The sequence below is a fragment of the Condylostylus longicornis genome, unplaced genomic scaffold (genome assembly GCF_029603195.1).
Source record: "Condylostylus longicornis isolate FDR11 unplaced genomic scaffold, ASM2960319v2 ptg000045l, whole genome shotgun sequence".
NCBI classification, from domain to species: domain Eukaryota; kingdom Metazoa; phylum Arthropoda; class Insecta; order Diptera; family Dolichopodidae; genus Condylostylus; species Condylostylus longicornis.
In genome coordinates, this window is record NW_026578014.1 from 27,074 (window position 1) to 99,162 (window position 72,089).

The window sequence follows — 72,089 nt, forward strand, 5'->3', positions numbered from 1 at the left end:
ATCTGTACAAAATATTCTATACATATGTAAATGTACATTATTTGTATATAAGTATATACAATATATTAATATTTAATATTTTATTAATAAATAATATACTGCTGTCACTTTATATTCACTGGATATTATACAATATTTATATTTTATATATATAATAAGAAAATGTATAAGTGTTAACGTACAATAATAATATTATTATTAATATGTAGAATATACCCAAATCAGAATGTATACACAAAACACCTCTAAAATGTTAGCCTCAAAACATGATCTTGTATAAAATGTATATGTTGTTTGTCCTTGCATAAAAATATATTACAAAAAAATTCTGTACAAAAAATAAAAAATATAGGGACTATAAAAAGTAAAAGAAAGAAAGGAGAACAATTCTTTTTTTTCCTTTTGTACATAAATTTTGCCTTAAGGATTTATTCATTCCAATTTTATATAATATATTACATTACATAATAATATATTGTGTAAATATACATATATAACATAAATGGTAAAATATAAATATACTTGCTTGGATATAAAAATCAAAAACTTGAAATTCTTCTTCAAAAATCATATCACATAAATATTTATACATATATATGAATACGAATATATATATGTACATTTATATTGCTATTTAAGTTCATTTACTAATAATTTTAGCAAACTTGCCAACGCTGTACGATGTTTATATATATATAAAATTAAAAGATCCTTTAAGACATCGTTTTAATGTATATCCGTTGCTTCTTTCACCAAAAGGAAAGATATAGCTGAAAAAAATTTCATTGAAATGGAGGAGCAAACCAAACATTTTATAATACCAAAACTCGCAAAAAAAATACTTTTACTTTTGTAAATATTGAGGGTAGTCTAAAAATATGATATATAGGAGATTGGGTTGCACTATAATCATAAAGAATAATGAAAATATGAAGAGAAGAAACGACTGCTTCTTTCTTTCGCTTCTGGTTGTAAGGAAAACGAAAAGAAAATCAACGGAAATCGAAAAAAAATCTTTGTTTTTCTTTTTTTGACAGTCTTTTTTTTTTGCTTTCTTTTGTCAGCAGTAATGAAATTCGATTTTTTGAATGTTCAATTTTTTCTTCTCGGTTTTCCTTCGTTGTAATGGTATCGTTATTTAACTTTACAATTGTGCGAATAAATGTATACACATAATATTTGCGCCTTGTATAACTGTATGAATTTTAATATACATAAATAATTATGTTCGTCTCAAAAAATCTAAAGCTTTAGCTTCTTTTATTATTTAAAAATGTTAAGTGAATGTACTGTACATTATTATTACAAATTTTTTTTCTTCCTTCCTAGTGATGATTTTCAAAAAAAAAAAATATTCACCCTTTAGGCGCTAAATTTTTTTTTGTTTAAATGTTTAACACTGAAAATTCTTTTTTATAAATAAAATAGAAATTCTTTTAAAATAGATTGCCTCAAGTGAATATTTACTTGGGGAAAATTTTAAATCCATGTATATTTTCTCTTCTCTCTTATTGAATGATGTCTTCTAATATCAATTTATCTTCACTAGTTCTATTCAGTTTTTTTTTGTAAAAGAAGTGGTTTTTTTAAAATTTAGTTAAAAAAAAGACATATCGAAATTTCTAATTAAAATATTAAAATTTCATCAATTTGATAAATTATCGAAATAGCATTCTTCTTAATAGCATAAAGTTTACTGAAATATAAAAATTAATTAAAAATCATTTTATTTATAAATATGGATAAATTTATAAATGTTAATTGCAATATTGTCTGAATAATAATTTATTCACAAAATACATCAATACCATATATATATATATATATATATATATATGTATATGTGTACCTACCAATACTATACCAAATACCCTATCTTCTGGCAGAAATTATAAACGAAATAAAAAGAAATTATAGAATAAGCAAATAAAATCTATAAAATCTTCCCACATTTTTTTAATTCCTTGTAAAAAGAACGATTACATTGCTTAAATAAGGTTGTATTCATACATAATATAGTATAAATTATTCCTACAACAATTAAAAAAGCTTTCAACTAGAAATGTAATTATGTCTTATGGAAACTTCAAATTTATCTCAAATTTCCAATGTTATTTGCTTAATTCAACTTCTTAGAACGCAACTTTATTTCTGTAAAAATATTTTTCCTTTACATTTTTCCCTCAAAAAAAAACTTTCACATTCAATTTATCAGTAAAAATGTAAATAATAGTTACTTTCACTGTTAAATATGTTAAATGAATAAAATTAAATAAAATGATACACCTCTGTGTATTTAATAAAATCTCTGCCAATTATTAAAAGAAGCAGGAGCAACAAAAATTAAAAAAAAAGAATCAAATTCTAAAAACATCCCAAAGCACATTTCACAGGATATTAAAGAAATACAAAAGAGCAAAAAAATCGTTTACACGTACACATATTTTTTCTTAACTTTGCAATAATATAAAACATATACAAATGTATATATGTATTAACATATCCGTACATATTTTTATTTACATCAAATAAAGATGATTAAGAATGAAGGTAAAAAGGTAAATATTATAACGTATAAGTTTACCGTAATATTTTCGTTCTCTTTTCTTTTTTTTTATTTTTAGTTTTTATACATTTCATTTCAAATATGCTATATTCATACTTACGTATATCCTTATGCCGACAAAAAGAAAATATTATAATATAACATTATAACAATAGCAAATTTAATAAAGATTATCACATTAAATGGGATCGTTCTTATATAGGGTATAAGAACGATATATGCATAGTCCTAAGTATTGAGAAAACCTGTTCAAATATGTGCCAAATTAAATTTATTCACTTACATCCTTTTATGTATTACAATATTACATTATACCTAAATATATCATACAATACCACTAAAATCCTTACCGCAAATTATTTTGAAAAGAATATTCAAATAAAAAAATGTATTTATCAAAAGCAGAAAAGGTCCCAAAAATATTTCATTTTGTTTCTATATTCTCTGATTTGTTTAGGATTTTTAGGATTTGTTATTTATTTTCCATCAAACCTTGTAATAAAAATTCTCTTATAAGAAGAAAATGAATGATAAATGGCTATTATAACACTTCTTATAAATGCAATAGGATGGCTTACATGAATGACGATAGCGGTTTTATAAAAAAAAAAGATGACTATCTAAAAATTAAAGTTTACTAAAATGTAAAAATTGCATAATTATTCCTGTAAGTTACATAAAAAAGACAAATTATGAAAGCTACAGCTATAATTTTGGGATTTTAATAAAATTTCTCCGCAACATAATTCTTAAATATTCTAAAGGGCACAGATGTTACGGCATTTCTCCGATTCTTTAATTTAATAACTTAAATTTATTTTTGAATTTAAAATTTATATTTTTTTATTTTTTATTAAAGTCAAAATTTCTCATTGTTAAAATAACTACTAATATATTAAGAATATTCTTTCAAAAAATGTACAATTTATATAGATTTTTGTAAATTCGTCATCAATATATTTATTTCAATTGACAAAGTTTGAATTCTGTGAATATTAACCATGTTGTTTAATTTCTTTTCAATGGGTAAAAGTACATGGGTCTAATTAAAAAGTTGATTTTTTAAAGCTATTTACAAATATAACAAGGTCAGCATTGATTGTTTTTTTTTTATCAGAAAATGTCTTTTTCTACAATTCCTTACAGAGAACATTTTAGGAAACTATAAATTAGAAACTAGCTTAACAATATTCAATAAATTATTATCATAATCATTATTAATTTGCTCATATTAAGAAATTTTTATTTTAATCAAATTTTCATAAAAAAAAATTAAACCTTATCCCCAAAAAATGTTTCCCCAAATTCTATTTTTACGTCCCTTTTGATAATAATCTGCAAAGTAGATAAAATAATCGACCAAGTTTTATAATTCAATCCTTTTTCATTAAAATTAATTTCGATAATTTATTCTCATAAAAAAAAAATAAAAAAAATAAAACCTACTTTCTGAGAAAGCAGGTATTTTTCACTTTATACAAGTTTATCCATTTTCAAAAAAAAAAAAGCAAGTTAAAGTTGGATAAAAATAAAATCAAATCAAAAATTTTATCGTTAACTTTTTCTACCTTTTTTTTATTGAAAAAGATGATGTAAAAATACCTGTTTATGTGTACTAGAATTATACCTGTATTTGTATACATATATAATATTATTATATAAGTAAGAAAAAGATAACAGAAAAGAAGGTGAACACCAAGAGTTAATTAAGATTTTTATTGAGGCCAATTATAAGGGATGTTAACCAATTATATATTTACAAAATAAAGAAATTAAAAAATAAGAGTTATTTTTTCCTTTTAATTTAAGTAACCTACCCAAAATATCAAGAATTCCTATATTCATTCCTATATTCTGATATAGAATCTATTTAAAACTTTTCCCTATGGATAAGCAACATATTATATCTATATATTGTTTTAAGCGATATATAGTTAATATTTTGTTAAAATGCTATTATAATAGTTCAGACACAGCTCAAACAATTTGAAATGAAAGATATCTATTCTATATCTTATTATATTATTATCAGTAATACCTGACGCCATACAATGTTAAATTGTTTTTGTACATAAAAGTTTATAGACTGACTGATACTATCATTGATTGAAAATTTTATTGATTCTTTTATTCATTTTGGATTGAACACCTGCCAAAATTATATTGCGAAAATCATATACCTATATGTACCTGTTCTATATAATGATTACTATTTCTACTAGAAGAAATGTTTTATTGTGATTTCTACTACTACGAGTATTGGATTTTCCTCTCTATATACAGACAAACCGAAATCAAAATCTGTTCATGATGACGAAAAACATTGTTATACTTTAAAATACACACTATATACATACAAAGATATTTTATATTTTAGTGGAAATTTTAATAATATTTTTTTTAGCTATCGATTTAAATTAATCTTATTTTTACGTACAAATAATTAAATTCATTTTTTTTTTCTTTCTTTTAAGGATGATCATAAAGCATTTCGACGCCAATTGGAAGATAAACGTCCGGTTGTTGAAAGTAATTTACTTAGTGGTAGACAATATGTTGCAAGTGAACCACCGGTATCGGATACGAGTGACACTGAAGGTAAAATTTTTATTTCATATATATAAGGAAAATTATAATATTGAAATATTTTTTTTTTTTTCAAAAAAATTGTCTGTGATATGTGCGATAGTCTTATAGATGTTTGTGATAGTCTTATTAACATTTCTATTAGATTTATTTTGAATAAAATCTATATATTCTTTACGATTCTCGAAAGAAAGGCAATTCAAATAAAACATAGATACTGAAAATTATTCTTTAAATGCTTTTTCATAAGAGTAAAATTGTGCAACTATATTTTGTCCAAAATTAGCAAACCCTTAAAGTAATTTCATATAAAATAGTAAATTTGTTTTTATATGAAATAAACATTAATTTTTTTTAAACTAGAATTAAATTCAATTAAAATTGATGATAAAACATCAAATAAATAGGAAAGTTTTTAACATTAAACTACACAAATTTGTATTGTATTTTTTTTTTGTTTTCTGTTTTTGACTATTATAATTGTTATAAAAAATTTAATTAAACCATTAAATATTTGATTACCTGTAATTTATTTTCTTTTCGATAGCTACATGCATATATATTGCCATATAAATTGTTTTATATGGTTATTTGACCTATATCCCCTTAAAATGTTATTATTATAGTTTCTGATGGATTCCTTTAACATAAACTACAATTTATTTTATATTTGGTGTGATCTTATTTTAAGAGGAAGAAACTGATTACGAAAAATTCAATTCAATTATATTTTTTTTACATTAATTTGTAAATAATAAACACTTTTATATCTTTTATATAGCAATTGATTCAGAGTCCAGATATCCGTCGGCTGAAGAACAAAATCGTGAATTGACGAGAAGTATTCGACGTGAAGTAACAAAATTATCAGAACAATGGAATAATTTAATTGATAGATCTGATCATTGGAAACATCGATTGGATGAATATATGACGGTAAGTTGAATGACTGTGATTTTCGTTTCTTAAAACAAACAAGCATAGTTTTCTATTGAAATTTAACTAAATTTTAGCAAAATTAATTATTGCAATATAAACTTTAAGTTGTCCAAGTGAAAAATTGTGGAAATGGCTACGATGGCGCTAATTTTACTTGTATTGCATAACTTTTGTTTGATTAGTATATTTCTTTAAACAAAAACCAAAACCAACATATCTTGTAATATTAATATATACATACATTGCATTTTTCATTCATAATCTGTTTTAAAATTTCGTTTGTTTGATGTCATTGCAATTATTCAACATGTTTTAAATATATTTTAAATATATTAACTGATTTCTCATATACATTATAGATATAACCTAAAAGAAGAAAAAAAATTATTACCAAAAATATTACAATTAATTAATTGTTTTTAAGCACCTTTAATCATAAATATCCGACAATAAGCTGTAGCTTATCAGCTAAATCCAGTGAATAACTATTATATAAATATTCATAAAAACTTGTACATTTTAAAATTCAATAAATAAGAGCGTACATATTATAAATATTTCCATAATTTGTATGTAAACATACATATACATACATATATAAATACGGCATAAATGTTTCCAATTCTGCATTTTACTTTAAAATATAACATCATCCATATACATAGGCATTCATATAGTTTGGCAAGTTGTAAATAAATGCATGTATGTATGAATGCATATAACAATTAATGTTCATAATTGTGAAAATTACAGGAAAATTACTTAATTGTTTGTATATAAAATGATTTTATGATTAAAATAATTAAATTGCAAACAAAAATACATATATGGAAAAGGTTGATACAATCATAAAGTTTTCATACGTATATGGAAAGCATTATTTAATTATTTTGAAAAACAACATGCCGCTGTGCTTTAACATGGAAAATGAGATGGCTGTTGAAGGGCGATTTTCGTGTCTTACCTTTATCAGCTTCTTTTATATCAACAACTTACTTTTTGAGAATTAATTAATTTTTTTCTTGTTATTAAACTGACATTTACCCTACTGCTATAAATAAACGAAATAGCAATTTTATTACGCCATTCAGAAATTGTATAAAAAATATTTTCAAGCAGAGAAAATTTACCATAATTCTGTTACCCCCATGTTTATAAAAAACAAGTTAAAACCAAAAAACATAGCCATAATAAATAACTGGGTGATAAAGTAATTTCACCTTGTCTTTTCTTTTTTTTTTGTTTTATTGAAAATGTTAATCAAATTTAATTATAATTGATCTCATATCAATTATAAATATTTTTAAACATGTAAAATTAAACCACAATCAGTAAAAAATTTTGTTGCAATTTTATGGATATTGATTTGGTCGTGAAAAGGGGATGATATAAAATTTATCAGAAAAAAAAAGTATTTTTTTTTTTGTTAAATATACTTAATGCTCATTAATTAAATTATTTGAGAAAAAATTATTACCAATTCGAACATATGAGAACAATTTGTTAACTCATATATGTAGATATCAATAATTAATTTGAAAATTTCATCAATGAAAATTTATAGGAGATTTTTAAATATTTTTTTATATTATTAAATTTTTGTAAAATAGAGAAGGAATTTCAATATGAGCGTCTACTAAAACTGCTAAATCTAACAGTCTATGTGAGTAATTCTCCCAAATAATTTTAATTGTTTAACAAATCTTTTAGAAATCAGATTTCAGCTTATATAACAGTTATTATACCTTTTTTGAAAAATTTGTGTTGTGTTTAAATGTATTTTTTTTTAAATTTTTTGTAGAAATTTTCATAATTTCTTCTCATCTTTGAATCAAATTTCTATATTACACAATTGAAGTAAAATATGAGTTTTTATATTACTTAAGTTTGTTAAAGTAATTAAAATCAATTATTTATTGTCAATATGAAAAATTCGCATTTTAATATTTTGAATAATTTATCTTATTAATCAAGTCTAATTAAAATTATAATTTGTTTCTTGTTCGAAATAATACAAATATAACTAGCCTTATTAAAATGTAAATTTTGTTAGAAATTTGTTTTAGAAAATTTAATTTAATATTATTTAAATTAAGATGTTATACCTACATTGCAGAAAAAAAAAAATAAAAAAATTCAATAAGCAATATTATATATACTAAATATCTAAGTTTGTAGATGAGAATGTTTTATCACATATAAATAGATTACTTATTTTATTCAAAAAATTTTCCCGATATCAAAAATTTTATAACAAAATCACTATTGAATAAAATTCCTACTATTTATTTCAAATATTGGCCAAAATATCAAAATTGAAAATGATTTTTTCAATTATTTATTCAATAATAACTAATTTATATTGACGTGATTAAAAAATTTCTGTGAATTTTCTCAAATTGCTTCATTTAGCGATCAATTTATTTTATTCTGTTTATTGCGTAATGTAAAATAAATAAATGATTTATTGATTTCACGATTTCTTTTTTTATAACTATATAGAATTTCGGAAAAAAAAAAACACAAAAAAATTCTTTTGTTCTTTAATCTAAAAATCAAAAAATGTCCTTTTTTTTGTTTATTCTAAAAAATTATCATACATTTTTTAAAAATTATTTTCCAAAAAAAAAAATAATAATTTAATTTTCAATTGAAATTTAAATATAAAGAAATCGCTTTTATACAAAATGAAAAAAAAAACTGAAATGAATCGAACAAAAAATTTTTTTTTATTTTATTGTATTATGCTCATTTAATTTGGTATGAAATTTATTGGAATTTCTATCTATTATTGAAGGAAAAAGGAGGAATATCACAAAAAAAATTCAACATTGAAAAAAAAGGACACATTGAAAATCTAAAATTTAATTTAATATAGAGTAGAAAAAATAGGAATTTTGATTTAAAGAAAAATTCATTATTAAACGAGAATAAATGATAAAATATAATAATTCTGAAATTTCAGTAAAAAATTTTTATTATTAGTCTATTCCTATTTCCGAATTTTTATTCCAAACTAATATACGTAAATAAAATAAAATTTATAACATACAGAAATGATGTTACTCAATTGAATTATGAATAAATTATAATTGACGTGTGTCATCAAAATATAAATGACATCTAAATTTCATAAAAAAAAAAGATCTAATGACGTGAAGAAAATCCGATTACAACAAAGAAACTTATGGGTAAATTTACAGAAACTCAAAATTATGCTATTATCAAAATAACGATTATGTAAAAATTTGAGTACCTATTAGCTATTGCTCTAAAAAATTTAGGACTATGTAAAGAAACATAATACTTCTCTATGATAGACTGACATTTTAAATTCAAATATTTTTAACTTATTTAAAAAGTTTTATACACAGACCCCGATATAAAAACAGACGAACGAAATAGAACTGTTAAATAATTTCCTTTTTTTATTTTGCTTATTAATCTTTAAAATATAAAAATAAAAAATTACATATTAAATTCAAAAAATTAAAAAAAAATTCTTATTTGACTATAATATGTGTACTTTTATACTTAACTAAGTTATTGTCAATTCAATTTGCGATACGATTATTATCTTATATTTTTATCATCATCTATTTTCTAGAGGAAAATTCAAAATTTTTGATTTTCTTTTGGGTTTAAGATTGAAAATTTCAATAATTTTATCATAAAACATAAAAGAGGAGGACACGCAATGATGATGAAACATTCTTCCATTATACTCTCTCTTAATAATAGAGTCAATGTTGAGGGCTCTTATTTAAAACAGTTCTTTTTGTATATATACGTATTGCAATAAAGAAATTTCGTGGCTGTACAAAAATATAAAAAAGAAAAATGATAAAATGATTGGTAAGGAGAAGAAAAGAAAATTTTCTAGTAATTTCATTTAAACTACAGAAAATTTTCTCTTTTATTATATACGTATACCAGTATATATCGTTCAGTATACATTATCTAAAAGATATCTATATAGAATGAAAATTTTTCATTTTCATTTTATTTATTCCTTTTGTATTTAACTAATCGAGTATGCAAATTACAGAATGTTTATTCAAATTTTGTGGGTTTAAAAATATTTCGAATATAATATGCCAATGATGAAAATCTTATAGAAAAGGCAGAATTCTATAAAATATTCAAAAACTCTTCAATTTTGTTTATTAAATATATGTACTTACATACTAATAATATAATATTATGTAGTTATATAATATGTAATACATCTAACAATTTCTGATGTAAATTATATTAGATTGATGAGAAAATAATTCATAAAGAAAATTCTTAAGATGATAATAATATTTTCTCTCAATATTATTTTACATTTACATATAGTATGTATATATCTAAATGTATATATGACATTTTATAAATACATGCTAAAATGTAAAAATCTCTTTTGATATGAAATTATTAAAATTTTTGTAAAGTAGCATTTATTACATCGAAAATACATAAGCAACTTTATGTATATGTAAATATATGGAAAAATTTGTAAATTCTAAATTTTGTACAAGAAATTTTCTTTAATTGTTTATTGAATTGAATAAATCAATCACATATTAAGGTTTTATAATACCAATATATAGATTAATAAAATTTTGAAAATTTTAGAAAATTGCTGCAATTTTCCATCTCATTAGGTTTAATTAAATTAAATTAACACTCAAAATAATATTTTTCAGTTTACTTAGAAATGCACAGAAATCGAAATGTTATTTTACAAAATAATATGTGCATATTTAGAATAGAAAAATACACTATTTTCCAGAATGAATTTCAAAAATTCAGAATTCAATGAAATTATATTCTACAATACTAGTTATGTATGCAAGAGAGTTTAAAAGACACTGGAATTGAACAATCGAAAAAATACGTTACGTTTATTATTATAGAATGAACATAAAAATATTTGCATAATTATAGGCGAAAAGAAAATTTTATTAGTTTCATTAACGGCCGCAATTTTAAATGATATGCAATATCATAAATTATATTTCGTTCACATTATGTATTTGCAAATATCAACTAAAACATTTCAAGATATGATTTTTTAATCTGCAAATATTTTGAGCTGTAAGTAAATCCTATTAGTACATATCCTATTAGTACATATAACATTTTCATACATATCACGTAGGTATACATAATATTTATCTAACAAAATTAATCAATATCAGAATTTCCTAAGTCTGGAGTGGCTTATTGAGGATAATAGAATAATAGAAATTAAAAGGGAGCAATCAATTTAAAAATATTTAAAAAATTAGTTAATTATGTTACAATTTTCCCTATTACTAGATACAAACTAATATTAGTTTAGCAATAATAGTATTATAATATTAAAAATCCTTAATTTTTGAGATTATTTCAAATTAAATATTTTTTTATATATTAAAGAAATGTATATAAGTACTTATTTACAAATACATATGCATCTATTGTTTAAAATGAGGTTAAATTAATATTTTATAAACCAGTATACTAGTTAAAACTACCTTAATTAAGGATAAAAAAACTATAAAACAAAAAAAACGTAACTTTTGTACTGATTATTTTTTTTTATTTTCAACAGTTATAAAGGAATATAGAAAAAATTTTGAATTAAATTTTATAAAAACCTTTCATAAATCTTCTCTCTTATAAATCAATTTTTATATTTTGTCATTCATTTGAAATTAGTTTAATAGGTTAAATACACATTCAAATTCAATTTTTTATTTTTTTTTGAAATTCATATAAGGAAATTATATACCATCATCATCAACTCTTTAATACTTTAAATATGTATTATACAAGCATATTTGAAAAGTATGTAAGATGTGTATATTACAAATGTATATATGTACAAGGCATACAAAAATTATATATATACCTATATACATAAATTTTGTTTTTAAAGCTAGGACCTTGTTATCCGTACTCTTGAATTCAATCAACACTAATAATATTGAAATAAGACTTATTGTATTTTATAAATGTATATATATTGTATCATATGTACATACATATATGTATATGTATATGTATTTATTTGAATAATGCACACGAGTGAAGTTATATTGTGCTATTGAAAGATATTCAAGAAATTCGAATCGAATACAATGGAACTTTTACGAAAGTTAGTCATAGGCGTATTTTAATTGAATTGAATATTATTTTTATTTATTTATTTTATTTTTAATTAAAACTTTATAAATATAAACATGTATATTTGAATAAATGTTTTTGCAAATGAAAAATTATAACGACTCATTTTAGTTATTAATGAAAGGACTATAATTATTATACCATTTTCAGTGAAATTTATTAATTATACTTATATATTTTCTTCCACACTAATAAAACTATTTCACACATTCTACGTTTGCATTTTCAACTTTTGGTTTCATAGGATTTTTAACACGAATTTTAGGCTTACATTCTCTGTCTCAATTTTTTATTTATAGAATAAAATAAAAACTGAGTTAGCACACAATTACAATGTAACTTTTAAGTGCTACAAATATGTTTTCGCATTATGTATGTCTTATTTTCTGGAAAAGGTTAGTGGTTGCAATGTAACCATTTTCATTCTCGTTTCTTTCAAGTTTTTTTTTTTTAAATTTTTTTAAAGTGATTTGCATGTGATTCTAAAAACACATTGGAGCTTTTATATAAACAATTATTCTGATATTTTATATACCCTCATATTTCCATTTACTTAATGTATGAATGGATGCTTATATTTAATATTTCTTTGATGAGTTCTCACAGTTTTGATATACATATTTTCAAAAATAACTTTAAAAAATTTCTTTTCATTGAATTTAATATTCAAAGGTAAACAAAAAAAAACAACATAAATGCAAAGGTCTATTTAAATCTTTTGCATATTTGTATGGATTTTTATCTTGGATTAAGAGCGTTTGTCTCAAATATCTTGTACCTTCAATACTTTATTTTGAAAACAAAAACAAAAAGAAAAGATTTTTACACTTGAATTTAAAATACAAAAAAAAAATTGTTTCTTATAATGTCATTTATAATTTATTCAAATAGATTTTTTTTCAATGAAAATAATTTCCTTTAAGAGCTTTAAGGCTATTTTTTTAAATATATGTATGTATGTACGAGTATGTACTGACTTGTTTTATACTTATGTACATACATGCAAATATGCGTATATAAAAGAAAAAGATAATTTTATTTACGTCAGCAATTAGACCATGAACTAAAAAAAAAATTTTAAATGTTCATCTTAAAATATTAAGAATAATTCATTTACTATTTTCTTTAATAGAATTTGCTAAATTTATTTTAGACTACCTAGAAACAAGTTAGAGAAAGATTTTGAAAATAAATGATATCTAATAATATTATATAAATATGCTGTGTAAATAAAAAAATACGTATGAAAATTAATTTTCAAAATATTTCTACAAATTTGCTCAGGTAATGCTTGTCAGTACTCTTATCTATAGAAACAACACATTGTATTACAATTTATTTTAGTAAAAATTATTTATAGAATTTTAAATTTTCTTAATTGCAGTGTGAATTACAATTGAAATCCGCGTATTGGCATTTTAACATAATATGTTTTTATATATGAAAACTTTACTTTAACCCGCAATTTACTTATTTTTAACCAGTTTTACCACAAATTTTATAAACTTTTCAAAAAAAATTTTTCAAATAAACTTCTAATTTTAATTTGTATGAAAAATAAAAGAAAATTATTTTTTATGCATTGAATTTTTTTTACTATACAAACAATATAAAAGGTACTCTTTACAATGAGGGAAAAAAAAAAGTTTTTCAATTACGATATTTCTTTTCTTTTATATAGATGCTTTCAATATCCTTATATAAAAAAAATCCTAGGGCGCAAAAAAATAATTTTTTTTTGTGTTGGAAAATATTTGTTTTTTTTTCGTGTTATATTTTTTCGCGGCTATTTTTTCTTATTAAATATGTATAACGGTGAATTATAAGCCTACCTAATGGGAAAAGTTTTTCGTTGGTGTGTTACTTTTTTTCTCTAATTTTTCTCATTTTTCCTGTTATAATTTTGCAGCACTTATTTCTTAATACTTATATTGGTCAAGTTTTCTTTTCAACAGGATTGTTATAATAAAAATTTGAACTTTTTGTTTTTTTTTTACTTAGTAATAATGCTTTACAAAAATATTATAATTATTTCATTTTTAACAAAAATTATATTAAAAAAATCGTATACGTTCATACCATAGCTTGTACCAAATGATAATATTAATTTAAATTGATTATAACAATAAATATTGATTTGTTGTTAGAGTTAAATATTTCAAGCTTACATAAATTGAAAGCAAAATTCATCAATAATTGAAAAATTCTCGCGCTATTACGTATAGATCCTTTCGATTTATGTATGTTTTAATACTTATTTTTTATAATTTAAATAATTTTAATAATAAAGTAAAATGTTTAAAAAACCTGTTTTGCTCATAAACAATTCAATTTTTAATATTTTAAATATTTATTAAAAAAGTTTCATAATTTATAGTTTGTTTTTTTTTCCACAATATTATTTTCTTATACAAATCTTTTTAAAAAATCTCGAAATTCTAATTTAATCAAGGGAAAGTTTTGTTTTTTTTTTTTTCAATTAAATTAAACTTTTAAATAATCTTTTTATATTATTCAAAATTTTTAACATTTTCATCCATTAATTTTTTATTTTCTCTATTTTCCTCCCCAGTGACATTGGATTATTTTAATTTTGATATGGAGTTTAAAATTCCATTTTGGAAACTTTTCAATCTTAAGAAATTCTTTTATATTTTTGTCCTAAAATTCTTTTTTTTGTATTTTTACAAAAACGAAATATCCACAATAATAAAAATACCAAAACTTTTGTTTATAAAAAAAAAACCAAAAAAAAAAAAGAAATATTTTTGTCAACAACAAAATCAACAATTTTTTTTTCTATTTTCCTTCATAAATTATTTATTTTTAAAGGACAAAAAAAAAGTATCCTAGATTACCTTTTCAAAAGATAAGATCACATAAATCTGATGTGATTCAATATGTAAATAATTAAATATGTATAAAAAATAATGTAAGGATATGTTTAGATGAATTTCTTATACATGGAATAGGAAAATGGGAATTTGAAGTTTTTAACTTCTTATAAGAAAAACAGACCCTTTCTTTTGTTAAATAGAAGAATAGAAGAAATGAAAAACCTGAACTTTAAAAAATCAACTTATGTATTGAATAATGTTATTTAGACAAGCCTTAATCCTGTTTACAAAAAATAACTGTCTTAATTTTGTTTTTGTTTTTAAATAGCCTTACTCATACACCACACGGAACATAATGATCTAATAAATTTTTTTGTTGAAATTATTTTAAAATTTTTGTCTTTTAAAATGACTAGCTTATATTAAATTGCTGCAGCCACTCAAACAACTTTTTTTACATTACAACAATTACGAATTAAATTATCATTTTTTTTATCACAGTAACAGTTTAATAAACAATATTATTTCTTTTTGAAAATATTTTTATAATGGCAACCAAATTTCGTCCTTTTAGGGAATCATTAAAGTAAGCTATCCCAATGACAATTGAAGACACGAGTGGATGAAGGTGTCAACTACAGTTTTTGTAATTCTACAAATTTCGAGTAAATTAACCTCCTTTCAAAGCAAAATAATTCAAAAGTGTGACATAACACGTTTCTAAGTCAGAGATAAACATATAAAATTTCTATTTATGCAAGAAAAACCTATTTTTGTAAAATTTGTAGATGACACTTTCATTCACCCGTGTCTTCAATTTAGTTATATAAGTACCAATAGTATTCTTTCACCTTTATATAACAGATATTAAAAAAAATAATACCATTTTCGTTAAATTTGACATAGAATTAATTTCAATTAATTCTGAAACTGATCACTCGATAGATGACTTTCAAATATTTAGTAATAAACCTTTGATACTTAAATTTAATTTCTGAGTATATTAACAGATATGTAATCAATTGACCAAAAGATATAATTTGCATAAGCTATACAAAAAATTGTTGAACTCATAAATTTTATTTTTCTTAAAAAAACAAAAACAATTCATTCAACCAAAAAAAAAATCAAAAATTTTAAAATTTTTTTCATACTTCCTCTAATTTTATTTCATTATTTTAAATTTTATTCCATTTTCTTCCTATAATAAGAAAAATTTCTAAAAAGAATAAAAAAAAAACATTATTATTGGATGAAATTCATAAAATTTTTTTATGAATTTTCAAATTTTCATGAATTTATCTCGTAACAAGTTTACTACATTACAAAAATTAGAAAACAATAACATTTTCAGAAAACAAAAAAAAAAAAACAAGAACAAGTTTTACATCTATATCCTTTTTCCTTCGAAAAGAAACTTTAACATGCCCTAAAGGAGTAGAGTGTACAGACGAAAAAAATAAAAAATTTTTAAGGAAAAAACTTTCTAAAAAATATTCTTAAAAACAACTAAAATATTTTTTTACTAACTTAAAAATACAAAATAAAAAACAAAAAACTGAAATTCTTTTGCCAAAACTTTTTAGTTTTAAATTTATTTGACTGTAAACATTCGTTACTCGACCTCTTCCCTTTATTTTTCATTTGTTTTTGTTTTAACGTATAAAAACCCTAACAAACTTTCAACCCAAACTATTGTCATTTCTACTCTATATGTATATGTATGCAAATAGTTTACTATAGTATTAAAAAGGAAGAAAGGAAACTATAATTCTACTTTAAAACTATTAGCTGTCTAAAAAAACACAAGAAAGGAAAATAAATAAAGATTTTCAATATACATTTATATGTATACATATGCATATTATATAATACACGAATATAATAAAAGAAAAAAAAAACTAAACCACCAAAAACAGCCAACTCCAAGATAAACTTCTGATAAATACGTACGGATGGTTGGAAACAAAAAAAAATTTGTAACAAAAAAGTTGGCGCAAGAAAATAAAAAACAATCATTATGCAAAAAAAAATATTAGAAGTTAAAAAAGAAAAACAAAAATTTTTTATCAGGTGTATCAGTTAATAATCTTAATAATACAAAAGGTTGAAAATGGTAAAAAGAAAAAACTTTGAAATTTACTTTACAGATTATTTGACAATCTACACTTATAATATAAATTGTTCCCTCGCAATTTACGTTCGGCTGAAATTCAAGCACTAAATAAAGTTTATTTTACGAAATTAACTTTTGGCAAAACTTTGCATTCATATATTTTTTTAATTGAAGAAGTCTAGAGATTGAAATTGACGTTATACAAAACACCATTATTCGTTCAAAATATCGTTTACTTTACTAATTCAATAAAGTAATTTTTATGAGCACTTGAAGTTATTAAACTAATAGACTCTAGATATGATATAAATTCTATTATAAGAAGCTATAGCCTGTGTAGATTTAATGGAGCTTAATGTTGTATTAATATAGAAATGATTTTATAAATGAGTATATTGTAAAAGAGGATATTTTTTATTGCCTAGTAAAATTCAATTGCCATATTATGTATATTGTTACAAACAAATTTAATTTGAAATCTTAACTTCTAAAATGAACAATAAACACATATAAATATGTACATTGTTTTACAATCGCAAAACATGACAACGGAATTCGTTCATACACGAAAAATTTTAAATATGCAAAGTTTATTTTAGCAAATACCATTTTCACGTTTTTTTCTAAAAATAAATAGTGTCAGATTTCTAATTATTATTTGTAATACAAGTTTTATATCTAACGTACTTTCACATATAAAATATTTGCTGAGGCTTTATCAAACTTCTATAAAATTTACTCAATATTCAATTTTTCCTCATTATAATTGATTAGATATTAAATTTCTTTTAAATTAATTAGAATTATTATTTCTATGGATCTAATGAGCAGCTTCTGAAATTCTTTTATAGCAAAAATAAATTGAGATTATATTGCTAGGAGGCGTTACATGCACTGAAAATGTGTTCTAATTATACTAGTAAATTTATTGAGAAAACTTTCATATTGTTTGAAATTATATAAAAATTAGTTTTTCAAGTATTCGATTCTTACAAAAAATTAATCTACATTTTATTTATTTTACATTTTACTTAATTTTTTCTTCTTATTTGTTGTTAATATGTTTATTTGTAATTTTACTCACAAATAAAGATAATTCAAACAAGTAGACAAAAAGTGTTACAAAATTAAAAAAAAAAACTCGTTAGGAGTTAATAAAAAGTATGAGGAAGCTTAAACGAAAGATGATTTTAGAATTTCCTTTTAACGTTTTTTTATATAAGTACACCCTTCCTATCTTTGTAATGAAACTCTTTGAATCCACTCTATGAAAATGAGAATTCAACTTGAAGACTTAAATATAATTGGCAGTTTTTAAAATATGTAAATTAGAATTTCCAAATTCGTGTATTTTCAATATTAGATCATTGAATTTTGAATAATTCTTAAAAATTATTCAAAATTCCTAATTACGAATCCTAAATTAATTTAACGTAAAATTATAATGAATAAAGTGAAATACAATAAAAACTATTTGATGTTATGAACGAAAGGGAATTTAAAATGTGTTTTTTAGCCAACAAGGCAAAAACCAATAATTTAAGCTCTTGATTTTTGGACTAACGCAATCCTATTTTATTGATTGAATTGTATAGGAAATTAAAATATTTATCAAGATAAATCAAGAATAATTTCGACATTTCATATTAAAATTGTGCATTATAAACGTAAATTGAAAAAATAATGAATTTCAAATACAATTTGTACAAAATATAAAAATATTTTTAAATTTAACTAACATAAACAGAAAAAAAATACTAGATGAGGTCAGTACAATTTCGAGAACACTAGAATTCTTTTTTTCTCCTTTTAAATATTTTTTTTTCTTTGTATTTTGGTTAAATAGTTGAACTGTATATAAATTTATTTGGTACTTTGGTTTTAATTTTTTTTTCTTGTTACGTAACTCTGGTCCTTGTTTTCATAATAATGATTTTTTATTTTGTTTTGCTCTACTTTATATTTACATAATTCAACACAAACTGTCTACTGCCACAATATTTTATCAAAACATTGCAATATCTGCAATTTGAATGTGTAACTTTTATCGTTGTGGAGGTTTAATAATAACAAACAAAGTAACATTAGAAAACATGTAGAAATAAAAATAAGGATATAAAAAGAGAGAAAATTGTGAAGGAATTCTGTTTCTCCCATAAGAATGAAAATATTTTGGATTACTTTTGTATTTTGAAAATGTTAAAATTAAAGTTATTCGAGTATGTTACGATGAATTTGCCAAATCTGAAGTAATTGTTAGTGTTTAAAATTTTTTAAGAGCGATTTTAGAAATATGAATCATTTTTGTCAGTAAGACATATGCTTTATAAAATTTCTTAAAGTTTGTTAATATTCTTTACATCATGACTAAAACATCCTCTACGCGAGAGATTGCTTGACCAAATCTATAAAACGAAGTTATAATTTTTAAAATTTTTCTTGTTTTTCATATTTGGTCAATATTTGAAAACCATGTGCAGCTTTAAAACTCTTACGTTTACTTTTTTTCATTTCTTTAAAATTTTGTTTAAAACAATTGTGAAACAAAAACAGTAGTCAAAACAAATATCACATTTCATCTCATATATAAAAATGGTACTTTAACTTCTATGCTCAAACTGAGACATAATTTTTATTTATTGAGAATTGCTTCAATCTTTTCAGTTTTTTTTAGATATCTTGTTGTAACATCAAAATATAGTTTAATGCATTTTGTTGATGAAAAATTATACTAATGAGTACTCTTACTTACATAAAAAAATTTTTTTTTAATTCAAAAGTTAAAAAATAACTTTCGCTTAAATAAAATTGAAAAAAAAAGAAAATAAGAAATTTTATTTGACCAATGAAAAATTAAGTTTTTTGTTTCTTTTGTAAAGTTCTTTAAAATACATCTGTAGAAGGACATTTTTCGGGGTAATCTTTAGGAGGGAAATTACGTGTACAATATTCTGAAGCTCAACAATATTACAATATGAGATTTCACGTAAAATTTTTAGTTAAACTACATTGCCCAAATGAATTTAAAAACAAAAATTTCATTTTAAACTAATGTATACGTTACCTAATCAAATTCTTAGTTTTAAAATAAGACAAAAATCAGTTAATAACTTGTGTCTGTAATAATACGTTTTTCTGATTTGTGAACAATTTTGATTTCTGAATAAAATAATAAGGTTTTTGTTACCGAAAATAGTTAATGCAAATGCACATAATTCTACTTCATATTGACAATTAAATAATACTATATTAATTTACTAAATAAAATAATTTTTGTTTTTCTTTTCAGGTAAGTGATTTAAAATCAAACTAAAATTGGTAAGACTATTTTCATTACTGTAAAACTAATAATTATAAATCAATTTTATTAATAAAAATTATGTAAGTTTATATTATACCTTGAATTTCAAGCATTTGGAAAAAACAATAATTAAATATTTTAAAAATGAGTGTCAAACTCTTTGCAACCAATGTTTCTCAAGTACACATTAAGAAATTACTTTTAACTTTTTCCTGATACTTCTATATCTCATTTCATAATTTTATATCTCAAACCATGTTTGAAAAATACTTGTGTTGTGCGTGTTTTATAATTTCATCTATACTATAATGCAGTGTGATTCATACCTTCTAATTATATAATAATTTATAAATGTAATATGCGTTCACAATATTTGAATATTAGTTTTAGCTAAGTTTTAAGCTAAAAATTGCATATAACAATAATATCTATTATCATAGTCATTAATTCATACCACAACATATTACGTGGATGCAATGATCATTTTGCTAATTTTTTTCCAAATAAAAAAAAAACTCATGCAAAAGTAATAACTGTCGTTTTAACAACAAATTTTCAATTAATGGTCAATTTTTTTTTACTTAAGTAATTTAACATGAAAAAAAGTATAAAATAAAAACTTTAAATTATTACTATTAAAAACCCTTTGGGAGGTGATATTCGTTATCCTGATCAAGTAACAGTATTGCTGTAATCCAAAAATTTACAAATTTATTCATTTAAAAAGCAACTGAGATCAAGCTTCCTTGTAAGAAAACATAATTTTTCTACGATAAATTTCATTCTTTATATTTATTATATTTTTTTAGACACCCGCAAGCTAAAAAACGAATTATTAATTACTAAACAAGTTAAAAAAATTTTTTTTTATTAAAATGGAAAAATAAATATTAAAAATTCGTGATTATTTCAAATTATGTATTATATGCATACTCTTAAAAACTTGGTAGGGCGTATAGAAAATATAAATTTTTTCATATACATACATACATACATATGTTAATATTATTTTAAATTGCAATTTTTATCAAAATTGTAATAAAATAAATTAAGAGAAATATTTTATATCTGAAATGCAAAATACATAAGATTCATGCAAGTCAATGTTTTTTGCAATTTAAATTTTTTATAATTTACATTCAAAATATTTGGCAAAAATTTATGTTTTCGTTTGTAACACAAAAAATCTTAGAATAAACGTGTAAAAACTGGTGTCAAACCATTAAATAAACATTTAAATTTTTTTCTAACAATTAAGAATGTGTCTCATATTTATGAAATTTGTAATGTAAGTTTCTAAGCATATTGTTTTCAAAATTTATTCAGTAGAATAGGAGAAGCATATACCAATTATTAAATAATATTCCCAACTATTCAAATTTCAAAAGAAATAGTGAATTTTTAAAATTTTGTTTTTTAATAATTATTTTTTATCACAATATCTAGAAATTCGCTTTATTTTAGTCGAATTATTTCAAAAAGATCGGATAACAATTATTTTGCTATCACTGTCAATTATTATGAGTATTTTAATTGGAATAGATTCATTTTTTCTTTAAAAAACTTCATATTGCATAGTACATTAAAATTATGAAACGTGACTATTAATATTTAATATACATACATGCATCATAAGAGCTGCATCATATTATACAAGTCCTTTATTAACATATTTTTGATAACAAATATTATAATTTTAATAAAGCATACATTAAGGCGTAATTCATAAAAATAAAGTCTAAAATATTATTATGCAAAAATTATTTATAACGAAATTTCTATACTCACGTTATATATCTATATACTTAACTACATATATTTATATAAATGTATACACATAATTTATGAAATATTTCGTTCACAACAATGTTGCAATATGATGCGTAAAATATTTTAGATATGGTTTTTAAATTATTAAAGATTTTATGAGACATTATGTTCAAATAAATTATTAAGGATAATATTCTCGTATAATATGTACAAAACGATCATACGAGTATGTGTATATCTGTAGGTGTATGATTGTATTTCAAAACAGAAAAATACGTAGTATGTATAATATTTACAATTTTCAAAAATTGTGCATGATTTGTGTACAAATATAAATTTATAATACATACATAATATATAAATATATATAGATATGTAGTGTGTACATGAAGTGCAATATTTCATGAAGCTCTTTGAAAAGCAATTTTTTTTTTTTTGGAATTATTTTTAGTTGTTGTTTTTTTTTAAATACATGAATAATGCATTACTTTAAAATGGCACTCTAAAATGATTGCTTTAGGCAACAATATTATATTTCAGAAAATTAATAAAGCTACAACACTTATGATGATAGTACTATGCTATCATTTAGCTTCAATTTCGAATAAAAAATACAAACATATTATGTTGCGGCTCTTAGTTGAAATAATGATGACAGCAAACGATATTATAAAAATATATACTTATAAACATATATTATGTATATCTATCTTACACATATTTAGGAAAAAAATATATACTTACACATTATCTCTTACAGCATGTTTATTATTGCTAAAAGAAAGAAACTATTACGAAGGTGTACAAAAAAAATTGACAAAAATTTACTATCATGCCACCTTTAATTGCGAGAAAATTTATTTTTGTCATGCTATTGCAAACATGATGGTCATGTCGTCATGATTTCCTTTTCTTTATTCTCTTGATTCTTTTATGTTATTTAGTTTTTACTTTCCTTTTGAATTGAACTTCATATGTTATTGTTGATGATATAACCATGATGTTTTATGCATTATAATTCTCATTTTACATTGAAATTATCCCCGCGGCCTTAAAGTAGACAAAATTGAAATGAAAATATAGTATCCTAGGAAACTATTTATAAATGATATGGTATTAATTTTTTTGAGGCAACTTGAACTTGAAAATTCAACTTGAATTTAACGACAACTTGAAACTCAGTACACGTGAAATACACTACCCTTGCTAAATATTTTTGTTCTATATACTATTCAAAGTTTTCAAATTCCATAATGACGCAGTTTTATATAGAAGTCTAATACAATTAAAAGCCATCCAAATTAAATACACATTTCTGTTCTCTGACAAACTTTAAACAATATAAAAATTGTGTATCAGCTATTCTTAAATAAATAAAATTACAAAATTTTAAGATAGCTTTCAATTGTTTTGATTTTGTAAATTAAGACGTAATTTTGTAATTTAAGACATAAATTTAAGACATGATCAAGGCCCGTAATGATGTTAATTTTCCCAGAAAAAAATCTACAACCAAAATTTTAGCAAATAATCAAATGCAACATTAAAGAATGCACCCATATGAAATGAATGTTTGACAAAAAATTGTTGAAAAAGAAAAAAATACTAATGGCAAGGTTGCAAAAATTAAAAAATTATTGATCTGAAGTTGTGTTTTAAATTATTGAAATTTTTGAATAAAAGTCTTATAACCTTTCTTTTAAATTAAAGGATAATAAAACAATTAAAATTAATAAACAAAAAAATTACAGTCATTTAACAAAATTTACAGTGTCTTCACCGTCTTATAACTTTGTGTAATAGAAAAGAAAAAATTGCACTTTGTGTAATAGAAAAGTGAGTTTGTTTATATACAAAATGTAAAGAAAGTCTTTTCAAAATGAAAAAATTTTAAAAAATTTACTTTCAGTCTTTAATAAGTTGCATGGCATGCATTGATTTTGATTTTTTTTTGTAAATGTCAGTTTATTAATCCTTTATAGAACCTAATTGCGTTAAAATAATTTTCTAATGGAGAAACCACAAAAGAAAAGGGACAAAAACGAAGAAGTTCGACATATTACAATGTAAATAAAGTCTTTTCAAAATTAGTTTTTTTAATTTAATATTAGGAAAAAAAATAAAATGCAGCTACAATTGTTAAATTTAATACTTTACGTGATAGCCCGTAGATTTAGAACAGCCCAAAGTCATCGTTTCATAGAAGTAGTCAATTTTTCCATATCAATTTAATCCGAAATTTTGGACAATTCTTCTGTAATATGTTTTATACGGTCACTTTTGGATTTTAGTATACTTTTCGCCAAACTTTACTTCAAGTGGGCCCAAAAATTCTCAATTGGATTGAGGTCTGGACTTTAGGGGAGTGTTTCGATCACTTTTGGGCAGTCATGAAGCAAACAGCTTCTTACCAAATAAGATTTATACTGCAAGCGGTTATACCAATAGAATTTAAAATAACCAACAAGACCAAATTTTTCGACTTTGTTTACCAGGTTCGTTTTTAAAATGTCTAGATATTGTTGCTTATCTACATGACCATCTTTAAAAAACAAGTTTAACACCCCGCGACAACATATACAACTCCAAAACATTACAGATAATTTTCCAAATTTAATGATTGGTATAATATTTGTTTTGCCGAAACTTATAAGGATGAATCAGAACGTTATTGCAACTCTGTTATATTCTGTGATGAATTTAAAATTATGCTATATAACAAGCAAGGATCAACTAGTGTGAGGAAATCCGTTATAGGCTCCAAACAACAAAAATATTATACCAATCGTTAAATTTGGAAAATTATCTGTAATGTTTTGGAGTTGTATATGTTGTCGCGGGGTGTTAAACTTGTTTTTTAAAGATGGTCATGTAGATAAGCAACAATATCTAGACATTTTAAAAACGAACCTGGTAAACAAAGTCGAAAAATTTGGTCTTGTTGGTTATTTTAAATTCTATTGGTATAACCGCTTGCAGTATAAATCTTATTTGGTAAGAAGCTGTTTGCTTCATGACTGCCCAAAAGTGATCGAAACACTCCCCTAAAGTCCAGACCTCAATCCAATTGAGAATTTTTGGGCCCACTTGAAGTAAAGTTTGGCGAAAAGTATACTAAAATCCAAAAGTGACCGTATAAAACATATTACAGAAGAATTGTCCAAAATTTCGGATTAAATTGATATGGAAAAATTGACTACTTCTATGAAACGATGACTTTGGGCTGTTCTAAATCTACGGGCTATCACGTAAAGTATTAAATTTAACAATTGTAGCTGCATTTTATTTTTTTTCCTAATATTAAATTAAAAAAACTAATTTTGAAAAGACTTTATTTACATTGTAATATGTCGAACTTCTTCGTTTTTGTCCCTTTTCTTTTGTGGTTTCTCCATTAGAAAATTATTTTAACGCAATTAGGTTCTATAAAGGATTAATAAACTGACATTTACAAAAAAAAATCAAAATCAATGCATGCCATGCAACTTATTAAAGACTGAAAGTAAATTTTTTAAAATTTTTTCATTTTGAAAAGACTTTCTTTACATTTTGTACATACTCTAGTAAGTTTCATTCCATGTTGAATAAATTGAAATATAAAAAACGTCAACATTTTAGCACTAGCCTACTTCGTTACTATATATATAAAGAAACAAAAGAATGGTAGAAGTGCAGGCATGTATATGCAAAACAGAAGTATTTCAAAGGCTTTATCACTTGTATGTATGTATGCCTAAGTGCTTACATGCCTGTAAACAAACGTATCTAGACGTATTTATTATCTACGCTTCTAACATGAATCTGTGTATTTTACTTTACTTCAACTAAGAGATTTATTACTATTTTGGTACATTGATATATGTTTGCATGTATATGCAATATTTTGATATGAATGATAGCATTTTTGATCATGAACGAATAAATTTTTGCAAAAATAGATAAATTTTACATAAATTTCAGCAAATCTGATGTGGTCAGCACATAAAGATGTATTGTCTAGTTTAGCAATAACGTTGCAAAAGATTATAAATATGCCTTTTAAAGACTTCTTTAAAATTTAAAGGACACTAGTAAGCTTTTAGTTACCTAGAAAAATTTGAATTTGGCTTCAATTTCTTCATATGTGCCAAAATGTATATTTGGCCCGCAGAAAAGCTTCAGTTGCTGATATCTGATTTCTTCCTTAAATTATATGGTTTCTCGTATTGCGAACAAAACTTATATATAAAATTTCAGGTTAATCTGCAGAATATTTTCTTCAAAATGATCAAAAATGTAAATCCGGCCCGTTAAAAGGTCAGTTCCCGAGGCCTGAAATATCCCAAAAATTTATCAATTCGCGCCATAGCCAAAATAAACTCACCTATAATATTTCATCCAAATCGGTTCAACTGACATCTTGCAAAACGTAGTTTATTTATTCCTATCTTCTATGGAGAAGTGTGTTCAACCGAAAACTCGGTATGCCAAATTCGGTGTGTTCACATCATCTCCCTTACTGTATGCAATGTGGTAGGTAAAAATATGTATCTATATACACACAATTATATATAAATGTATGTACATATGTACAAGTCTCTTTTCAATCAAATATGGTATATTTCAACATTGACTTTTTTTATTTTATGATATTTTTTTGGTTTTTGTGTACGTATTGATTTGCAAATTCCAAAATAAAGTAATGATAGCAAATAAAAAACTTTTGATGCAAATAAACTAATACAAACAAACGCAATTTTATCTTACATATTGACATATACCTACACAGTGTTTTAAAACTAACAAACACATTAAAGAAAAAATGTAACCGATTCAAACCTTATTTTATAAAATAGCACATTTTTGTTTAACAATTAAAGCTTTATATTTACATATGTAATCGAACTTCGAATTGCTTAAAAACAAATTCGATTCGGCCAATAGTTACGGATAGATTTCCGGGTCCGAAAATTAAAAATTTATAGAATTTTGGGGTCAACTTAGGATGGGAAGAGGGTACAATTATTTCTAGTAAAATATAAAATTGACTTCTTCACACAGTTGAAGTCAAATTGACGAAATGGACAAACTGAGTAAAATTAATAGTTACATTTTTTCTAAAGTTTTTTAGAAATTTGCCAAAGACAATTTCAAAAATAGAAATAACAAATTTTCGATGTTCAATTGTTTTGTTGTTGCAATTTGTAATTTTATTACCAACTACATATTTTTTGTTTCGTTTTCTCATTTTGTTAATAATGGTAAACATTTTGTTTTCCAAAATTATTTTATTTGCTTCTTATATTGTTATTATATCCTCTGATTTTGCAAGTGTTTCATATTTTTAAGAGAGTTTTAAACTCCAAATATGAGATTCTCTTCACATAGAATGAAAATTTTGCTCAATAAAAAAATGGAATGAAGGAAAATTGTGTACGCACATACATACAAACATATCTTTAAATGGAACATTTGATTGAAAATTCATTTCTGTGTCGTTATTATTGTGATCTATTAAAACATTTTTTGATTTTTGGGCAATTCATGTCATAGTAAATACTTTATATTGAAGTTACGTTTTCATATTCATATTGTTTTCGGAATTCGCTTCGGTTTTTATGCGAATAAGATAAGAGAAAACTCAATTTGACAATTTAAAAAAAAAAAACTATTTTTTTTTTTAATTTTTGCGGAAAAAATGTAATATTTTGTAATTCTTGTGCAATTTAGTACGTACGAGCTCAAAATTTCGAACCACAGGAATAACATTAAGGGCTTTTATCGATCTTGTGTAATTTGTAATACTTTATTTTGAATTTTACAGTTTCCTATGAAAATTTTTGAAACATCCAATTCGACTACATCTCTATATCTTTTCGCATTGCTTTAAACCTAAAGATTGTCCTAAGTTATGATTATTAGTTTTTTTCTATGTTTCGGTTTATTGATTGAAATATGTTTATATATGTGTGTACCCTTGAATTAAGAGTTATATATTAGTTTATAAAATGTACATATATTTAACTTCGTCGAGTTTACATTATATTTTATAATCGGATCGCTAGTATAACATACATATATGTTCATATAATATGTTATAATAAAATAAAATCATAATTTATTTTTATTTAAATTTTTGCAACTTGTGATGTCATTTTATTTGAAAAAAAAATTTTTTTTTGTTGAGATTTAAATTATAAAAAAAAATTAGAGGGCGACTTTCACTAATTTATTTTATTGATTTTAAAATATTTTTGTTTCTATATTTTATTGAAAATTTTTTTTTGATTACAACATTGAGAAAGATTTATGCAATAGTATATGTTCATATAAGTGCACATATACATATATACATACATATACATAAATTTACCTATATGCACATACATACATATATGTACGTAATTTTATCCATTAATGATTTTTAAGCCAAATTTGGTGTGACTGAAAGTTTTTTTTTGTCTTAATTTTGTATACACAAGTTAGTCTTTTTATTTTTTTTTATAACAAAATGCAAACATTAAACCGAGTAGTGCTAAAAACTAAAATTTTAGCTAACATTATTAGTTCCAATATTTATTTTGCGGTGTTTGTTTTAAGAGCGATATTTTTAATAGATTACATAAAATATTATTTTTTATATTAAGCATTAAAACCTGAATAATATTAATTAAAAAATATTTTTAATTTTGAGAACTATTAAAATGAATAACAAAATTAAATAAGTTTTAACAAAATTTTAGTATACATATATTATATAAATTAATATCTAATTCAAATTAGAAATTCTAATTCATGTTTAGTAAAAAGTGTTAATATTTTATAGCATTATGAATGCCTAGTTATTAAACGAATGGAAATTATAACAACGTTAAATTTAAGTTCTAATAAATTTAATCAGATTGTTAAGAAAATCAAAAGCAGTTATATTATTAAGTATGTGAATTATTAATTACAAGTAAACTACAGACTTAATGTTAATTTCGAAAAACAACATTGAAATTAATATAATGTAAATTATGATTTTAAGTTTTATGAGAAAATTGTTTTACAAATTATAAATATAAATCAATTTTTTCACGAAAACACTTTTTAATTTCTCAGTAATTTCAAAGCAAATAAAATTCTGATTTCTTTATATTGTGCAGATTAGTAAATTATTTGATTTAATTAACTACAATTCAATGTTACACACATATTTCACGTATATGGTATAATACATACCACCTAAAATTAGAATGACCCCACTGTTTTCTTTTTCATGAGATTGAGTAATTTATTTTTATGAATTGCGTTCGCAACTATTCTATACCTTTAATGTTTTCTTAACTGGGAATAAAACACTGTCAAAAATATTAAATTGATTAAATCACATCTGTAAGAAACAGGTATCTGCCTGTAATGTATAATATGAAAGTACATAAACACTTGACGCAAGAAATTTAAAAATTAATTTCCTGAAATTGCATTTCAACAACTAAGAAAATTCCATTAGTGCAAAAGAGAATTTAACTTTTTAAGAAAAATTAATTTAAATATCGCACAATTTGTTTACAATCGAAAAAATTAAAATAATTACCTTTATTCTTGTTTGTTATCGATAAACACAACAAGGCATAATAATTATTAGGTATTTTAATCCGTGCCATGATTAAATAACAAAAAATTGTTTTCTATCTTTGTCTTGTACATTTCTTTTAATTCTAATTGTTCTTAATATTTATTATGTCTCTCCCGTTTTAACACATCTTAAAAGTTCTTTGACAACACAAAATGCACAAAATAACAGAAAAACAACATAGCTTTACAAACAACAGAATACTTTCACAGGTTCAATGACACTTTCATTTTGAGTTGGAGTTATTTCGTCATAAATGAAAGGTAAACTGTAAAAATGTAAAATATGCATGTTTGTGTTTGTAATCAACCTCCGCAATTTATTTCAAAGAAAAAAAGCAAAATATAAAATAAAATATCAATAAGATACGCATATCACAGTCTTTGGAAAATTTAAAATGATTGTTGATTTATTCTGTGCCCTTTATTTCTTTGTAAACAATTATTATTGATATTTGTATTGAATATGAATCGTTTTTGTAGAAGATTTCGATTTCAATTCGAATTGATTGAAAAAATTTCCACGTAAATAATTTCCAAAAGAAATGTTTTTAAATAACCTATTGCTCATTTATTCGATCCGAGATTTGGATTGATATTGCCGGTATGTAACATAAAATTTCTTTTATGAATAAATGAAAATAAAATTTCTGTAATTATTCGCTTCAAGAAATATGATTTTTAAATGCATGGAATTCTTTGAGCGAATATGTAGAACAATAATAATAATGATTTACACTATGTATGTATTACCATAAGGAAAAAGTATGTATATGTAGCTTTTTAATTGTTTTTCATTGCATATTAGTGGAGATGTGGATATCATAATAATCTCATGAGAATTTTTTCTAAAAATTATAAATTAAAAGTATAGTTAAATCACGCAACATTAATAATTCGCTCTATATCTAAATAGCAAATTTTCTAATTCATAAACTCATAAACTCATAAGGTTTACATTCAATTTTTAATTTAATTTTTTTTTTAAAGAAAACAAAATTTTTGATAGTGGATTCTATTTAATTAGATTTTTGAATTCACCAAAAATTTCACCAAAATTTTTTAGTATTTATTTGAATTAAATTAATTTGCTTCGATAAGCATATTCTCTATAAAAATGTAGCGAAACTAATTTTTTCCCTTTAAAAATATTGGCGACAGCTATATATGCAGTCATCTAATCGATTAAAATGCATTACATGTAATAAGTGCTTTTTTTCTTTTTAATTCCATTACTTGTAATTTTCAATACAATTATTTCTTAACAATCATGTGTGTCAATTGGTATGGAATGAATTTTCTCATTCTAATTATTCTAATTTATTTATATTCAATTATTTTATTCCAAATAAAAACTAACATTACAAATTTGCCTTCCCGACACATATGTGGGTTAAGTTATAATATGGGTAAATATTAGGCATATTTCCACAGTCCTAGTTTTTAGTCGATTTATACAAGAATCCGAAGTCCAGGACTTTTTTACAAGAATGATTATTTTACTCAATAAATATTAAATATTTACCAAATTATAATGGTAAAATAAGTGTGCGCTTTTTTAAAAGCCTTTGATCTGTTCCAAACTTGAAAGTAAACTTAAAAAAGTTGTGAATCATAATGAATTTGTATAATATTTTGAAGAATAATGCTTAATTAAAGAAGATATGAACATAAAAAAAAAATTATGCCTTATCAAGGTCGTGACTGTTTAAAGTTTACAAAAGAATGTTATTATTGCAATAAAACGTAAAAAAAAGTTTTTAAAAAAAAAAGCGATTGTATAGATTATGATAAGAATACAAAATTAAGCCTGTGGGAACTCCTATTTGATTTTAAAAGTAGTTGAATAAAATAGAATTTCTTAAATATCAACAAGTACGATTTATTTCTCTGAAATTCTCGTTTTAATCGAATTACTATTATAAAATATAAATTCTTAATTGTTTCTGTTTACTTTTTGGATTTTCTCCAATTACGCAAAATAGATATATTTACAGCAAAAGAAATATGTTTTAATGTGATGGAACAGAATTTTAATAATTAAATTGTGCTTTATAACATGGCTCCAAATTTTATGGAACTTGTTAAAAAAAACTCCTCTATCTATGGCATATCAATATTTTTTGACATTCGAACTAAAATTGTATACCTATAAGCAAATAATCTTCAAATATGAATGATATAAAATTTTTAAGGTTCAAATTTTCGAAACAGATAGCTTTTGAGTATAATTTTTCAATGCTATAAAATTATATATTTCTTTATGTTCTTACACAGATATTTAATCACGAATATAATGTCATCTTCAATAATGCTTTTGTGTAATCCTCAAGCTTTGGTGTAACTTTTAAAGTTTTCAAAAATTATATTTGTTTTTTAGAAAAAGGCGATTATTGGCACCCTGAAAAATTCATAAACCTTATTTCAAATTCAGAAAGTCGTGATCACAACTCTTCATGATATTTGAACATACATTATGTTTGTATTTTAAATTATGGGTTTTCACATAAGAACTTATGAGAGAAATTAATTCATATATCTTTTGTTTATATCCTTTAAAATTTTAGTATAAATCCTAAAGAAATACATATACAGCCTCTTACTAAACATAATATAGAATCTAAAAATAAATTTATGTCATACTAGTTATATGTGTTTATTAATTGCATCTTAAGCTACTTAATCATTAAATTTTATCTTTATACATAAAAATTTCAAAAAAACTATAAAAACATTTACGATGATTTTTGGCACCTTCAAAAAACTTATAACTTTATTTCAAAATTATTTTTTTTTTAAAATTTCATTAAATATTTTTTTTTCACTAAATTTTTAATAAAAAACTTTTAAATTTTTTCTTTCATAAAACTATTATAAGCATTTACACGGAAATGTCATACAATGGTAATGAAATACCTATCATTTTACATTGTATATACTCGTATGTATATATTTACATGCATGTATAAGATTATGTATACATAAATAATTAGTTATGACTCTAAATTTACATTGATGCGATATAAAAAAATCTCTATCCTTTATAGTTCACAGCTTCTTATTATATAAATAATAAAAAATTCCATCAAAAAATTTATTTATTTATTCATAAAGGTATTAAACCAAATTAATCATATAACTGAGGTACTTATTGGTATAACTTATGTATATGTATTTGTACGTATAGTGAATATATTATTATATTTTGTATAAACCTAATATGTTAATGATCGTGATAAAGAACAACACCTCTGTAAATATTAAATTGAGAACACAAGGCATACACATATAAAAACAAAAACGTTTAAGTACACAAAAAGAAAAAAAAACTGAATCTTCTCTATAAATATTATAATAAACGACTTAAAATGCAAATGTTAGATAAATATCAACACCTTTAAGTATAAAAATAATCATTTTTATTATAGAAATGCGTAATCGTACTAAATAACCGTTATTCAAATACAAACTATATCAAAGACTGGTAAGTTAAAACAAAAAAAAAATCGAAGAAACGTTACACATACTATTAGATCTCCTATTAATCAGATTTTCAAACAAAAAACCTTTAAAAATCACAAAAACAATGTGTATGTGCATAACATTTATTTTGAAGAAAAATAAACTCAATAAATACTCATAAAATTTTTAAAAAAGTTTAAAAAAGAAATGCTATTATAACAATAATATGAAATGAGGTGTACAAAAATGTCCCAAGGAAAATATGACGAAGGAAAATCACCTCAAAATATTTTATCTTTACGTCATAATTAAATATGAATCTTTCATTTAAGAGGCTTTGAATGCTTATATTTTTGCACTCACAAGCAAATAAATGTCCAAGTTTTATCAGAATTTAATGATTGCACTAATTCTAAAAGTCTGTAATTTTATTTATACATATTTAATTTGGAATAAATTAATCTATGCTTGTACTTATTTAAAAAAAAAAAACTAAAAATGTATGAATTAAAAATATAATTGAATTTTGCATCATTTCTTAAAATTTGTTTGCGATTATGTGGAAGTAGATCCCAACTTTTTAGCTTTTAATAATATTTATGTATAAATAGGTAGATTATAAGTAATTAATATAATTCCGCACATTCATTGGAATTATTCTGTTATATAATATGGCGAGCATATACATATACATACTCTTCTACGGAATATTATTCTATATTCCGTAGCTCTAATTAGAGTTCTACATTATACGAGTACATTATATAAAGACTTGGAACTTTATTCAAATTTTGACCTGAAAACATTTTTATCTGATTAAATTATCACTATTATTTGTGTTCGCTATTATTATTAGTTGACTAACAGAGCAGAAAAGTTGAAACACTTTTGTAATGTATAAAGGTGTGCATACATTACATACATAATGTGTATATTAAAATATTATATTTATGTATTAGACAAAATTCTGAACAATATATTCAGTAGAACTCTAAGAAAATAGCATTTTCAATATGATAATTACAATATGTGTTAGCAATATTCTAATATATATAATACCAAATTGTGACTTTTCTTGATGCTTTTATAAATTTTAAGGTGAAATTTCCAAGAATACAAAATTATTTTAAAAGAATATGTTTGCATATATTCACGCATTTAACAAATAATGTTATCGTTTTGGTTTTGAATTTTTTTCTCTGCTCACAACTTGAAAATCTATGCTCAAAAAATAAAAATAAAATTTCATATTCTTTTTATGGCTTTATAATAATATCATAAATGATCCATGAAATATCCAAAACGAAAATATTACAATGAAGATGAAGATATACACCGAACAACGAAATGTTGTAAAAATTTTCTTTAATATATTTTATAAATACTCGTACACAAATATTGCGCCCAACAATATAATTTTTAAGTACCTATACTATAGATTAAAAAATTAAATTGAAATAAATGAATAAAGAAAATTATGTATGCATATTATGTACCTATATATATATTGTGAGCTCAATAATTAATTCTAAATGATTTCTAATCGTTTGAATGAATTTCAGTTTAATTGAAATAGGATTGAAGAAACAAGTAAGAAAATAAATTAAAGCGATACACGATAAAAATTAAAACTTTACCCTACATATGCATATTTATACGTATGTACATATACATATGTATATATGTATGTAAATATATTTTATTTTCAGGTATAAACTATGTATAGAAACTAAAATTTCTTTTAAACCCGGCGAATTAAATTGTTTAGTCAAATTCTGGCTATAAAATAGTAAAGGTTTCACAAATATCGAAACTAACTATAAGGCAATTTGCATGCAGTGATTAAAAATGTTGACACAAAATTAGAATTGAACTAATATCTACGCAAATACAGTTTCATATTGGGATGGAAATACTTAAACATATTATGTATATATTTTAAATAGTAATCCCGTTTCGCGCATTAAAAGCTGAACATTTTCTATACATTATTTCATGTGATTTGTTCATCACAGCAATGCTATTTTTCCCATTAACAAAAATTAAGCTTGTCATTTCCAACATCACTTACTAACTTCTCAGATATGAAAGGTATCGGTCTTCTACTTGTTGCATTTGTATGTCGCTTTTTCTCTAACAGAACAGTGCATACCTTTACCTGTTTTTTAATTACAATTTTAATTTCAATCAAATGAATCAGCTTTAATTATAAATATGTACATGCATCTGTACAATGTTAGTAACAAAATTGGCACACTCCCCTTCCTGGAAAAAAAGAAAAAATTCCATTCAAATGTAATAAATTGAAACAGAACTGCGAAATATAAAAATAAGTAAAATAAGTAAGAGAAAAATGTCGAATTGTTAAAGCTGTGACATGAACCGAAAAATTTTTTTAATCATAAATAACATGCAAAAATTTATAAAAAATTTAACAATAAAAATATTTTTTTTTTTACTTTTTGAACAATGTAAATGCAGGTTTATAACATACGTATATGTACACATAAAATGTTCAAGTATAAATAAGTGCGCAAAAATCTAAATTGCAAAAGATATATTGTACATATTAAGCGTCGTACATTTATGCATACATTCATGTGCACATACATATATGGGTAGATAAATGACAGATTTGTTTTGTTCGATTAAAAAATTTCAATTTAAATTCAGCAATAATTAATAAAATTACTTGAAGAGCAAATTCAATATGTTTTATTAATTTTTACTTCCTAAACTGTAAATAAAGAATAAATTTCAAATTGAAAATATTTACATTACATTGAGAAAACATATACATATGTAACATAGTAACATAATTAACTTATTCTTGTATTAGAAATTTAAATATCAAATTAGTATTCTAACCTGATTTTCGCAGAACTCACTAACAACACATTTTCAATAATAATAAGTTAATAACAAGAGCCCTCGTGATTCACAAGTAAACAGCACTAGTCCAGCATTATATCTAAAAAAAATTTTACAATGTTACAAATTGTACATTCAAAAAGTTCTCGAAGCTATTGCTAATAAATCGGTGCATAGGTTTCTTTTAACTCAAAAACGTTTACATATTTAAAATCCTAAATGTTTAGAAGGCAGCGTAAAAATAAAAAAATTCATCAAATCTTTTTCTTCTATGAATCTTTTGTGATTCATATAAAAAGAATAACAGAGCACACTTTGATTCTAAATTGTGTTGCCCTTTGTTTTCTACATCTTTTCGTGAGTACATACAAAACCTTTCAATGAATCCAGAGGCGATTTAACAAAAGGGGTTGTAATGATAAATCGAAAAAATTTTCCTTATCTATAAATCCTATATATGTATATAGATTTATACACAATATGTGTGTGCTTGTGCATATGTAAAGAGCACTCAGTTGTAGAAATGAACATAACTTAAAAGTTATCAACGTGAAAGAGAATAAAATTTAAAAAAATTATCGAAAAAGGGGAGTTGATAGATTGAAGGTAAATTTCTTTATGTATGTATATAAAACATTAAAATATATAAATGTACATAAAAGAAGTATAGGTATGCGAAAAAATAAAAAATATAATCGATCAAATCAGCGTTTTCAAAAATAGCACAATCCACTTTAGCAGTTTGAGAAAAACAGTCAATCTATTAAAAACCTTTATAATGCAAGTAGGTACTTTGGCGAGAGCACAGAGGTTTTAAACTAGTTATTAAGCCACTTAAAGCATATTTTGGAGCCAGGTAAGGAATCCATTAATAAAAAGATGCAAGGAAAAACTCATGCTGCGTAAAAAAATGATTTCAAATAACAATCTGTATTTTTGGAAATGAAATTCGGCAAACTGACATTCAGCTGAGCGATGGCTGAGGATTTCAGACAAAAAGAAAGAAAATTTCCAGCAAAGAAGTTAAAATTTTGGGACCGCAAAACATATACCAGAACATATGTATGTACGTATAAAGAAATAAAAATTTTGTTTAAGGCAATGTTTTGTAAACGAACGAAAAGTACAGACGGGTGGGTTAGGGGAAAATAAGCACATTTTTTTTTAAACTTTCTAGTACTAAAAAGGAATGAACTGATTTCGCGATATGACAAAATTGGTATCAGATATAATCTTGGAGCCGCAAAATATTATTTTTCGTATCGCATTTTTCTTTTTCTATTTTTGTATCGTTTTTGTTGCATACTACTCCTATTATTCGCGTTTTTCAGAAGTATGTCCACATGTATGTATATAGATATGTACACATCAATTCTGTTTATCTTGACATATTATAGTTATTGTAACACAGTATTAAATTATGAAATTCCTGAATAAATGTAAAAGCAGAAAAACATTGAATTATAGAAGATTAAAAACTTTTCATACCTTCAACTTCCCATAATCCACAAGTACTTTAAATTGCAAAGTTAAGTTAACCTTTTTATGTGACAACATTTTTAATGTTTTAAAATTTAAATCATAAAAAAAGTGCAGAGCTTAAGAAAAGTCGACAGAACTAAAATAAAAAATTTAAACAACAAAAAATTAAAAAATTTTTATAAGTGTTGCTTGATTAACCTGTGATCAATTATACACTTCAATATTATTTATAAGAAAAGTCGATTTTGTAACATAAATTTTAATTAAAATTATTTTCAATATTAAACTCTGAACTTAGAGCTTCAGTAAATTATTATTATTTTTTCTTTAGAAACAAAATATTGTTTTAGAACAATATTTTTGAAAACAAATGAAAATTTATTTGTACTATAATTAAACGTACAGTAACTTTGCCTTAAACCTTTACAAGGTCATCAGAAAATTGCGAACAGGAAAAAATTCTTCAAATCCAATTATACGAATGGAACACAAAATGTCATTTTAAAGCACATTGTCTCAAATTTCTATATACTTATTAATTATATCATGTAAACTATTTATGTGCAATGTCCTTTTAATTTTGGTTTAAGTACAATTATTCTCTTTCTGATATATAACCAAATTACTTCACTTACTATATAAAAAAACAATTTCATATACAAAAACAATTATATTTGAAAATCATTAACCAATTATCTCAACATAGTAGCTACATTAGATCAATCATTTTTTCAAAATAGCTAGAATACTTACAACAATGAACTTAAAATTATTTCCTGTAATATGCTTAAATAATGTTATAAACTTGATTATGTATACTAAAATTTTCATATATAACATAGTGTTAAATGAAGCTGAAATTATCCTTTTCGTAAATTTTACTTTACGAAAATAATGAAAATATTTCAGTGATTTTATATTTGAAGTTTATTAAACGTGACTTGGTTTACAAGAAAATTTTCTATCCTTTTTAAATTACTCTTAACCTTATTTCGAAAAATTTTATTATTCCCCTTTGAAAAAAAGGAAAAATCTAGCTAAATATATGTATATTTTCTAATACTCGTATTTAACAGATAAAACAACTTGTTAAACTTGTTGAAAATTCGTATGTTCTCATATTATCTTTTTTCTGCACTACATATATCATGTTGTATTAAAAAAATTAAAAATTGTAAGAATGTATGGTGCAGATTCTTAAACATTAAAGTTTATTCTTCAAAGAAAAAATATGCTAAACTTGTAACAAACTTCATCCTGTTTAGTGTGTAATATTTGTTATCCTTAATGTTTCATTAAAAATTAATGTACTAATATTAAACAGAAACTTTCATCAAGACTTGTACTTTCTTATGAATTTATCACCAAAGTCTAAAAGCATTAAGAAAAATGTGATAATTAATTCTACGAATATTTTAAAATTTCTGCCTCTTATTAGTTTTTATAAAATTATTGCGATCTTTAGTCAATTTGACTAATTGTAATCCGATTGACGATTTTTTTGTAAATCATTATTTCTCGGAAAAACGCTTTACTAAGTCATGCGGTTCGATGGTAAATTGCTTTTCTTTTTCAATTCTTAAAACACCTTTTCGAAAAAAAAAAACAAATTTTGATAGTTGTTTAAAAAAATCTTGTTATAAAATAGCAAATTTGCTTCAATAGCTTCCAGGACTTTTACTTCAGGGAAAAATAAACGTAAAAATCAGGTGTTTGGTAGTTTTCTTTAAAAGTAAAAATGTGAATAACAAGAACTTCAACGTTAACGTATACAATGAAATTGATTCAGGTTTTTCTTTTATTCCATTTTGTTTTGTAAAATTATTTTATTCTTTTTGTAAACTACGTCAATTGATGGAATCACTTTAACTGATGAAATATCCATACGTTTGTACAATTATTAAAAATACGCTTCCTGAAGGATACGCTGGTTTTATACACAGTACTTATATTCAATGATGGGATATGAAACGTTCTAATATTTTAAGAAAACAACATAATGGAATAATATTCAAGCTAAATTAAATATTTATTACGGTTGCAACTGAGCTACAATTTGCAGCTCCTCGTCACATTGTTTACAAAAGCTCTGGTTTTGCATTGAATAATACCGACGTTTAACATAAATTTGAAAATCGCAACTATAAACCTATCATATAAGATTGGACTATTTGAAATACATTTGAACAGTTTTAAACGTACGTTTATTTCCGCCATTTTTTTTTTTACTTTATAATATAATACATTGTAAATAAAATTAAATTTATAAATGTTAGTCTTTGACTCTCTTGCAAAAGTTAAAAATTGTTGCAATTACTTCCAATTGATATAACTTGATGCACTTGTAATCAAAGTTGTTACCATGCAATCGAGCACCCAAATATATGGGAAGAAAAACCAAAATAACAAAAAAAAAACATAAGTGAAAAGTTGGAGTGCATGTGTTTATTTGTATGAGTTACGGTAAGTTTTGTAAAAAGATCAGGTGCATGTGCATGACTTGAGTTTTGATTAAAGAAAGTTTTTTCTTTAAAATTTCTGAAAAAGAAAAATATAATGGAAGTTCAAATAAAAAGAATGAAAATATGTGGAATACCCATCAACTTAATGTAAAGGAAAAAAGGACATTTTTTTTTTGAAATAAAGTAAAATTTGATATTTATAAATGCACGAAAATTTAACAGTTTGAAAATGTTCATAAAATTTTTTTTGATAACAATTTATGATTCATAAATTTAATAGACACTTGCATATTCAGAAATTTGTGGAGATGACAGATTCTTACCATGAAAAGGAAATTTTTAAAATTAATTTAATAATTTAATTTTTTAAAGGAAGTCTCGTCACGTCTATATTAAAAAGTCTCGTCAAGTAGTTTAAACGTTCTATATGTTTCTGAAGAAATTCTGAAATTTGTTCTGAATTGTACTCAAATTATCATTGTTATATGAATGATATTTTACAAAATTTTATTTCAGTGACTTCTGTTTTTTATGATTATATCGTAAATTTAAATTAAAATTGGAGCATTGAATTTTTTCTTTAATTATTATGAAAAAACCAAGATGTACACAAAGTATATTTTTAAAAATCGAATTTCCTCAAAAAGCAGAAAAAGTTTTGTATAAAAAATTTACATATTTTCTCAATAAAAATTCTTAATTTATTAAAAGTTGGAAAAAACTGAATATTAAATATTTCGTAAAACCTAACATTTTTTAACTATACACATTGAAAAGTACTAGGACATTGAATTTTTAGATTTTGTAATAGAACAGAATAAATTTGTACTATTGACTTGAGTAACTAAAACACAAAAAACCTGTATTGTTCCGTTAATATTATTAAAATACTGCATATTTAACGGTATATATTTTAATAATGGTAATAATGTTATAAAATTTTTGCAATTTCATATTCAATAGTTTTAAAAAAGAAAAACTAACAATAAAATCCTTAAAATTATCACATTTTCCGTTTTTATTTTTCTTTTTATACAATTTCATTAAAAAAAATTTGTTCTTTACAATTATTTTTTGTTTTCTTTTTCCTGCACCATTTTTATTTTTTCGTTTTCTGTGAACGATTTTCTTTTCCGAAACAAATGTGACCAAAGCACTATTCTTTACAAAAGGGTTTTTTCAAATAAATTTCCTAAAAAAAAACAGTTTTTGTACTTACATTTTCAAAAGTTAGAAATAGAAACTATAGTCACTTACTATTCACAATAAGTCATTCTTTGGTGTTGTGTGAGTAATTATTTACAATAATTTGTAAGGTCACTTCTAAATTTAATTTTTTCAAATAAAATCAAATGTATCATAGACCGCCCTCATAACACAAAAAATAAAAAATATTTTATATTTTAATTCAAATTCAAACCTTTAAAAGAGACACGCAACGAAAATAGCGGTTGCGATACTGGAGTGCGAAAGAAAAATTATTCAAAGTTGTGGTCGGATAACAAAAAAATAGTACTATTTGTTACCTTGAAAATTACAAAACCAAACTCTTTTACTCAAAATTCTATTCTTAATTTCCGACTGAGTAGTTTTTTTCCTTAAAATTTTTTTAAAATTTTAGTATTTTTAATAATGCTGAGTTTTATTTATTCTTCTATGATATATGAATTAAGTTATAAATTCATTTTAATGCAAAAAAAATTTTTTTTTTGAGGAAAGTGGAAAACAAAATTTCTAAAGACGATTTTTCACATCGTTTGTGTATTGGACAAAAAAAAAAGTTACTATTAAATTTCAACTATAATAAAGTTTTGAGAGTGCGAAAAGATTAGAGAATTGTAAGCATAGGGTAAAAGTGATATTGCGAAATTCCTTTTGCCAATCCTTTCTTTTCACTTTTTTTTTGTTGCTCTGCAGCATCGGTTTGTTAAATCCTTTTTTTAAAATCCCCTTTTTTATATAGTTTTTTTTTCGAAAATGTCTTTATACTTTTAAGCTTGAAATCTTAAAAGATTTGCTTTTGGTGATGTTTAAATTTATTTTAGGATTTTCGAAAAGTAAAAAAACATTCTGGTGAACAAAAAAGAAAACCAAAAAAAAAAAAAACTTTTTTTTTTCTCTCTCTCTCTCTAAAGTTGTCTTTCATTTTCCACAAAATAATAGTGAATTTTTATCTACTTATTTTAATATTGTATAGTTATAAATATATAATATTATATACACACATACAATATATATGCATTATATAATATGGTTGTTAAAAAAAGAATTGAAGGACTGCAAAAAAAAAAGTATTAAACTATGACAGAAAACATTAGAATTATAAGTAAGATTAAAATAACCACAACAAAAGGCACTGGAAAAATTAAAAAAAAAATTCCGGACGAAATTCTCCATATTTTGAAAATGTGGTTTTAAAATTTTTGTATAAAAAATATTTTTTTTTTAAATTAATACATATAAGTATTATTTTAAAAGCAATAACTTTTAATTTTTTTTGCTTTTTTGTTTTCTTTGATAAATTATTCGAATTTGAAAATTTTTAATTTGATGCAGCTATAATGAGAGTTAGTAGATATATTTCAAGTATTCTATAGAAAACAAATTAGTTGGTTATATGGGCTGTTAGCAAAATTTACTTTGCTTCTTTACTCTTGAAGTGGTGTTTCTGATTATCAAATGATACAAGTTCTTATTTTACGTAAAAACCCACCCGATATTTGGTGCTAATAAAACTTATTTTCTAAAACTGTTAAATGTAATGGACCTAATAATAAATTTTAAATTTAAATATATTATAAAATTTTTAGAGAGCTCTAGAGCTCACAAAATTTTTAAAAGCAAAAAGGTTTTTGTATTAAAATTTTTAGAAACTTTTTCTTGTTTCGCATTTTTCAATTACCAATTTAATAATAGCTATTTTAATTTTGCACCTTTTATATGTATATATGTGTATATAATTATTGTAGCTTTAAGGCAATTTAAATAATGTAGCCATATATATTGACATACAGATATGCATACATATAAGAGTAAGTATACATTAAATTATTGAAAGCGTTTAAATATTTGAGTTATTTACGTGATTCTTTATATCGCAATAGTAATTAAGATAGCACAAATTTTACAAACTTCTCTTATATTATTCAATTCTACCAATATACTTAAACGACCCAATTTAAATGTCAATCTTTTGTTTTTTTTTTTTTTAAATATAGCTAGTTAACTTTTTTTTTTTGCAAAATTCATATCTTCTATATACTACTCTTTTTTAACCAAATGCAGAACATTCAGAACGAAAAAATAAAATAAAATGTTATTATGTAGCATTCTTTTTGGATTGACTTTTATTTAACGTTGCCCACTTTAATACCCGACAGTTTTCCTCATCTCAAATAACCAATAATTATCACTAAATAGCAATAAAAACGAGTTCTTGTTATTTTTATCCTTGAAAATGAAAATTTTTTAAATTCTACCAATTTTAGCAATCCTCCAATCTCAATAATAAATAGCCTTTTAGGGTAACAAAAAAAAAACATTTTCTTACTTAAGAATTAAAATAAAAGGAAGTAAAAAGAGCTGCAATGCAACAAATGCAAAAAATGTTTTTAAAATTCCAGAGTTATTTTTGTATTGTTTATCGTTTTTTTTCTTTTGTTTTTTGTTCTTTTGCTCTGCTTCTTGCAATGATTGTAGCAAAACGATTTCATTTTTTCACTCAATCTTAATGTCCAACAAAATTCCCATCTCAGCATGAAATAGTCTTTAATTTTTCTTAAACAAAATTCTAAGTACATATGCATATGTACGTATGTATGAATAAAAAACAAAGGTACAAAACAAGGTAAAGAATCCCGAAAATAAATGATTATATAGCACACGCTAATACAATGCAGAGCATAAATAAAGGAATTTAGAAAAAGAAAAAATTCTTAACCATCAAAATAACTTAAAAGGGAGTAAGTACTTAGATGATTATTATATATGGAAAAACTGCATAATATCTACATATAAACAGATAGGAGTACGAAAGTTGCGTTTAAGGTACAAAAGTATAAAAAACTACATATAGTCAATGTTGATAAAATTTTTATTTTAAATGTTTTTAGTAGTTCAAAGTCAATGTTAACCCAATAAATGCAAAAAACCTTTTCTTCCCAAGATATTGTGTTCGACTACAGGCAAATTTTTTATTTGAAAAACTCCAATTCATTTCTTAAATCATTCTTATTATGTGTGTCGATTTATTTTAGAAGCTTTAGAAGATTTTCTAAAGAACCATTTAGCAAAATTAAAAATTACCAAAAACATTTTCATCTGAAAAGTTACCAAGACGATTACCAAGAAGATTTGTTTTTAAATTCTTTAAATTTGAAAAGTGTGAAGCCATAAAGTCCCACTTTATGAACCATTACTTTTAACGGGTTTTTCCCCATAAAATTTTTACTGATACATATTCTTAAAATCACAGTTAAATTAATGTATGAATAGATTCCACTTGAAATAAATCCGAATTAAAAATAAATCAAGCAACTATTGTAGCTTTTTAATTTTAAACTGGGTCAATACTTTTACTGTATTATCTAAAATGAACGTAATAAATGCTAGGGTTAATAGAAATTTATTTTAAAATAACATTTAAAAAAAAGAAACCCTGATGTCTAGCAACTATTAATTACAATCTCATAATAAACTGAATTTATTGATTTATACATACATATTAAATAAATACATACTTTATTTAAGTATTTCAGTAATATAAGGGAACCTTTGGCCAAATAAAGATAAGTAACCAACTATCAAGTATAGAATTAAAGTTCAAAAGTTCTTCTCCTCTTCCAAAAGACGTCATTCACGATTCGAATCTTATATGTATATATATAAATTTTTTCTTTATCTCAATACCTTATTTTTCTTCGTAAACCAACATTCTATTCTCCCTTTAGAATTAAATCTTGTTCATTCTTAATATGGCAATAAAATATTATATAACACAGAGTGGTAATCATTTTCAATAGATTTCATTCGAGACGAAAAACTTGAATAATATATACATAGGTGTATAAGAATTAGAAAAATATTCAATATTCATTGAAAATATTGTAGAAACAACAAATGATTGCATCCAGCTGTGGGTAATCTAAATAATCACTTAGTAAAGTTCAATTAAATTCCAATACAATTTTAAAACGTACATTATTTATTCCTTAAGATCAAAAAGTCTAAAATTGACAAAAATATCAGTTAATCATTTGGAACATTATTATCGTTAGTGCAATTGAGTGAGTACGCCACTCTAAATAAAAGCAAGCATGGCTTCCTAGCATTGATAGTCTAAACCTACTCAACAAAAAATAAAAATTATCAAGAATAATGTGGTATAAGGATCTATTAAATTTCATAAACAACTCAATTTACTACTTGAAACCGAATTTCTCTCCCAATTTTATAAAAAAATAAATAAAATTTATAGGAGCGTACTGTCAATTAATTAATTCTTAATGTAATCGCATTGAAAAATTAATGGCATGTTTGATTATCTTCGCGCTTCGAGTTTTAATTCCAATACATATGTTGCTTCTTTAAATTTCCACTTACTAATGCTGTCGCTACTAACTTCGTTTTCTTGCCAAGCAGAAAAGTGCTGCAATAAAAACATATATAAAATGCAGATTGTTATAGTTATACACACATTAAATGAATTTTAATTTAAGATAAAACTATAACTATGCGATAGAGATTATTTAAAGTAATTGTACATATAAACGAAAGAAATTTAATTATAATAAAAAGTAGATATTTATTTAAGTCTTACAATAATTTCAGAATCGTATTTAAATTGGATATGATCGAAGCAGTTGCTCTAGTAGCTGCCGTACAGGTCAATTTTTTTGGTTTTATCTCAGAAATTATAGAAGCTATGGTATTGAAATTTCGTCCAAGAGAATATTTTATTTCGCCCAAGCGAATTGCTCGGATCCTTCTGGTAGTTGCCACACAACTTGGAAAGTTATATGACTATATTTTAAAAACTGTTCAACCTACAGTACTAAAATTTTGCAAAAACAGATATGGTAAAATGTTAACTATATATTTGCTAAAAGTGCTTCTTAGGTGCCACGCAACTCCGAGTTATTTGGCCATATCTTAGAAACTATTGAAGTTACAAACCTAAAATTTTAAACAAACGAATTCGGTGATGTGACCATAATTTTCAGTAAAACTATTTTAGATTGTGTGGTTTCATATGGTAATTACCATATATGTATAAAATAGCACTAGACATAGAAAAAGTAAGAAGAGATTGTATGAAACTGTATGTAAATTTTCTCCGAGATCATTTATTCGTACGGGTATCGCAGAGTTGACACGCTCAACTATATCTTTTCTCGTTCAAATTAAATTTGACCAATATTTTACCACTAAAAAATTACAACTGTTTAAAAAATATTTTAGTCTTAATTGAATATAGTCTAATTTTTTGTTTTTTTGATTTTTTGCTATTTCGATATTTTGAAATGAATATATATAGAAGTATGAACCAAAATTAGACTTTTTCCTTGTAATGTAATGCCTATTTAAATAAATGATAATAATTTATTAACAATCTTGTAAATAATGTTTTTAAGCAGACTAATATTCCTAAATATTTAAACCATCGTAAAATTAAAATCCACAAAGAAAAAAAAATCAAATGTTAGGGTGCGGGTCTCTTGGTCAATTTACAGGCGATGAAATGAAAAATATACATACATTATGATAAAAAAGAATTAATTTTTTTTTTGCAAAACACTCAAAATGAAATTAGATGACTTTGTTCCCGTTTTATAGTTTGCGAAAGTCTTTAAAGCCGAATTATATAAAATGATTTTATTATATATGATTATCGTACATACACACTTAATATTTTGCCCCTTAGAAAATTAATTAAACCACAATTTATATCGTATTTTAATTATTTGGCTCACACTAAATTGTCATTTAAGAAGTGGGAAGAAAAAAAAATGAAAGAACTTATAGTGAAGACTCCACATTACAATTTTAAATTATAGGGGCAAAATTTGCTATTCAACAGTTTGATCGTTAAGTTAAACGAAATAAAGAGCAATATGAGAGCAATATCTACGTAAATCTATAGTTTTACACATATTCATATGCATATTTACGTATATATCTATATGTGATTCAAAATAATATTGATTTTAATTTGCAAATATTTCAGAAATTCAATCTTACTTTGCTTAGGCTTGTGTATTACAATATAAACTGTAATATATTATATATGATATTAAAAATGGTTATAATTTAGTAAAATAACTTCTCATCAATATTTACGTTAGTAACGACGATTATTTCGGATAAAATAATTTACACGTTTTAATGAATTGGACATAAAAAAACATTATTGGTGTAATTAAAGAAATTTATGTAATTGCTTATAGTTTCAAAAATATAAAACTTTTGTAATTTCAATATGTTGAAATAATTTATAAGAAATTATGCTTTAAGTTTTTAAATTTAGTTTCTATTAAAATTAATGCACGAAATATGTTGAAAGATTGGAAAATGATACTTGTGATAATATGCTTCAGATTTTAACAATTTTTAAATCAATGATGTTCTTTTTAACAATCTGGTTGCAAATAAGATAAATCATAAAGTATATCTTAAATATTAAATGATATTTAATATTTTTACTAAAAAAATGAAAAATTATTTAACAGCATTTATTTTGCGTACTATACTAATATACTTACCATATTTGTCTAAAATTTTCTCAATTGTAATTAATTTTTTTTTCTTTTTTATTGCAGGTGAGTCGATTATTACTAACTGTAATAAATATAAATTACTGTAAATAAATTGGTAAGATATGTACAATTATTTTAATATTTTAAAAATACATGAATTTCAAAATTATACAAAAAAATTGATCCTTCACTTTGTGAATATAAAATTCTTATTCGTATTTGCAAAATTTTTCTTCTACTATGTATAAGACTTTTGTTTTGTTTTAAACTTCTTAATGGGAACTACTAAGAACTACATATAATGGGAATTCATATCTTTTGCTTGTGTTACCTTAGGTTTATGATATTTTAAATCATTAATTCAATTTAGTAAATCCTCTGCTGATAAAACAAAGCGACCAGCATTTGTAAACAATTAACGTATTTATTCTATACTCTATTGTATAATAAAAAAATATTTTTTTTCTTAACAATTATGACTTTTTACTCAATTTTTAAAATCTGATTCCTGATTTCTAAAGTCCTCCGTGAATTTGTCACAAATTTTAATTAAAACAAAAGTCGAAGCTTTCTGCTTTTAATATTATCTTGTAAATCATGAGATTGTCTGGGAAATACCTTCCTTATACGAGTAGAACTCTTATATACTTCCAAACATAATTTGAAGCAATCTCTGATATTACAAAATTATTATAAAAAACTTTAATTATTTGTTGTCAGCTCCAGTTCGTGTTCAATTGATTTTTTTTTTTTTTTTATTAAAATAATTTGATATATTCATCAAAAAAATTGTTTTATAGCAAATCCTGGGAATTAGAAAAAAAATCAATTCAATTTTAGAAAATAAAAATAATTTAATTGTGTTTCACATTCACTTAAATCGCTCAAATCCATTCAATAAATAAAATATTTTTTAACTAGTCGAATACATATTGTTCATATATGACACATATACAATATTCACAAATAAAATATGCAATAAGTTTTGCATAGAAATGCATTTTTCGCTTCCCGAAAATTTTGTGACAAAGATTTTGATTTCGTGAAAAGCAAATTTTCATCAACAAATCATAATAAAAAAAAAAATTTGCACTTTAGCCTTTTTTTTTTAAATTTTAATATAAAAAGAATGAAAAGGCCAACAGCTGCATTTAATTCAATCAAAGCGCACATAAATTTTAGCAAAAAAAAATTTTTTAAAAAATCTTCAACAATTTTATGCTATAAATTAGATTTTTCTTTTTTAAACTCTGTCGTTCAGTTTATAGTCGCCAAACTATTAGAAAAAAGCAAAAATTGATTTTTTATTTTCTACATATAGAATTTATTGTCAACATCAATTTTGTTATCAATATAATCATTATCAATAAAATCATGAGTATTTTTATTTCCATTTTTTTTTAAATTCATACTTTATTAAGATTAAAATCAAATATCCATTTTGATTTTGAAAAAAAAGCATATGATAAAAACAAAAATGTTCATGCAAATCCTTTGAGCAGCAAAATTTGTCCGAAACTTATTTATATTTAGAATGACCAACAAACACAGCAGCACAAACAGATAATGCTGTAAACGAGAAAAATCAATATTCTTTTAACACTTTCATTGCGCGTCACCAAAACAAAAAATATTCTTTCATGATTTTTTATTTGCTTTATTTTCATTATTTTATTTTATTCATCCATCGTTTTATCCTGTCTGGATCACATTTTTACGTAAAATTATCTTCTCTATGTCCTTTAAGTATACATATATGCAATAAAATGTATTTTCTCTTCTTTCAGTCTCTATTTCCATCTATTTTGCATATATGAAATGTGTAGAAAAATAAAATTGCAGAACATGTGTGTGGCTATTAAAAAAACAACAGAGAATGACTTTTATAGTAACTTACGACCAGTTAAAATGTGTGGATGTTGATTATTTTCTGAGATAATTTAACTTTTCTCTTTAGTAGAGTACTTTTTCTATTATTTTGTTTTTACTTGTTTTTTCTGTTTTTCTGTTGGTAGAATTTGTGTCTTGTGATGGTCCTTTACTTTGTATCATGCAACTAAGTTACCGTAATTGTCCTCTTAATTCATTCTAGATTATTTAGATACATGAAAGGGTATTAAAGAATTTCATCGAATTAAGCAAAACATTTTTTTGCTCTTATTTTCGTTCTTATTTTTTGCTTAATTATATTGAGTAATATTTAGAGATACAATGTTTTCAACATATTTATGTTGATAAACTTGACATATTGCAAATATGTATACATATATTTAGAAAAAGATTAAAAATTATATAAATAAGACTCTAAAAGAAATATTTTTTGTAATTTTAATTTGATTTTTGTTACTCGTTTGCTGTCTCTCATTCAGTACTAAATCGTGTTTAAAAATTTTTGATCCCGAAAAGAGATGTAAAGGTTGCTATAGTTAAAATTTTACAACGGGACAACTAAGCTTGTTTCATTATTTTTATGTATATCTGTTTGTATATTATTAATGATGATGTTAATAATTTTTTGTTGAAAAAAATTTTAATTAAGAAACCAAAAATTTTACGAAAATAACAAATTTACTGGTTATATGGTTTTTTCATTTTTTCATTTATGACCAAATTTTTTTGTTATAATCTTTCCGTTTTTTCATTTCGTGATTTCCATGTTCTTTTTCGAATAACTTGGAGTATTTTTTTTTTTAATAATCTTTAGATTTATTTTACTGAGTAAAGATTTTGCAAAAAAAACTATAGTAAAAATGATAAAGCAATACCACCGAACTACAAATATAGGCACTTATCAATACATATACATAACCAACGATAAATCATTTGCACATAAAAAAATTCAAATTCAGACATATAGTAAATCAAATATGTATATATAGTATAAATTAATATATCAACATACACAACAAATATACACATACGAGTGCATACATATATGCATGCATTATACAAATTGTGGGAGAATAAAATAAAGGCATGAATTATAAAAGAATGAAAAAAAAATGAATTGGCAGCTCCCACTCACACTTTAGCAATTGTACCTTTTTTTATGTTATTCGGGTTTTTGAGTTCATATGTTGTTCATTTTGGACACTTCATTGTTCACAGCTCTTATTGTTGGTTAAATTTCCTTTAATGTTTTATTTGGATGATGTTTTTCCTTTTTAATCTTGTTTTGTTTTTTGTTCTTTATGTTTTTATCCTTCCATTTTAATTCTGATTGCATGTCTATGGATATTTTAGGCAGATTTTTGTTTTGTTATAATTATTTTACTGCTGCTGTCCTCGGTTTAAAGAACGCATAAAAGCATAATCTGATAAATTTTTTGAATGAAATGAAATAATCTGGAAGATACTTTAAAGCTTGATGTTGTTATTTACGACAAAAATACTCACATATGAAATTAAGTGAATAATCTTTGTATTTTTTTTATATATATAATGTGCTTAATTATCTTTTGAATATAGAAATGTTAATTGTGTTCATTTCAATGTTATGCTACTTGTGAATTATTTTTGCTATATAAAATAGTTAATAAAATAAACGAATAAAGACAACTTTTTGTAATGGTATTAACTATATCCAATTTAAAATGTATGTACCACATTTTGTCTGTGTCGCTAAAGCAATTCTATATATGAACCAAATGAATCAAGTTAGTTCTCAAGTTGTTTTTGTGTTAATTTACACTCGTATCCGGATACTGGCATCTTATTTTTATTTTTAATTTATTTATAAAAGTAAATTTTAAATTGTAAAAAATTTTAAACGTGATATTTTGAAAATGATATTATTATTTTGAAAATATTACGTTAATCCTGATACATTGGGACTCATCACTTACTGAATGGTTTGAAGAGTCCATGCCTCATATTGTTAGAAGAAATGTACCGTTTGTTTCGTTCCATTAGCATTTCATATATATGTAAATAAGGCCAACTTTGTTTTAACCTATATTTAGTGAAAAAAATTGTGATTTACATATTTTTCAAAAGACAAAACAATTAGAGTTAATGTGTTCGTTTGGTTAAAGAATTTGTTTACTACGAGTACCAACAATCTTACAAAATATAAGATTTTTCGTATAATTACTATACGAAATATAAAATCTTCTAATGTGTCTTTTTGGTTTTTTGATAAAATTCTACCAACAAATATTGCTTTTTAAAATCTTAGATTTAAATTGCAAACAAATTAAATCTAAGAAAACGGTATGGCGGGTATTCTTTTCGATTATTCTTCTTTCTATCCATGCTCTTTTTTTATATCCATCGTTCTTTTTTTTTCATTTCAATTCAATTATTCTCTTTTTATGAATCATGTATTCATATTCATATTAAATATATAATAAAAATCTTATGAATGCAATAAAAAATAAAAATATTAAACCATTTGCATTGCATGCTCAATATTATCTTATTCCCCACACTAAATTATTTTCTCTCTTTTTCGCATGTAAAAATCGTGTATAACAAAAACAAATTTGTATTTTTAGATACTTTTATTTAAAAGAAAATCAAACAAAAGAGATTACGCCGTTTGTACAATCATACTTAACTTTAGGTTTCGATTTCACTTCTTATACGTTTCGTTACTTGAATTATTCCCATTTTGTTCCTTCTTCAACATATTTTGTTTAAATTAACTTATGAGTGAGCAATGAATACGTTATGTTTTGCTGTTTACTTTATATAAAATATCTTTTTTATACATAAGGGTTGAATAAACTTTACTCTCTTCGTTCTCTAAACTGATACGACTTGAATTTATCGATTATCATATTATGTTATGTTATGCTTATGCACTAAAAATTTTTTTTTCACCAGAAATTATAAGCTAGATTGAGGTGAATATATTTTTAAATATTCTAATTAGATTTAGTTTGAGTTTGACTATCAACGAGGTTCGTTCGGTGAACGGGATTATTATAATTATTTAATGAATCGAGTATTTATATAAATATTTTAACAACGCAAGAATTTTGGTTATGTTGTCGGTATTATAATGTTCTGCTTGAATTTTTTTTTATTAGAAAGTGTAATTTAAATTTTTTAAATAATAATTGTTCTAATTTGAAACGGAAGAATAATTGTATTAAATAATTTTATTTTCTTCTCTTAAGGTTGAGAAAGAAAATTATATTTTTTTGTTATTTGAACTCATTTTAAAAATTAAATTCATTTGATTTTCATCAAGTCAGTGAATATTTTCATAAATATTTCTGAAATATACAAAAAAAAAATACTAATCCTTTTATTGCATGCTCTTATAAATTTTGAGTTAAAATTTTACTGGGTTATTTGTCAGCAAAAAAAAAAAATTAAATATATTAAATTAAATATTGTATGTAATTTACAATCTGTGGAAAATGTGAACCACATGTGCATGACTAAAAATTACTTATGAAATGAAAAAAAAAATATAATTAAATAAAAGAAAAAACGCATACAATTTTTTTTATTTAGTTTAGTGTTGTGATTTTTTTTTTTTTAATTTCATAAATACGAAAATGTGCATATTTGTATTTCCTTCATATTTTGTGACATTCGAATGAAACGAAAAAATATAAATGCATCAAAATTAATGCAAATCTGGAAAATACAAAATTTATACAAAAGGAAACAACAAGATGTATTTTTAAAATAATTTCTGGAATATATTGTGAATTAAAAAAAAAAATAAAAAAAATCATTATAAATTTTTTTACATATTATATTATGCATATTTGATGTTATATACAAACATGCACACAAGTATGTGAATGTATTATACATATGTACATATGTGTGTAAGCTTGGTTAAAATTCTAATTTGTGCGAAAAAATTATTTTGTTAAAGTTGTGTTTAAATAATTAAGAGATTTACAATTTTACACGACGAATAATTAAGAGACTTGTAATTTTTCATCATATTTTTTGAATTTTACAATTTTTTTTTCTTTTTCAAAAAAAAATAATTTTATATAATTATGTATTTACTTAGCAAAATGTCAGATCATTTTTATCCTTTTGAATCATACTACACAAAATAGGCATAAAAATGTTGTATACTTACTTAAATGTTTGTAATTATCCAATTTAGTCAATTTCCGTTGTTGTAATAGAATCCCTTGATAAAACTAACGTAGGCACGAAAATAATTAATCATAAAATTTTTTTTGTTCGGAGAAACTCTGATTTCGCAAATAATATTTATTTCAAAAATTTAAATAAAATCTCTCAAGAATGATTTAAGATTTTAAGATCAACTGAAGATCAGATGTCAATAAAAAGCTTTTATATACCACTATTTACAATTGTTGAACTCCTGAAACATTTCGGTTTTTTTTTTAGTTTAAGACTTTACTCTAAAAAAAGGACTATGTTTTGTAGGTCTATATAAGTAAATAGTTTTACTCTTGTAATGACTTTAAATTTATTTTCAATTCTTAAGTATACAGATTGCGAATTCGAGAAAAGGTACAAAACAGGCAAAATATTTTCAAATACACTTCCTTATTGAAATCCTGCGAACTATTTATGGCGTTATGCTTGGGATCTGTCATAAGTTCATATAAGAAAAAATTTCATACACAATTATTCGATTGTACTCAAATTATTTATTATGTATATACCATGTACATATGTATATAGCATGTACATATATATACATACATATTTATTTTGTTTTGACTAATGATGCTTATTATTTCAAACGTAATTTTTCCCCCAAATATACACTTTTTTTTATTGTTCGACAAAAATGTTTTGCAAACTACGCGTACATAATTGTTTTGTTTTTGGTATTTTGTTAAAGAATTATAGAGTACTTATTTGTTATTTGCGTATTCATGATTCTATATTGTATTAAAATAATAATGAAAAACGACTGCAGTAGGGGTAACAAATCTTTTAAAATAATGTTTATGATTAATATTAAGCAAAATGAACTTAAATACAGAAGTGCAATAAGTATATCTAAAAAGAAAAGCAAGTTCACTTATGGGTCATACAACGATTTTCATCTTGATTTTGTATTGTGTTTTCTATGTTTCAATTGGGGTTCATATATACATATAACATTTTTTAAAATTATGTAAAAAACAAGAATTTCACTTCAATTGCTTACGTTGACGAAAAGTTTTTTTTTTAATTAATCTTATAGGTTAAAGATTTTTTGAATCAAAATTATGTAGTCGTTAACTAATTCTTTTAAAAATTTTAATAGATTTTTACTTTAATTCCGAGTTAAAATTGAAATTTAAGAATGTTTATATAGATATATTATATTTAACACACATTATTTGAGGGGCTCAGAAGCAGAGTGGCGTATGCTACAATGTGGGTTCTTTTAAAAATTATAGCATCGCTTAAACAAGTAAAATTTAACAGATCGTGAATAAATATGGAATAATTCGTTTGATTAGTTCAACATTATATTTTTACAAAATTTCACATTAATTTTTTATTTGTTATTTCTTTGAAAAGTGTATAAGCGAAGCGTATTTAAGCGTAACCAAAGTATAACATTATCAGTCCTAAATTGCATTGTATACTTATTACGTAATATATTTGAACTCATTTTTAATATCTTCAAATTAAATTCTCGAAATATAAGAATTTTTTCTTTTTAATTTAATTTAAATATTTTTTTTTACTTTCTTTGAATGGTTTTATACAGATAATAAAAATATATGTGCCATAAAAATGTTCAAATCTTCATATAAATTCCAAATTCTGATTTTAATTTTAATAAAATCAAAAATGTAATATGTATACATATTAAATTTTCCAATCCTATATAATCACTTATCTTCTATCTCCATTAATTTTGTAATTGCAAAAATTCATAACGTATAGCGACACAAAGCCTACGTGAATGTATTTAAAAACGAAATGATTGATAACAAGTAAAAACGTGTAACAATGTCTAAACCGACTGAATTATACCCTGCAAATTGACTTTTTTTTATTGAATATTTAGAATAAGTTTTTATGGTTGTACGACAGTTACTCGAATCTGTCGAATCATTCTACAAAAACTTCACGGACATTTCTGAAATATAGTTGAATTTATGATTGTCAAGCCGTTCAATTGTCCGAAGCCGTTGTCCGAATTGGTCTACTTACAATAGAAAGAAACAACTTGTGAAAGTTTGGTCATATGTGCTTTATTACATTTGCATTATTGCGCGATCAAAGGGGCAGACATTTCTAAATCAACGTAGAATTTTACGCTGAGCAAAAGTACATGTACATACATACCCATACTGCAGATAACTCCTTTAAGTGGTTATAAACCCCATACCAAAGTTAATATGTTCTTCAAGAAGGTACAGGGTATAAAAACTTCTTAAATTTTTATTCGCTTGAAAATTTAAATACCTACATACGTACATATATTTAAAATAAATTTCCCTTTCAACTTTTTGTTTTATTGGTGAAATAATAATAAATTCAATTTTAATTCACTGGTTGTATAATAAATAAAAAAAAAAAATAAACAGAGATTTCGCATACTTATCATAATCCTTGTGGGTAAATATTAATATAAAATTTTTTTGAAAAAAATTTTTATTTTGACGGATTTGCTTGTTCTTGTTTATTCTAGAATCTAGACAAAATATTGACAAGAAAATTCATTGACTTAAAGGTTTCGTTATTTGAATTTATCTTTTTTTATACATAGAAACTTGATCTGTTCTTAATGGCATTATAAATATGTCCTTTGTATTACTTATAAGGTAATTTAACATCCGGGGAAAATTTTTTAAATTAATGTTATGTTCATTACTTATATTTAGTTTAATCATACACAGAGAAGTTTTGAAATATGGCTCTATAGTTAAGCTTAAAAGATATCATGATCTTGAATGAGTTCAAGTTCATAAATAAATGCCGTAATAATACAATGCGTACTCTTAATATTGTTAAATTGAGTATATCTTAAAGTTATGCATGCAAAATTTATAATTCCTTTTTAAGTTAAATTCTTTATTTGACGTCTTTTGTCTGTTCGAAAGTGTAATTATGATAACACTCTTTGCTTTTTTCATTCCTTATTCATTGGATCTTCATTGCGTGCATAAAAAATTTAGTAGAGGCGTAAATATTATAAACTACCTGATGATGTTTAAAAAATTTATTTTAATATTATATTTAAATTTTTATGTAGGCATTATATGTACATTTACATATATACATATGTGTTTACATATTCACTTAGGGATATTTACACATATTTAAACATCTTAATATCTAAGAATTTTTTGAATACATACTACATCATACATGCCTTAGTAATACGAACAGAATAAACTTTTACATATTATATCATAACATAACATCAGGTAGGGAGCCAAGTTTCTTAAATATGACAATTATGATTAAAATATTTAAAAGAAGAGAGCAAAAAAATGTTGGGAGTGATAGCGATTTTGACTTTATTTAAAGGGAAAAGATATTTTCAAAATGTTATCATACGATTGCACTAGAGAAAATATTTATATAAATTTTTTGTTACATTCATACTTGTATAAGTACTTAAGAAAATTTACCTTGTTCAATATAAATTATTCAGCAATAACTACGATTTATTTTTTAAATCGTGAAATTTTTAGCTTCGGTTCGAATTTTCGATATGTAAGTAAATATCTATTATAATTTAATATGTTATACAGCGATATATTAAAAGTGTGTGTTTAATACAATAACGTCGCGAGAATATTAATTTTTGAAGTCAAAGCATTTTCTTTAAAGCAAAAGTTCATCTCTATACGAGTACATTTCCATGCTTTAGCTGTAAGATATTTTCAATAAAAATGCCATTTACTTGTTACTTGATTAATTTCTCTCTGTTCTAATGACGTCAGATTTAAAATAACAAGATGTTCTCTTAAGAAAATATGTGCTGTATCAAAAAAAGATTAAATTAAAAAAAAAAAGTTATTAACCTTTGTTATATGACAACAATTAAATTACATTTCCTCTTCTTTATACACTTATGTACACATTCATGAACATACAAAACTCAATTGTTACGTATGTGTGTATTTAATATTATTGTTCTCAGCGTTAAATGTAAGTAGGGATAATAAGTGTGGTATTTTAATATGATTATTATGTTTGTACTCTTAAGTACTTATATTAATTAATTTTTTAATGTTATATACCATTTAATGTAATTGCTTCAGTGTTAGGATTCTATATTTAACAAGTAAATACTTATAGGTATCAATGTTTTTCAAAGGAAGTACTTTGTATACTCATGCTGATATACGCCTTATATTATGTTAATATATAAGGTATAATTTTAGAATTTATTATATATTTACCTGAAACACTGTTAATTTAATTTAAATTTTTATGTTCGTTTTTTTTAAATTAATTTATTTAACTTATAAGTATTTACTTAGCTAATGTTGTGAATCGTTGTGTTAATTGAAAGTTCGTAGAGTACACAGTTGCATATGTGAATATAAAATTGTATCAGGTATTAAAATTGAATATCAATATATATTTGGTATTCAATTTAATCTATGTATCTAGAAACGTTAGTGTGTTTGCAGTATAAGTAATTAATACCTTTAAGTAAGAAATTTCTTTTTCAAAACAAAAATTTTTTCTTCATTAAAATAAGTACACACCGATGATTTGAAACTTTAAAATTGACCTTGAAAGCGAAAGAAAATTACCAAGCCGGTTTTTTTAGACTTGTGTCGTTTAAGGTTTGTAAATTATAAAAAAAAAAAATGAAAATTTGCGAATTTTATATTTTCTATATGTTAAGTCTACAAAATTTATAGATAATAAAAAAATGGACTAATATATGCAGTAAAGAGTAACCCTTATAGTTTCCCTTTTTACTCAATTAACAATTCGTTTATATGAATCAAAAATATTTTGATTTTTCGCTAAATTTTGAGATTATTTTAAAAATACTTAGTTTATCGCGTTTAGCAAAAATTGCTTAAAATTGTTTCTTTAAAAATACTTTAAAATATTTAAATATAAGTAGGTATGTACTATATAAGAAATTCTTTGTTATAATGAAAATGTTTTAACAAAATGCTTTGCAAACTAAATTAATTAAAATTCCAGTAAAAATTAAAATATGTATTTTGAAATTTAATACTTAAAAAAATGTTTTGCAATACATTTACTTATACTTATTACTTAAGTTTATACAACAAGTGCAAACACTGCAAGGTCTTTATATCAAATATATATAGAGTTATATTCATTATATCATATTATATTTGTATTCGGAAGTAGGTAGCCAATTACTAAGAAATAAAAATATTTTGCACATGTTTTAAATAATGTAAAATTTTTAAGTATTCTTTTTTAAGCAGAAATATGAGATTTTACTAAAATTTGCATATTTTTGAAATTATTCTTTGATATAATTTTGTAAGTGTTACTTAGTTACTAAAAATATAAAAAGAAAATAAATTATATGTATGCAAAAATTATAATAGTTTTTATTTTTTTTATAAATGTGGTTAAAATTTAATAAAATACGTAATTTACACTAAGTTACCTGAAATCTTGTAACTATATTATCATCTAAACTCTTATGTATTTTAAGTTAGCTTAAGTACTTATAGGTAATTTTATCTGACTATGTAAATCAACAGTGTCAATATGTACTCGTATATTTGTACTTTTTTTTTCTTACGCATAATTTCACTTTTACTGATTTGTTACCAAGGTGTAGGTTCATCATTTTAGGTAAAAACGGATAACATATAAACAGTCGAATTTTCATGCCTTTTATCATCTATTTCTAATAATTAATTAATTATTATATTTAGTTGAAATTCATTTTTGTTCTATTCTTACTATTTTTCTATGTACCTTCGAGTAACTTATTAGTTACTTAGTTATATGTATAATATTTTGTTAATTTTTAAAAATAGAAAAGCCTCTACTTATAAAAAAATTCAGTTGCTTAATTAGTGTCCTTTGATAATGTATAACTGTTATAGTTATTTATAATTTAAACACTAATTTTTTCATTAATTTAAAAATTTTAAATACTTATACTTTATACAGCGGAACTTTAAAATCTACAAAATATTGTGTTTATTTTAATTAATCTTTGATAGCGAATGTTTTTATTATAAATAATTTTAGAAACTTTTTATTATTAAAGTATTTGTTGTTAATTTTTAAGACATTTAAAAAATGTTTGAAACTCCCTTATTTTATAAAATTTACTTAATCACACAAAATACATTATTATTATCATAATTTCCCTTTTTGGATTTTTTTTTTGGAAATGACTTCCTGAACAACAATTATATAAAAATATTTCCGTCAATTAGTGTAATTCCAAGCTATTTGAATATTATTTAGCTGTCACATTTTTCTAAACATAAAACCTTCTTTTAACAATTATACTTATGATATGAGACAGAAAAGTGATTTTTAGAACTTGAATTGTTTTATAACAGTACACTAAGAACTTATGTATATAAAATTTTTAATACATAAATTATTGATTGTAATGTTTGCTGGTAACACAAGGTTTAAGTTAGCATGCAATATTTGTTATCTAAAAGTCCCATAATAAGTTATCACAGAAAGTTATCAAGAAAAACAAAAATCAAAACTAAAATTTTCCCATCTAAACATCAACCATAGATATATAGTTAAAAAGAGATCATATTGTAGAATACTTAATTAACTTTAATGTTTTTTAAACCGAAAAGTTACCATAAAATAAATAAAAAAATAAGTAGGAAATAAATATGTATATATGTATGTACAAGATATTAATAAAACTCTGGAAAATTAAAGGTCATAAAATTTGAGATACTTTAAATGGATCGTAAAAAATATATTTGATATGTGCGTATATAATAGCATAAAAAGTCACCGAATGGTACATATAGACGTATACAAGTAGATCTCTTTATATTAATTGATGCTTAGTCAGTGAGGCTAGTAGGCGAAAACGATATAGGCGAAAAGACAAAACAAAATTTTATTTTATATTTTCTATATTACTTTTCTAAAGTTTCATTGATAAAAGAACAAAATGAATGAAAAATCATTAGCGTATTTAGTAAGTTTATCGCCATAATTTGCAATTCGTAGACGCATTGTAATATTTATAGTACTTTTATAAGTATTTGTATACAGATTTAGCATAACTTTATTCTTATTTATGTATATATTATATGCTTAGTATTTTTAATATAGATTTATATAGAAATGTCCAATACTATTGAATGTACATACTTATATATGTACTTTAAGTTGGCAATGATTTTTAATATGGGGACACAAAATAGAAAAACTCTTTACTCGTAAACCATTTACTTTGAACAAATATTCTTACTTAATATCAAAAATGGCATATTATAAAAAAATATATAATATAATTATTTGTTATAATAAGATTCTTAGATATTTTTATTTCCCTATCCATTTTCGAAAAGTTAAATTAGAGCAAAAGGTCTAGACAATTAAAAAATTCGTTTTAATATTTTACTTCCATATAAAGAGTTATGAAGTAATAGGTTTTTTCAACTCTGTACTCATATACAAAACTCATTTAGTAAAACAATTTTATAGAATTTTTATTACTAAAAATAAAAGTAAACACTTAAGATTTTTAAGAATAGAGGCCGTTTAAAACCAATAACAAATGTTTTATGTCTTTTGTAAGTAATCGGTATATTTGTACTAAATATACCTTTTTTATATAAATATGAAGAGGGAATAAAAATGCCATGAAGAGGGAATAAAAATTTAGAAAATAATGTATAAGCATGTATTTAAATATGTTTTATTATGATAAATTGAGTTGAATAATCAAAAAAATCCTAATTTTTCTTTCAATTAATAATTATAATGCATCAATTTTAATTATTTGAATACATGATATGAGTTCATTGAAAAATTTTAAATTGCTGTTGAAACGAATAGGCCTTAATCCTTTATAGGATATGAATTTGGCGCAATTAGTTGATTAAACTTTAAGAAATTATTAAATTGAAAGAACACTGGTACAAGTCTGTTATTATTATATCTGCATATACGTATATCTATATTAATTAGAAACTAAAAAAAATTTTATCGAAAATTTAAATTGAATACATCCAAAAGTTTTCTGTATTCTTTGTAATAATTGAATTCAATAGAAATTTTTTAATTTAAAGTACAGTTTGAAATTATTAATTTGTTATTCATTTATTCCCAGTTTAAATTGATTTTAACATTACTAACTTTTACTAGAGATTGAAAGTATTTGTTGCACTTATATGCTTAATTTAAAAATTATTTAACATTATAAAAAATAGGCTCATATACCATTTATTTTTATACCCTGCACTTCGTGAAGGGTATATTAACTTTGGTATGGAGTTTGTAACTACTTGAAGGAGTCATCTGCGGTATGGACATATATATATATTCTTGCTCAGCGTAAAATTCTGCGTTGATTTAGACATGTCCGTCCGTCCGTCCGTCCGATCGCACGATAACTCAAAAACGAATAATGCAATCGACACCAAACTTTCACAAGTTGTTTCTTTTGTGCCAAGGACGAACCCTATTGTTATTGGACCAATTCGGACAACGGGTTCGGGGAGCTGCCATACAACTCCAAGAGTTTATTTTAAATATTTCAAAAACTAATAAAGCTATAAATATAAAATTTTGTATACGTGTGTCCAATTATATTCTACACATGCTCTAAAAATTATAATGGGATAGCTGCACCGGTTCGGGTGGCTGCCACACAACTCCAATAGCAAATTTTTTATATTCGGCAAAATAATAAAGTCAGATTCATGAAACTTGGCAGTCATCTGTCCAATTATAGGTCAAATATATTTCTGAAGTTTTAGAGGAATCGCTTGACAGGTTCGGGTACCTGCCATGCAACTCCAGAAGCTAATTTTAAATATTTGGAAAAATGATAAAGTCAGATTCATGAAACTTGGCAGTCATGTGTCCAATTATAGCTCAAATATATTTCTGAAGGTTTGGTGGAATTGCTCTACAGGTTCGAGTAGCTCCCATACAAGTCTAAAAGCTTATTTTAAATATTTGGAAAAACAATAAAGTCAAATTCATGAGACTTGGCAGCCGTGTGTCCAATTATAGGTCAGACATATTTCTAAAGTTTTGGTGCGATTGCTTGACAGGTTCGAGTAGCTCCCATGCAAGTCTAAAAGCTTATTCTTAATATTTGGAAAAATAATAAAGTCAGATTCATGAAACTTGGCAGTTGTGTGTCCGATTATAGATCAAATATATTTGTGAAGTTTTGATGGAATTGCTTGGCAGGTTCAGGTACTTACCATACAACTCCAAAAGCTAATTTTAAATATTTGGAAAAATTATAAGGTCAGATTCATGAAACTTGGCAGTCGGATGTCCAATTATAGGTCAGACATGTCCGTGAAGTTTCTATAGAATGATTTCAGAGGTTCGAGTAATTGCTACACAATAACGAAAGGTGCAGAGTATAATTCAATCGGTTTATACCGACTGAAACGTTTTTACTTGTTTTTTTTTATGGTTGAACTTCTTTATTGTATACTCGCGTACTGTTGTACGTACCCATTCTAAAAACATATTTTTTTTTTTCTTATAACTTAAAATTAAACTTATCATAAGTCGTCTGTGTTCAAATATTGATGCTGCTTCACATTTTACTAATTTGTTCTTTTATCTAATATTTTCTTTTAATACAATTGCCATTGTTAAAAATTGAACTAAAAGAAAAATTCTTTCCCTCATTTCAACCAAAAATTTCTGAACAGCTGAATATAATAAAAATTTTCTACTCGTTAATTTTTTTTTTTTTTTTGAACCACATCTTTATAATATACTTAAATAAAACTCAAAAACGTTATTAAAAAATAGAATTCATATATGTATGTATATATATATGCATATACTTTAATAAATACCACAAAGAAAATATAAAATATTCTACTCTATAAACCTCCTAATACTTAATAATTTATTTAATAAATAAACAATTTTCTTTCCGATTTCATTTCTATTATATTTTCCCTTACAGAATTATGTATGTATGTATGTATATACAAAATGCTAACTTTTATACTATATTTTCAATACTCTTTTTAATAACAAAAATAAAAAAACCAAATGTTTACTTTTTGAAATGTTTTAGTGGCCCTGGCCATACTCAACATCAAAGATACTTTTGTATATTATTATTGTTATATCTACATATACAAATATGTACATATAGATTTTATTCTTTGTAATAATTTATAACAAAGCAGAGGAATCTAATAGCTATAAAATGCGGCGCGATTCTATTATTGCACAATATTCAATATTCAATAAAAGAAAAATATATTTATCTCTGTTTGTGTATTTGTAAAATTTATTCGGAAATATAGTAAGTAAATATTATGAGAATATTTTCTACTATTCTACGGTGGATACTCATCTGTTTATATAAACTCGTGTTTATATAATATATATTATGTATGGGCACGTTATGTACTTTAAATATTGATATAAAGATGATAGAGTAGAAAAAAATCGATTAAGGTATTAAAAGGATAGCACGGTTGAAATATGCAATTGGAACTTTGGTATGCTATTAAAGTGAGGAATTTGTTATGTGAAAGCGAATATGTCTGCCTTAGATGAATACTTTAATCTTTATATGTATGTCTGGTCTGTTTCAATATGGATAATTATGAAAGCTTAAAAATGTTTAAGTTTGTAGTATTAATTGATAAAAAAATATTAATATTAGTTTCGAAAAAAGGAATTTTATCAAAAAATTGTCGAAAAACAAAATATATGGAGTAGATTTCTAAAGATTTTACTGATTTATTGTACTGACCGAATTTGAAATTTTCTTAGATAAAAACTAGTCTTAGTAAATTTTAAATTTAATTTATATATTGCTGATTTTTAATGTCGTCTCCTTTAACTTCATAACTTGTTTATAGCCATAGGGGTTTGATATGCTATACTGTATTGAACTTGGGTTCCAGGGTTACTGGAAAATAATTTTGTTTACAAGGTCGTCATTTATAATTAACGGTTTTGAGCTTTAATATTTTTATTATATTTCGATATAACACAGAAGATTTGAAATGAGTATAGTCTTTAGTAAAATCTGGTAAATTAAGTACTGTATACAATTTATGTTATACTTATTACGTGTCAAAATTTGCATACTATTTGGATATAAATATTAGAGCTACATTTACATAAATAAATTCCATACATTATATGTACATATATACATATATGTATAGATTGTACGTCATTGATATTTCATACCTAGGTTATAGTAGTTTAAAAATCAGGTTAAAGATCTTATATATCAGAATCGTTGCGGTTTTAAATATGGAAGTATCTATTATAATTTTATTTAAAATTTTAATTTTTCCTAAATTTAAAAAAATGAAAATAATGTATTGTTAGTGTAAATAATTAAGTATATAAGAAAATATTGTTTAAACAGACATTAAAGCGCCACTATTTGATATTAAGAATAAATAAAAAAAAAATCTTTAAATTTCTATAGCAGTTTGTTTAGTGGTTTTAATTCATGCTGTTCTTGTATACTTGTGGTGCATAAATGTGATTTTATAACATTAATAAAATTGTACCATTTAATCAAGAACCTACTATGTTTCATTCATAATAATGCCTTGTGCACTGTAGAAATAAACAAATATTAGGTTTTATTTATTCTATTAGATTTATTGAATTAAATGTGATTTGAAAATATTTTCATTTTACATTCATCAATATTTTTATGGTTTATACAAAGAAGTTGTCATTAATTCAATTGAAATCTATGTCAAGATCAAGATTTTTTGTATGTACTTATGTTAGGTATCATGACATTTAATACCGTTCTGTGGTTGAGTTAGTTTTTGTTTTTTATTTCACTTTAACTAAGAATGTTAATCTGTTAAGATAATTTAATGCCCATTCACCTACATGCATACCTATACGTACGAGTATAGATAAAATATGAGCGCGAATAATTAACCTTAAACTTGACTATGTAATTTTTACTTTTGTGAAGATTGAATGATTCTTTTATCGAAATAAATGAACACTTTTTTACAATTTTCAAAATTCAACAAAAACTTTTAAGTTATTTCTTAAATGTGTACTTTAGATTTTTGGTTTCAGTTTATAAAAAGACAAACTTGCCTAATTTAACTTGCCTAATATGTTATAAGATCAAAAACATTTTTTAAAATTTTGCTTTAAATTCTAAAGAACCTATAAAACAGATTGTTAAATTAAGATTAATGAAGTTAAAATTCATTCAATTTTTTATGTATACAGTTTTATTAATTTTTCTTTTGTCTTTCTACATACATACTTAATAAGAATTTCTATGTTCATGCTAGTTAATTAATAAATTAAAATTAATTACAGCAAATTGATTTCGTGTTAAATTCGATTATCTAAAAATAATAAAAATATTGGTAAAGTTGTTAAACTCAATTAATTCTACTTAAAGCCGGAAAGCCACCCACGCCTTTACATTAAAAATTTTTCACCAGCTATTTATGTTGCATTCAACAGGGTTTCAACAATATTTCATATATAAATTTTACAAAATGCTTGAATTTAATAATTAAATTTCGAATTGAAGCAAAGAAAATTTTTCATTAATTTTTCATAGTTATTGTATAAATTAAATTTTATTGTGGGAAGTGCATAATATGCGTATGAATTAAGTAGAAAACAATCAAATTTCAAAAAATCAATAATAGTACATTAAGCTGTTATATAAATTTCCAATATTTGGAGTCAGTTTCAAATGCATCTGAAAATCTTCTTCTTTTAATTAAGTGCAATAATATATTTTCTGCATTTTTATAAAATGTTAGCTTGCAAAATTTTAATTTAACTTTTTACAATTTTCCCCTTTCTTCTTAAATCTTTACTTATTAGAATTTTTAATAAATTTTAAAAATAGTAAAATTTTTTTCTATTTTGATTCACATAAAATCACGTTTATTCTTTAACCAAAATTATAGCAAGTGTCTGTTAGAATATTAATTGAACAAAAACAAATTTTTTTTTATTTTTCATTTCAAATATAAAATTGCATACACTCGATTATTTATTTAGGAATCAATATAAATATTATTGTTAAATAATTGCTCATCAGGTGGCGAAATATTTATACATTAAATGCCTGTATTTATTTTTACAGGTCACTGGTATATGTTAACTATTATTATTTGACTTCAAACACACCATTCATTTTAAATATTTTTCTGATTTAAAATTCATCATCAAATATTATTTTTATGAAACCTTTTTTTTATGATTATGGTGTGACTTATTTTTGAATTTTTTGAATTAAAAATAAGTATATTGAATTTTTCATATGGATAATTTTAACTGTTATTGAAGAGTTAATAAAATTATTGTATATTTGTGCCCTGCATACCGTCATATCTATTTGTGCTTATATAAGAAGGGTGGAGTATGAAACTCTATTGTAATGAAAGAACATTGATCGGTTTTCTTTATACTTATTATTTTATATTTTATTTAACAAAATTTTCATAATTGGGGAGCAATGAACTTTTATAAATTCAATATTAAATTTTTAATTTTGATGATATTTTGATAGTTGCTTACGATATACGTAATTATTTGAATAAATTTAAACTTAATAAATTTCAGAAGTAAAGAACCACTTGATTTCCATTTACAATAAAATTACAAATACAAAATAAATACATAATTTGTTTAAAATTTTAAACATAACTGCAGACCAAGTTCAATGGCTTTTTAACTGGCATAAGAAATTATGTAATATTCGGGAAATATTCTTCTTTTGAAAAACACTTTAACATAAGCATAATTTTAATGTTTGTGGCAAAGTAAAGTTAAAAATAACTGTGAAGAACTTTATTTTACGAAAAAAAGTGTAGAATCAGATTGTAATTAAGTGTGCTAATTAATTTTTATTTAATCTTTTCGTTACTAAAACACTTTTCTTTGTAAATGGGTTTGCGGTCTTTATATGTACATAGTTTCTAGCCAAAACCTAAAAATCATGTTATTTTTAGTCTCTCAGTCAGTCTTTCATCAATTATATTTAGGTTCAGAAATGTAGAAATGTCAAAATAAAAGTCTAAAACTAATATTCTACTGCAACCTCATACTTACTACTTGTATTTTATTTCAAAACAAAATGCTTATTTGTTGAATTAAAACATTTTTGTAAATAATGCTATTGTAAAGTTAACCGAACCTTTAACAATTTTTAATAAAATTTTAATCGTAAATTATTTTTATTCCGGATGTCTATTATCGTGATTACTTTTTTATATGTACGGATACGAAAGCAAACATTAAGTATAATATACTTGTATATGTACATTTGGTTTTTATCGAAGTAATCAATAATTGCACTTTTCCGATTTACAATATTCGAACAAAAAGTTTTGTTTTTTCCTTTTTGTTTTTTTTTTCTGTTCTTTTGTTTACATCAATATTACAACAATCACACATTTTGTGTATAGTTAAGTTAAGAGCATAATATTTTTTCTTTTTATTTTTCAATTGAATTTTATTGTTCGTGCTCCACTACATTTACTTGTACTATTCATATTGGTATTTGAAATTTCTACCCCGAAAATTGATTTTTCCCTTAAAACAAAATAGTAGGACAGAATAATCACAATTACACACAATATATACATACACATTAACTAATGTATATTCTAAAATATATATGTATGTATGTATTTCAAATTGAAATACAAAAAAAAAACAACAAACAAAAAATCAATACCAATTGAATTCGAATTCAATACTGACGTTTTTATTAAACAACCTTACTATGTAACTGAAAAGCATCGTTTGAATATGTTAAGTGCTTTTTATATGAAGTTATTGTACCGTAAAGTAGGAGAAAATTATTGTAAAATATTGTTTGCCACCCGAATAGAGGCTTTAATGCAATTTTTTTTTTTACGATTAACATTTTTTGTAATTTTGTTTTTATGTTCTTTTTTTTTATATTTCATTGTTTTCTTGCTTCTTGACGTTTTCATTTTGACTTACATTTTGGGGTCTGTTTTACACTTGATTAACCTTTTTGAGTTTTTTTTTTTTTAGAGTTTGCCATGATTTTCTTTGGCTTTTTATTTCTATTTTAGGTTCTATGGTTGTTTTTTTTTATATAATATACAAATACATAAATACATATACAATACATAAGTGTGTATATATGTATGCATGCATACAAAATATTCAAAAAATAAGTCTAGTGTAATACTGGAAAGCCCAAAAAATGAAAATTAATATTAGTAAAAAGAGGAACTTTTTGTATGTTATTTGTTCTTCCGTTTCATAAACCTTTTCATTACGGTTAGGTTTTGTTTGGAATTTTATTAAAAAACAAAAAAATTAAATAGTTACACAAAGACCAAAAAATTTAATAGGTTGGTTCTTTTTTTCCATACTTTGTGCATACATACTACAAAATTTAAAAATATTACTTTTAAATAAAATAAAAAGAGAAAAGTAAGCTTTGAGAAAAGTTTTTATTAAAAACTAAAAATGTATGTATGTATATGTATTTTCCTATATTTTTAAAATAGAAAAGATAAAAATAATAAATTATATACATACATAAGTGTTTAATTAAAGTGAATCTAATTGCAAAAAATGTGCTTCTAAGACTTTCAAAGATGGACCAATTATAAACCATTTTGTAATATTTGTAAGCGTTCAATTAAATTATTTAATTAATTTATTCAATTACGGTAAAATTCCCCAAGAAATCTTTAATTATTTCGAATATTGAATCGCACTAAGCTAGCGTATGCTAAACACACCACACTAAGTGTTTGTTAAACACCGTTTAATTTTTAGTATAAAATTTTCAAATAATGTAGGAAGTAGAAAATTTTCCAATATTTTTCTATGTACATACAGGTACATTATGTAGAATAGTATTGATAAAATATTCTTTAAGCAACATCTTTTGTTTTCGATTACCGTTCTTGAAATACATATATTTCCATAATATGAGCTGGGAACAGTTGCTGCAAAATAATATTACGCAATATAATTATTCCTCAAAAATTTTATTAGAATTCCTTTCTAAATTACTGTCTTTAGTCAGTTCATGTACAGTCAGAACCTTGTACAGTTTTTAACTTTTATTATTTTTTTCACTTTCATATTATGTTGCAACATTAAGCACAAGCAAAAATTAATTTGTTAAAAAAATTTTACGTGTTCTCCTTCGTTTCCACATCGTATTGGATCTTAGAATATTTGAAAGAAAGTAAAAACTAAAGTTAGTATCGGCTATTGACTTTTAAAATTCTTGTTATAAAAAAAGGTTTTTTTTCGTTCACATTAAGTACAAACATAATATAAATAATTATGTACATGTACACAATCAAATTTATATGATGCTATTTTGTATGTGTAGTGTGTGTGAGTATCTATGTGTTTTATTTTGCGAAGGTTAAAAAATTTTTTCCCTTGGAATAATAATACAGGGGAATACAATAGTGTAGTAAAAGTTATGTTCACTCTCATTTTTTTTTGGAACAAATTTAAAAAAAGAATATAAAAAATTGTGAAAAGCACATTTTGAGGTATCACACTTCATTAAATTTTAGGGACATGGGATAAAAAAAAAATTTTTTTTAAGGTTTTATTTCCAATTTTCCTCTTTTAACATATATGAACATTTTGTTATGTTTTTTTTTCCTTGACCATCAGGATTAATTGAATGAGTTGATAACATTTTTATAAATGGGCGACTATATTAAGAGAGATTTTAATATAGGTGTTTAAGACTACAAAAGAAATTGGTGTTAACATGTTAACTTAAAGGTTTGATATGAAGATAATAAGAATTCGTAGAATACACGTATATGTACATATATGTATGTATATTGAAATATTTGATAGTCAGGCTACATGGTTGATTGGTTGGTTGACGTTTATTAGCGCAAATATGCCATTTTGCTACCACCAACCCGCGATACCGTCGTTGAGCGTACGATTAGAGGTAGTCTATCTATGCACCCCGGTTCTCTAGGAATTTTTCTAAATGCTCCATGTTAATCTTCGATATCTCGTCCAGGAATGTCACTTCTGCTTCACGTTCTCACTCCGCAAGGCGCTCCTTCTTTTCCGCATTTCTCAGTAGCTGCGACACACCCCAACGCTAATGTCCTTTGTGGACTGCCATCAGACAGACAATGTTCCCCGAGACAACCCACATATAAGTATAACAAAATGTTTTTCATTTTTATTCAATTTGTTTTAATCTGCTTTAACTATTAAAATAAAAACAAAATACGTTTTTTCTTTAAAATTTTTAATTATTTTTCATTTTGCTTTACTTTTCAAAAATACATTTTACAAAACCCAAATTATGTAGATTTAATCAATAATATCAGACAAAACTCAATCTGCATATATACTTACATGTATTATATATACATATAAAGAAAAAACCAAACCCAAAATTATAATTGTTTCGATGTTCTGCGAATCACAATATAATCAAACATTTTCAGTGTTTTACTAATTAAAGTACAATTAGATCGAATTCATTAATATATCGGAAATCGTATAACTATAAATGACCATTAATCATATGTACACACATATTTACTCACATATTATGTATGTATGTATTGAGACCTTTATAATTTTAGCTTGAAATGATTTTTTATGCTTCATTTTGTCTACTTCATAATTAATAATCGAACCCTTGTTTGTATTTCTTTTTAGAAATTTTTAATATAAGAGCAAGGCTGTGGTATGGGTTTGATGTACATTGAAAATATTATACGTACGTTGGTTTATACGTACATTGAAAATATTTCCGGAGTTTTTTAATTTCAACCGAGAAATAAAATTGGTATAAACTATTTCAATTTTAAATTACAAGTACAACTGATTCCTAAGTCTATATGTTTTCGATATTTGGAATCTAAAATTTTGGCTTACTAATAAAGTCTTTTCATGTTTTTCTCTCCATGTCTTATTGTGCCACAAATATGTATAAGTATGTCAAAACTATTTAAAAAATGAACCTAATAAGCTAGCATGATTTTTTTTTATTGATTTGCGTATAATTTGTCCTACATTTACTAGATTCTTGAAAGATAAAAATTTATGTAAATATTATAGAACACGCATGGAATTCAATTAAGATGCCTACACCAATATTC

General features: G+C 23.5%; 1 protein-coding gene across 1 annotated transcript; it reads left to right on the top strand.

Moving 5' to 3' along the window:
- The first annotated feature begins 2,534 nt into the window (after nt 1-2,534).
- On the top strand, nt 2,535-48,050 carry LOC129610632 (dystrophin-like). Its single transcript, XM_055523262.1, has 4 exons — nt 2,535-2,558; nt 5,041-5,164; nt 5,934-6,088; nt 47,962-48,050. Exons 1-4 carry the CDS (start codon nt 2,535-2,537, stop codon nt 48,007-48,009), a joined length of 351 nt encoding a protein of 116 aa, XP_055379237.1. The 3' UTR covers nt 48,010-48,050.
- Nucleotides 48,051-72,089: the final 24,039 nt, after the last annotated feature.

Bases quoted from the DNA above. Each gene is read 5' to 3' on its own strand.
- LOC129610632 (XM_055523262.1), top strand. From the start codon at position 2,535: ATGATTAAGAATGAAGGTAAAAAG. The intron at 5,165-5,933 runs GTAAAATTTTTA...TCTTTTATATAG, and splicing joins GGATACGAGTGACACTGAAG to CAATTGATTCAGAGTCCAGA. The intron at 6,089-47,961 runs GTAAGTTGAATG...TTTTTATTGCAG, and splicing joins GATTGGATGAATATATGACG to GTGAGTCGATTATTACTAAC.